Source organism: Castor canadensis, chromosome 14, assembly GCF_047511655.1.
Source record: "Castor canadensis chromosome 14, mCasCan1.hap1v2, whole genome shotgun sequence".
NCBI lineage: Eukaryota > Metazoa > Chordata > Mammalia > Rodentia > Castoridae > Castor > Castor canadensis.
This window is the reverse complement of record NC_133399.1, coordinates 67,595,901-67,667,989: the sequence shown is the minus strand read 5'-3', so window position 1 is coordinate 67,667,989 and position 72,089 is coordinate 67,595,901. Positions and strand designations below refer to the sequence as shown.

Genomic DNA, 72,089 nt, shown 5'->3' with positions numbered 1-72,089 from the left:
GCTTCCAAGTCCCTGTGGCTCTTTCATAGCTCCATGTGATTGGGGAACAAAATAGTCAACTTGAAATCTCCATGCAGTTTCTCAGGCATTGCCTAAGAAATATTAGCTCTATAATTATAAAAAGCTATGATGTGCTCTGATTCCAAGGTGAATTCTATCTTCAGGAAAGTCCCAACTCTTCAATCATGGCCAACTGCTGTGGATAAATAGAAAAGAGCTATGTGTGTAATTGTGAAAGGAAATGCCAGAATACCTGAGTACAAATGGAGTTCTCCAGAAGTCTAGAAAAATATATTTCAGGATGAAGAACTGGCTATTTCCACAAAATATGAATTGACCCTCGAATTTACCTTGGGGGCATTGAAAGGAGATGTTTCCCCAAATACACAGAGCGGGGTGCTCACAGCTACTGACTCAAATAAAAGCTTCCCCAAATGTCAATGAAATTGTAAAAAGATAAATAAATGCCCTATGCATAAGTACAACTGGATTCAATAATTCTGAAATGAACACAAATAATGGCTGGGATAGATTTGTAAATTTTAACAAAACTCTGCATCAGCTGGAGGTCAAAGGACAGTTACTATTAATTGCATCTTTAAAGTACTATCAGTGTTGTTGAAATATTTAGCCACCAAACTAACAATACTTAACGGCAAACTCCAAATGTCAAGTCACTTGATAGCCAACTTTTAAGAATGATTCTTAGCAATTGTGACTGATCAAAGAGGACAAATTGATGCCAGAATATAAATGATCAACAGAAACACTGCCTGCTCTGCCAAGCTGCAAGTAGACTTCTCAACTTCATTACGTTAGAATATGGAGAGGAGCAGCAAAAGAGCCTGCCATTGTCAAAGGTCTCAGCAGTGTGTGCTCTTCCATGGCCTTGACTGTCCAGGTGTCCCAATCCAGAGATCTTCAGACCTCAACTCAGGGGTTGGAGTGGCACCAGGAACTCTGGTACAGTCCTTTTTGTAGTTTCCTTTCTGGAAACTCGAACTTGGGTACTCTACTTTCACTTCATAAGACTAATTTTAGAGATAACTTTTTAAAATACTGTAAAATTAATATATCTCATTTAAAATAAGAGCAAATGGTGGGGGAGAGGGGAATTCAAAAGATAAATACAGCAGACTCCAATTTCCTAAGATATCTAGCTTAGTTCTTTCTCAGAGGTGGGAGGAGGGATAACTTTTATTTTCTTTTTCATGCCTTCCTGCATTCAACAAATATTACTTGAAGTGTTAGAAAAATATTTTTAGAATATTTCTGTCAATAAAACATGTGAGAAAATAAAAATAATAAGCATAAAAAGCATTTACATTTGCTGATTAATTCAAAACACAAATCCAAACAAGTTTATACCATTACACTGGCTAAAACAGAGAAAGCTTATAAGATTAAGCTTTTGTCAAGGCCACTCAGGATCTAACACATCTGTCGGTCTTTTCTGTTAGCAGTTTAAACTGATAAAATAGTTTTAGAATCTGCAGAAGTACAAATATTCTTGGCATCTGTCTAATTATTATAATTGGGATGGAAACCTATCCTAAGGAAACATTTGAAAAAGAAGCAAAAAAAGAGAAACCATAGGTACATGACTTATTATTGTTAAGAGGAAAACAGAATCTAAAGTTAAAATGATAAATTAGCTAAGGAACTTGTTATGTGTAACTTAATAGAATTTTAAGTAGCCACTAGCCATGAAATTGTGAATACTGTGTAAAAATATGAAAATTATTTTAGTAAAACTAAGTTTAAAAATAAGGAAAATGCAAATGAAATATGATTAAAATATGTTTAAAAAATCCTACTATGGTAAAAATTCAAAAAAAATCACAGAGAAATTAAGACATTTGTGTCTCAGTCAAGAGATTATGGATGAAATTTTCAAAAACATTAAAGGTTTTACTTGATAATGGGAATTTCTTTTAATAAAGCATTTTAACATAAAGGATTCTCTTCAGCAACATGAAATTATTCTACATAGAATACATTGTGTTATTTTTGAGCTAGGAACTAAGTTGTTACCCTTTTTACTTGTATGCTCAGTTAAGTTAAGCATTGTGCATCCTGTTAGCATCTGTATCCTTACAATAGAGAAAACCTTAAAGTTTTACACAATTCAGACTCCCTAGATTACTGGCTGCCAGCAGAAGTGTAGAACACCCATGTCTTTCCTAACTTTGGTGTCCAGATGTGCGGCAAGCGAGGACAAGGGTAGATATTGAAAAACTGACAATGGTCAAGCATCAAAAATGGGGATAGTTTGCTTCTTTATCACATGCCTTGTATGTGTTCTTGGTTCTCAGCTCACATTGCTGATTCTGTGAGATCTCAAAGACTCTTCAGGGGAGTTCCATACTAAGTTAACCAGACTCGATTTCTGTTGCTCACAACCAACAATCCTGACAGAGGCAGGAGTTTTGAAAAACAACTACACATCATTTCAGATTAAACTAACAGACAGACAGATAAACATAAACCTTTAAGCACAGAAAATCTGTGGGCACAATTCCAGAGCACACTCTTCCTTTCTGCAGTAGGGATTACAGAGGTCACAATGCTTGAAGATAGCTTAGAAGGTCATTTTCTTTAGTCTTGGGCACAAAGATCACTGAGATGCCTAGCATTCTGGAGCACAAAGAGGTCCAAGAGATTCTTTTAAAAACAAACAAAAACCCCTTCATTTTCTGATGAGGGAACCGCTGCCAAGAACAAAGTGCTTTTCCCAGTGACATCAGGAGTTCATGGAGGATATCAGAACGCCGACATGAGAATTTACAGTCCAGGAACCCGTTCATCACAGTTGGCAGCTTCTTGGAACTCAGTTGGAGAGGCGTTCTCATGCCTTGGTCCTTGAAAGAACAGTCTCTCTTCACAATAGACGAAGTCTTCATCCTGTATCAATCCTACTGTGCTTTGGGACTGCCTGGCTCATTTATTTGGACTGATGCATGGAGGAATCCAAGGTCCTGGGCTGGGGTTGGGAATGAGCAGTCAGTTTGGTGCATGATCCAGAGTCTGAGCAGTTGGCCTGGCTTGGAATCCATAGTAGAGTGTCAGGGTGTTGGCTAGCCATGCTATAAAAATGGAACCCTGCTAAGGATCCTGGGCAGAAGCACATGAATAACTCATAAGACCTGCTTAGAACCTTCTGCAAAAGTTCACTCCCAGCAGGGCTGAGAGGAAGACAATGGCATCAGCTATACAGATATGGAATAATATTAGACCTTCTGCTGTAGAAAACAAGGTGTAGATCACACACACGTGCACACACACACATATAAACACTGAAGAATTCCATTTGCCAATAAGAAAGCTTGCCTTCTAGGAAGCCTTCTTTCTCTCTGGATAAATGCCAGATATTTCTTCACTTGGGACCTTTCCTATTTCCCCTCTACTCTCTAGTCTATACCAAGCCAGCCCTTTAAAAGAAGTAGAATTGGCCACTACCATGGCCCTTCAAGTTGTTGACACTCACTCACCAATTTCTTATTGGTGGGATAAGTTTGGACAGAGGCAAAAACACCAAATTAACATAGGAAAAAGACTTGTAAATTGAGTGCAGTAGAAGCTATCATTCTGGGTTTGAGAATTAGTTGGAGAAAGAACTGGTCCTGGAAGAATGGGGAAGATTATGGAGAGAGAGTGGAGTGGGGAGGCATGCCAGGACTGGAGGAAGCAGCAAACAGAGGCGCAGGGCATGGGTTGTTCTAAGCGTGCTTGCACATCCTGCAAAGAGGCTTGAGTGAGAGGAAGGTTTGTTTAGGGAGAAACTAGATGTGTTTGAAGAGCGGATGAAGACCACACTGGGGACCATAGTAACTGTTTAGGTAAGCAGTGTTGCTGTTGCTCTGTAGGCAGTGGGAATGATCAAAGCTTTGCTAGCAGGGGAGGAATGACAAGAAAGTTGAATTTTTTTTTAATTTTTATTTTTTTTGCGGTACTGGGGTTTGAGCTCAGGGCCTACACCTTGAGCCACTCCACCAGCCCTTTTTCGTGATGGCTTTTTTTGAGATAGGGTCTCATGGAACTATTTGCCTGGCTGACTTCGAACCTCAATCCTCCTGATCTCTGCCTCCTGAGTATCTAGGATTACAGGCATGAGCCACTGGTGCCCGGCAAAAAAGTTGTACTTAAGGAATAGAGATCTGGCAGTGTGTGCAGGCTGCATTGGAGCTGGGTGGCACTGAGACTGAAAATGACATTAGTTCAGGGAAAGGTGAAAACCCAATGACACTATATCCATGGTGGGTCATTAAAAGAGAGGGAGGAAAATTTAGTCCTCTCTCCTAAGAAGCAGCTCTGGTGATCTTACTGAGGCCCAGAAGATGTGAATTTGCTTTAGATCAGATACCAAAGGCCACTGCCTGATGCAATGAGCCTGGTGCACAAACTGACAGGTCACTTGGAACCACACAGTGCTTGACCACAGAATGTGCCTAATGAGTCCTGGCAGAAGAGAGGCTCTGATTGAAAACAAAGTACGTTTGACAGAAACAGTGAAGAGCCCCAGGTGACTTTAGGGGCCTTGGACAGTACCTACCCATCCAGATGGGATCTTTTATCCATGAAAGCTGGGCTTCCTGTGTAGTACGATGGGGGCCAAGGGCCCCCTGACCCCAGTCCACAGAGGTTGGCACCTATGAGTAGCTGATTGTAACTGTCATGAGGTCACCAGTGTTACAAGACCTTTCCTATAGCTCACCCTCCAACCTACCACTTCCACCCCACACACTCATACATCCAGGATGGAACTAGGGTGGGAAGGAAGCACAGGCTCGGAGAGATAGCCCTATTTTATTATAAAGCCTTCTAACTGGACTATTATTGAGATAAAGAACCTGAGTCACTGCCAGTCCATGTTCATCCTGGATGCTGGCCAGACAATTCTGCTTGAATTAAATAGTCTTCTGAGTCAAATACATAGTCTAATCAACATTTTGCAGAACTGGCCAAATATTTAACTATACATTCTGTTCTGTTCATATTATCAAGAGACAAAATATACCTTCCTAAAAATCTGTCGGAAGACTTACTCAGACCCTGGCACCTTGCCAACACATTTTGAGTTATCATCTTTTTTTTCTTTTTTGTTACAACCTATGTACAATACATGTACGTATGACAAGTAGGTTTTCCTTGTCACAGGTATTTATAATCACTGATATGTTGGCCCGTAAGACCAAAAGGAGAAAATAGGTATCAGCCTGAAAAGCTGGTAAGAAAGAAAATAATATATCAGAAACTTAATTCTGGCACTGGTGCCTGACACCAGTAATTGTGGGAAGCTGAGATCAGGAAGATCATGGTTTGAGGCCAGCTCTGGCAAAATAAAAAGTTTGTGAGATTCCCTTCTCAATGGAAAAATAGCTGAGCATAGTGGTATGTGCTTGCCATCCCAGCAACAGTGGGAAGCAACAATAGGAAAATTGCCATCCGGGCCATCCTGGGCAAAAAGCTAGACTCTATCTCCAGAATAACCAGAGGGAAAAGGGCTGGAAGCATGGCTCAAGCCTAACAAGCTCAAAGCCCTGAGTTCAAATGCACAGTAACACCTGCCCCCTCCCCATTCAAACATGTGGACGTGTAAGTCCATGCTTACACACTGGGCTCAGGAGATAGAATGAGGAGTTCTGGGTCTTTGGCTCCCAGACCAGAGCAGAAGCAAAGAGGCCAAGCAAGGCCAGAAGACTGAGTCAGGGTCTGCAAATCCTTGGCCCCAAGTGCTCATGTGCAGCCAAAACTTTGGCTTTCTTTTTCTCCTTGACCCAAGGCCCACTGTGAAGGGTCCAGAGGAATCCTATGTTCACTGAGGCAGCAACACCCCATCAGTGCTCTCTTCCCCTCAACCCTGAGAGGTTCAGGGAATAGGTGGCAAGAGAATTTCTGACACATGTGTGGAGTCAGGGGAAATCTTGACCTACTGGAACTTTACTGGAAGGTTCATTTGATAACGAGTTCCATCCTCCAGGAAACAGCCAGGTCAATAGAGAACCTTAATCCTAGCAGAATCCCCCAGGGAAGTAAGAAGCCAAGTGAAGGTTCCAGAGCTCTACTTCCTCCAGACTAGAGCTGCACTTAACCACAAGGAGCACAGAAGTTCCCCATCCAAGTCCAGTCCTGGGGCCACAGCCCTGCAGTGCTCCTGGGTGGCCAGATAAGGACAGATAGGAAAACTCAGTGCTGGTGACCCTTTCCTAAGGAACCGGGGTGCAGTAGACAGATATCCTAGGAAGACATGTGTTTGTTATGGGACACAGCTGTTATACCATAGGTCTGTGACTAGCATCTTCTATTCCTCAGAGCTAAGGTGGAAGACAAGGTGGAGGGCATTTTGCAGGACTTGTGCCAGGCCCTGCCTCAAACCAAACAGCTCCCTGGGCCTTCTCTAGCTCTTTAAGAGAGGCTAAATGCCTGGGCAAGGCATTTCAGTCCCAAAGCCTCCAACACTTTTGTGCTCTTGTGGCCCTTTTCTGAGATGATTTAGTAGTTCTCTTTCCACTTGTCCTCTACCTTCCTTTCCTCTTTTTTTTTTCTCCACACTACCTTTGTAGGTACAGATTTCTGCCTAGGCCCCTGGAGTTCCACCATCGAACTTAAAGAATCACCTAGATATTTTTCTGAACAAAGATACAGTTGATACCTGTTATCTACAGTAGCTATATTTTATAAAATCATAGCAAAGACTGAATTAGTGAGTCCTGAACCATTGCTCCTAGAGGAACTGGAGGAGTAGGTTCTTGCAAATCTCTGGTTCCAATTCTTTTGTTAACTAATTAGCGCATAGCTTGTTTTTTGTGTGTTTCTTTTTGAAGATACTTTGTTTAATACATATCATTGGCTTGTTAACATTGAACTCCTGGACAATAGCACTATAATCTGACCCAACACTTGTATTTTCTCTGCAAGCCACATATCTGCTTTTTTGCACTGAAGAACACTGCACAGTATTTCGGCACTTTTCTGTGGGCCAGGCTCAACAACAAAATTACAACAAAAAATGGCACTCAATAAATCACAAAGGACACTTGGGACCTGAAACAAAAAGGTAGGGTGTTGCCTCATTCAATTGTGTTGGGAACATGGGTGACAAGGTGACTTAGTTCTCTCATTGCTCCATAGATGTCTGGAAATGATCACCAAAGAGGGAGTATTGTTGTAAGATTTATAAACAAATTTTTGCAAGTAAGCAAAGTCACAGATAGCATTATCAAATAATTAGAATCAACTGTATATCCTTTTCTAAGGAGCATAATGATGCTGTTAATAATTTTCCCATTTTTGTCACAATGATTTTGTTTGAAAAACTGGTTCTGCTACTTGAAGGAGATTTGAAAACCATGGCTGTAGGAAATCTACATGGCTTATTCAAGTGTTAATATCAGTTTTGTATGGTAAAAGGGAACTGATAAAATTAAGTGGTCAGGCAGGTTGAGTCTTATCAAAGAATTGAGAGAAGAGTCCAAAATAGATGTGTGGTATCTGGGGAGACCCCAAAAGTCTAACCTACTCCTCCCTTCAGCGGGAGAAATAATCTCCATACTTTTCAGTGTTTCCAATAATATCCTGCAGATTGTTGCAAGCCTTGAGAATATCCTGGTTACTCAATCAAAAGACAAGAACTACTCTAATAAACTCAGGTGTTCATGCTGACATTCACTACCATTTCTTCTTCTGGTGAAGAGTTTACCCTGAGGCTCTTGGATCAGCTGTGGGTGAAATGCAGAAAGCTCAGAGTGATGATAGGATTACTGCAAGAAATTTTATGTTTTTGGAAATTCACCAAAATTCCCAGTATGGCTTCATTTTTGTTTTCACAGCTTCTCACTGCTTTCAGCCGTTAGGCACAATTGAAGGATAGATGGGTGGGTTTATACATATGAATGTTATTTTCTTAGTTATTTGAACAGCCTTTATGAGCCGCAGTCTTTTGAGACCCATAGATCATGATTCTTGGCTGTGGAAACCCAAGACTAGTTTGTCCTCCAGCAGCCAACTTTAGGTTTTTTGCAGCAGTCACATTGACAGCTGGCATCTCATAGCCTGCCCCTCCCCCACTGTCGCCACTATCCTGAGAGAAATGAGTTACATTTGCTCATTCTGCCTAAGGTAAAAGTGAACAGTGACTTGCCAAGTTCACAGTCAGTGAGAGCAGTATTTAGCCCAGAGGCAGACAAAGAAATGATTGCAGATGTTGATCAGAGTATAGCTTTGTGAATCTGAGAATTGTTTGATGAAATTTTAGTTGGCTAAGAAAAATTACTCAAATAGACAAGTGGGATTACATAAAACTTAAAAGTTTCTACACTGCAAAGGAAACAAGGGTGCAGAGATAACCTACATGTGTTAGTTTTTTTTGTTGCTGTGAGCAAAATTCCTGAGAAAACAGTTTAAAAAGAGGAAGGACTTATTTTTAGGACCGATTTCAGAGGGTTTAGTCCATGGTTATTTGGCTCCAGGCTCTTAGGCAGAACATCATGGTTGTGGGAGAACGTGGAAGAGGTTTTTCACCTCACAGCAGAGAGGAAACAGAGAGAGGGAAGGGACTGGACCAGATACAACTTTAAAGTTATGCCAGCAATGACCCACTTCTTTCTGCTACACCCCACCTCCAAAAGTTTCTACCACCTCCCAAAGTAGTGCCACCAGCTGAGGACCCAGCGTACAACACCTGAGCCTATGGGTAACGTTGCATGTTTAAACCATACAATGTGAAAAAATATTTACAATGTAACATCTGGTAAGGAGTTCATATCCAGAATATATAAGAAACTCAAAAAACTCAATAACAAAATTATCAGAGAAATTCAAATCAAAACCACAGTGAGATGTCACCTCACCCCAATACGAATGGCTCATTAAAAAAAAAAAAAACTATAGATAACAAGTGCTGGAGAGAGCATGGAGAAAAGGGAACCTTGCATATTGTTGGTAGGAATGTGCATTAGCCCAGCCATTGTAGAAAGTAGTATGAAGGTTCCTCAAAAAACTAAAAATAGAACTCCATATATTCCAGAAATCTTACTGTTGGGTATGTATCCCAAAAAAGTAAAATCATGATGCTAAGGAGACATCGGCACTCCCATGTTTATGGCAGCACTGTTCATGAAAGCTGAGAAATGGAGACAATCTATGACCATCAACTGATGATGGATACAGAAAATGTGGTACATATGTACAAAACGGTGGCTGCCACCATGACGTTCTGCCCAAGTGCACGGAGCCAAGCAACCATGGATTAAACCCTTGAAATCATGTCATTTGCTATAACATGGATGGAACTGGAGATTATTGTATTAAGTGGAATAAGTCAGGAACAGAAAGATAAGTACTGCATGACCTCACCTGACTATAGAATCTACAAAAGTTGGTCTTACAGAAGTTGAGAGTAGAATGAGGGTTACCAGAAGCCAGAGCAGTGTGTGCGTGTTCGTGCGCACGCGTGTGTGTATGTGTATTGGTGGGGAGGGAATTGCACAAAGTTTGATCAGTGGCTAAGTCACAGTTAGACAGAAGCAAGAGGCTTTGCTACCACTGCACGGTGTGGTCACTGGAGATAATTATGCACGGTTCATTTGCAAAAACCTGGAAGAAGGCAGTTTGAAAGTTTTCACCACTTAGAATTGACAAAAGTTTGAGAAGATAAGTATGTTTAACCTGATTTGAACATACACAATGTATACATGTATTAAACATTATATGGAGCCCCATGAATATGTAGAACTTTTATGTTTTTGTGAATCAGTTGAAAATAAAAAAAATACTCAAAATTTACAAATAAAATACAGAGGAGGCAAAATTTTACCTCTACTCTCCTAAGTATTTTTTTTTTGGTTGGACCTTAGAACTAAACTGACATAGGGCAGATCAAGAAAACATAGAAATTTATTCAACATCCAATTTTACATAGCACAGGAGCCTTCATCAGGAAATGAAGATCTATAGATGCAGTGAGAATTGACTATTTATTACTGAAATGGACAAAGGGGAGTGAATTAGAAAAATGTGACCAGGCAGTGGGGCTTGAGTAGAGAAGTGGGCAGGAGCACAAGGGTCAGTCTAGCAAGGTTTTTTCCTCCAGCTTCTCTTCCTTGATGATAAGAATGGTGCTTTTCTTCTGGTATGGGAGGGCGTCTTTCATATGAGAAGTCTATCTCCTGTTTTTAAGGAACAGGAGTCAGTGATTTTCTTGCACATGCTGTTTTTCAAGTGCCTTTAACTGAAAATAGTCAATAATGCCAGAGCAGCATATTCTAGAGTAGTATGCTAACACCTTCAAAGGCAAAGAACAGAACAGGTCCTCTCAGTATATTATTGAGGCATTGTTAACAGGGTCACCCAAAGATTATGTCATTATTTAGGTTCTTCAACTTTTCTTCACATTGTAAACACCTGGGAAGGAAGGAAAGTAGGAAGGAAGGAAGGAAAGTAGGAAGGAAGGAAAGTAGGAAGGAAGGAAGGAAGAAAAAGAAAGCAGCCAGGGTCCCACCTCCAGTCATCTGATTTAAGGGTATGGCTAAATAATGACCTCTCAGAGCTGCCCATGACCTCATTGTCAGAACCTGTGTGTATGTGCCTTGCATGGTAAAGACTTTGCAGATAGGATTAAGGATAGTGGGATGGGGAGGGTCTCCTGAGTTATCTAGGTGGGCCCAGTGCGATCATAATGGTTCTTACAAAAGGAAGGCAGGAAGATCAGAGTAAGAGTGAAGAATTAAGAGTGGAAGCCGAGCTCAGAGAAGAAAAGATACTCTCTGCTAGGTTGAAGATGCAGGAGGGGCCACAAGCCAAGGGAGGCAGGCAGCCTCCGGAAATGATCCTCCCCTAGAGCCTCTAGTAGGAACGTAGCCCTTCCAACCCACTTGAGTCTTCTGACCTGGTTGCTTTAAGCCACTACATTTGTGGGTAGTTTGTTACATCAATGATAAGAAACTAATACAGGTGGGATCTTGAGCCTCAGGATTTAAAAATTTCACCAAGTGATTTTAATGTCCAACAAAGTTTGGACACTGGCCTCAGGAAATGTACCTGTGTTCGGCTTTTTCATCAGCTTTTTTTGTTTTTTTAAGTGGTGCTGACAGCCAAAACCAGGCATCACACATGCCAGGAAAGTACTCTACCACTGAGCTATATCTCCAGCCCTGTTATTAACTTTGATCAGAGCCAGACACTACTGTGTGGTTCCCTGTGTGTTGATGGGGATGGAATTGGAGAAAGGCTGATCTACTGGCAGAGATGATAACCTCAATTGCCTGTAGGACTAAAAGTTTTGCATCCAAACTAGGAATCTCATTTTGACATTCCTCCTCCCCCAAAGCCTATAAGTATCTAGGTCCTTCCAGGGGCTGGTAGCTCAGGTTTATAATCCTAGGTAATCGGAAAGCTGAGATCAGAAGGACTGTGGTTTGAGGCCAGACCAGATAAACAGTTTGTGAGATTCCATCTCCAAAATAACCAGATCAAAATGGACTGGAGGTGTGGCTCAAGCAGTAGGATGCCTGCTTTGCAAGCTCGAGGCCCTGAGTTCAAACCCAGTACCAACAACAGCAACAAAAAAAAATACAGTTCCTTAAAATGGTCTTGGAATCAGCTTGCCCAGCCTACTGGTTCCCACAATGAGCCGAATGCATTTTGAATACATATTTGTTCTATGTTTATAGGGAAAGTTATGCTTTTAACTCTGAAAATAGACATTTGCATGTTCAATATTGTAAGAAGGCCAAAAAATAGACATGAGTATAGCAATTTTTCTCTTTGAAAGAGCTTAAAGTAAGGTTGAAGAAGTTCTTTTGAAGTTATGATTATAGGGCTTCCAGTCACTGTCCCTGAGGTCATGGAGACTGGATTGGTATGGACCCATCTTCCGTAGCACCGTCCTAGCTGTCAGGTGCTGCTGTTGGGCAGGGCTGGCTGTGGATGTTCATTCTGCTGCTTCAGAGCTCTGTGGCTTTGAGAATACCTCTCATCAGAACTGTAGTGACATGCATTGTAGTATCATTGTGGGTATTCACCGAGAGACAGCACAAACAGCATTCAGCCCCGTGCTGGCAGCTAGGAAGTGCTCAGCATAAACATTACCCAGACACTTGAGCAGAATTGCTTAACTCCTGAGTGCCTGCCTGCACCAGCAGTCCTTTTCTTCACCTCCAGCAGTGATGATGACAGTATTCATTGCAATGGCAGGTGCAGGGGGCAGGTAGCTTACACACCATGGCTGAAAGAGAGCTGACATTTGGCTAAATAGAAATTTCAGCCCAAGGAGAGTCTGTGCACTCAGGCAGCCTGTGGGGCTGTGGAAGCTGGTGGCCCACATTATCTCCTGGGGATGCCACTGTTGACCTGCTTTCCCTTTGACATTTCTACTATTTAGGTATTGTCTTCGGGCTGATATGCTGAGCATGTCTTCAAATTGTATGCTGTGGCAATCCATTGGGAATTTGTGGGCTTTCCATTCCTTCCAGAATTCTCTCTCAGCAAGGCACAGGGCAGGCACTGTTTGAGGATAAAAAGACTCTGGGACCAAACAGGCAGTCAGCAGCCGAGGCTGCTCTTCTGTAAACTCTCCTTTGCTTGTATCCAAGAGACATAGGCATGCACAAATACACAGAGGTCCTCATTAGGGCTGAAGTGCATGCACCTCCCAGACGACTCCAGGAACTGCTCCCCTGCACCGCTGAGGTTGGCATAACACTACAAACGCACTGCAGTGGGAACACAGAACTGGGAGGAAGTCAAGCCCTGCAAAGTCACAGGATTAAGAATTGGGAGAGATTGACTTCAGGGACTAAATACCAAGTGTGCGTCATGATAGATAGGAATGATAAGCATGCCAGGAATTTTGACAAGATAAAATACCAGTTAGGTGGGGCTCACTGAGGGTCACTCAGAGGTCATGTGCAAAATAAGTGAAGCAGAGTACATCCATCACTGGTACTGGATTTGGAGAAACAATTACTGAACACCACTCACTCATGTAAATGTATCAGTCATTTTCATTTATAAGGATAAAAAAAATTATTGATCTCATTTATCAGTTGCTCAACAAACATTTACAAAAGTTACACAGTAGCAGGCAGTGTGCTAAGTAGGGATAAGTGGGGGTACGTGCTACATTCAGGAGTGGATAGTCCCTGCAATTAACTTAATAAATGGTGCTGCAGAGGTGTATTCCAAGTAAGATGGTGCCATAGAGAAGAGTGATACATGAGAGGTGTATTAAAATTATGATTAAATTATGTCATTTTACATGCACTTCTATAGTTAGGTAGTCCTGCTTTCAGACATCTAGAGTAAGATCTTTTCTCTATTCTAATTTTAGAAGACTCTCACAAAGGTGGAGTGGTAAACCCTAAGCAATTTGTTGTCGTGCATGTGATTATTTCATTGCTATAGACAAAATACCACATAGAGAACATCATCTCCTTCCTCGGAAGGCTCCTCCCCCCATCTAGGCTTTGACTGGGATGTGATGACTTCCCAGCTACAGCCTTACACTGGACCCTGGAGTGAAATGTGCATGCGAAGGCCAGGCCAAAGGAGCAGCTCCAGGGCTACAAGAAAAGACTAGAATACAAATGTCCCTCCATTTAAACTCAATTCATATCTAAGGGTGAAAATATACACTTTATTATCTATATTTAATTTAGGCATTTTACATATTGGTCACACAGTTTTTATTTTTTTTTTTTTACATTAGAGTTTTATTTTATTTTATTTTATTTTCCCAGTTTCTTTTTTTTTTTTATTATTCATATGTGCATACAAGGCTTGGTTCATTTCTTCCCCCTGCCCCCACCCCCTCCCTTACCACCCACTCTGCCCCCTTCCTCTCCCCCCCCCAAAACCCAGCAGAAACTATTTTGCCCTTATTTTTAATTTTGTTGTAGAGAGAGTATAAGCAATAATAGGAAGGAACAAGGGTTTTTGCTGGTTGACATAAGGATAGCTATACAGGGCATTGACTCACATTGATTTCCTGTGCGTGGGTGTTACCTTCTAGGTTAATTCTTTTTGATCTAACCTTTTCTCTAGTACCTGTTCCCCTTTCCTATTGGCCTCAGTTGCTTTAAGGTATCTGCTTTAGTTTCTCTGCGTTAAGGTCAACAAATGCTAGCTAATTTTTTAGGTGTCTTACCTATCCTCACCCCTCCCTTGTGTGCTCTCGCTTTTATCATGTGCTCATAGTCCAATCCCCTTGTTGTGTTTGCCCTTGATCTAATGTCCACATATGAGGGAGAACATACGATTTTTGGTTTTTTGAGCCAGGCTAACCTCATTCAGAATGATGTTCTCCAATTCCATCCATTTACCAGCGAATGATAACATTTCGTTCTTCTTCATGGCTGCATAAAATTCCATTGTGTATAGATACCACATTTTCTTAATCCATTCGTCAGTGCTGGGGCATCTTGGCTGTTTCCATAACTTGGCTATTGTGAATAGTGCCGCAATAAACATGGATGTGCAGGTGCCTCTGGAGTAACAGTCTTTTGGGTATATCCCCAAGAGTGGTATTGCTGGATCAAATGGTAGATCGATGTCCAGCTTTTTAAGTAGCCTCCAAATTTTTTTCCAGAGTGGTTGTACTAGTCTACATTCCCACCAATAGTGTAAGAGGGTTCCTTTTTCCACGCATCCTCTCCAACACCTGTTGTTGGTGGTGTTGCTGATGATGGCTATTCTAACAGGGGTGAGGTGGAATCTTAGCGTGGTTTTAATTTGCATTTCCTTTATTGCTAGAGATGGTGAGCATTTTTTCATGTGTTTTCTGGCCATTTGAATTTCTTCTTTTGAGAAAGTTCTGTTTAGTTCACGTGCCCATTTCTTTATTGGTTCATTAGTTTTGGGAGAATTTAGTTTTTTAAGTTCCCTGTATATTCTGGTTATCAGTCCTTTGTCTGATGTATAGTTGGCAAATATTTTCTCCCACTCTGTGGGTGTTCTCTTCAGTTTAGAGACCATTTCTTTTGATGAACAGAAGCTTTTTAGTTTTATGAGGTCCCATTTATCTATGCTATCTCTTAGTTGCTGTGCTGCTGGGGTTTCATTGAGAAAGTTCTTACCTATACCTACTAACTCCAGAGTACCACATAGAGAACATCATCTCCTTCCTCGGAAGGCTCCTCCCCCCATCTAGGCTTTGACTGGGATGTGATGACTTCCCAGCTACAGCCTTACACTGGACCCTGGAGTGAAATGTGCATGCGAAGGCCAGGCCAAAGGAGCAGCTCCAGGGCTACAAGAAAAGACTAGAATACAAATGTCCCTCCATTTAAACTCAATTCATATCTAAGGGTGAAAATATACACTTTATTATCTATATTTAATTTAGGCATTTTACATATTGGTCACACAGTTTTTATTTTTTTTTTTTTACATTAGAGTTTTATTTTATTTTATTTTATTTTCCCAGTTTCTTTTTTTTTTTTATTATTCATATGTGCATACAAGGCTTGGTTCATTTCTTCCCCCTGCCCCCACCCCCTCCCTTACCACCCACTCTGCCCCCTTCCTCTCCCCCCCCCAAAACCCAGCAGAAACTATTTTGCCCTTATTTTTAATTTTGTTGTAGAGAGAGTATAAGCAATAATAGGAAGGAACAAGGGTTTTTGCTGGTTGACATAAGGATAGCTATACAGGGCATTGACTCACATTGATTTCCTGTGCGTGGGTGTTACCTTCTAGGTTAATTCTTTTTGATCTAACCTTTTCTCTAGTACCTGTTCCCCTTTCCTATTGGCCTCAGTTGCTTTAAGGTATCTGCTTTAGTTTCTCTGCGTTAAGGGCAACAAATGCTAGCTAGTTTTTTAGGTGTCTTACCTATCCTCACCCCTCCCTTGTGTGCTCTCGCTTTTATCATGTGCTCATAGTCCAATCCCATTGTTGTGTTTGCCCTTGATCTAATGTCCACATATGAGGGAGAACATACGATTTTTGGTCTTTTGGGCCAGGCTAACCTCACTCAGAATGATGTTCTCCAATTCCATCCATTTACCAGGGAATGATAACATTTCATTCTTCTTCATGGCTGCATAAAATTCCATTGTGTATAGATACCACATTTTCTTAATCCATTCGTCAGTGCTGGGGCATCTTGGCTGTTTCTATAAGGTCACACAGTTTTTAAATCTTTATTCTATATTTCATATATAGTCTCAATTTACCCCTTCTAATTAAAATTTTTATCCGTTTTAACTGACAATCATGGAAAATTATCATAGAACCAAGAACTCCTGAACCTGGATATATTTGACAACTATTTCTTTTTTTTTTTAATTGTTTTATTATTCATATGTGCATACAAGGCTTGGGTCATTTCTCCCCCCTGCCCCCACCCCCTCCCTTATCCCCCACTCTGCCCCCTCCCTCTCGCCCCCAACCCCTCAATACCCAGCAGAAACTATTTCGCCCTTATTTCTAATTTTGTTGTAGAGAGAGTATAAGCCATAATAGGAAGGAACAAGTATTTTTGCTGGCTGAGATAAGGATAGCTATACAGGGCGTTGACTCACATTGATTTCCTGTGTGTGGGTGTTACCTTCTAGGTTAATTCTTTTTGATCTAACCTTTTCTCTAGTACCTGTTCCCCTTTTCCTATTAGCCTCAGTTGCTTTTAAGGTATGTGCTTTAGTTTCTCTGCGTTAAGGGCAACAAATGCTAGCTAGTTTTTTAGGTGTCTTACCTATCCTCACCCCTTCCTTGTATGCTCTCGCTTTTATCATGTGCTCAAAGTCCAATCCCCTTGTTGTGTTTGCCCTTGATCTAATGTCCACATATGAGGGAGAACATACGATTTTTGGTCTTTTGGGCCAGGCTAACCTCATTCAAAATGATGTTCTCCAATTCCATCCATTTACCAGCGAATGATAACATTTCGTTCTTCATGGCTGCATAAAATTCCATTGTGTATAGATACCACATTTTCTTAATCCATTCGTCAGTGCTGGGGCATCTTGGCTGTTTCCATAACTTGGCTATTGTGAATAGTGCTGCAATAAACATGGGTGTGCAGGTGCCTCTGGAGTAACCTGTGTCACAGTCTTTTGGGTATATCCCCAAGAGTGGTATTGCTGGGTCAAATGGTAGATCAATGTTTAGCTTTTTAAGTAGTCTCCAAATTTTTTTTCCAGAGTGGTTGTACTAGTTTACATTCCCACCAACAGTGTAAGAGGGTTCCTTTTCCCTCGAATCCTCGCCAACACCTGTTGTTGGTGGTGTTGCTGATGATGGCTATTCTAACAGGGGTGAGGTGGAATCTTAGCATGCTTTTAATTTGCATTTCCTTTATTGCTAGAGATGGTGAGCATTTTTTCATGTGTTTTTTGGTCATTTGAATTTCTTCTTTTGAGAAAGTTCTGTTTAGTTTACTTGCCCATTTCTTTATTGGTTCATTAGTTTTGGGAGAATTTAGTTTTCAAGTTCCCTATATATTCTGGTTATCAGTCCTTTGTCTGATGTGTAGCTGGCAAATATTTTCTCCCACTCTGTGGGTGTTCTCTTCAGTTTAGAGACCATTTCTTTTGATGAACAGAAGCTTTATAGTTTTATGAGGTCCCATTTATCTGTGCTGTCTCTTAGGTGCTGTGCTGCTGGGATTCCTTTGAGAAAGTTCTTACCTATACCTACTAACTCCAGAGTATTTCCTACTCTTTCCTGTATCAACTTTAGAGTTTGGGGTCTGATATTAAGATCCTTGATCCATTTTGAGTTAATCTTGGTATAGGGTGATATACATGGATCTAGTTTCAGTTTTTTGCAGACTGCTAACCAGTTTTCCCAGCAGTTTTTGTTGAAGAGGCTGCTATTTCTCCATCGTATATTTTTAGCTCCTTTGTCAAAGACAAGTTGGTTATAGTTGTGTGGCTTCATATCTGGGTCCTCTATTCTGTTCCACTGGTCTTCATGTATAACAACTATTTCTAACTATACCCGAGTATACTTCCATTGACTAACCTTAGCACAGGTGAGATAGACAGTCTGAGTATACCTCAGTCAACTCATGTTTGTGGCCAGGCATAGAAACTGACTCCCAGGTAAGGAAGATGAGGTTACCAGAACCACATCTGGTTCAGATGAGGTGGGCATCTGTCCCAGCCTGAGCCTCCACCAGCTGCAAAGGAAGGCTGAAGGAGACTGGACCATTCCAGAATGGACCGTTCCCGAGATGACCTGGGCACGGCTATAAAACGGTATGGTAGCCAAACAGAACCCTGCCACAGACCAATAAGTGTTTACTAAATGACATGTCACCTTGTAATGCAGACGGAGGCAGTCCTATACCCCAAATCTTCCAGGGAGTGGGAAAATAAAATAGGTTAGTAAGAACGAAAAAATCCCCAAGTCTTTAAAAGATGACTATTGAGGATTACAAATGCAGTTTCTGAATGCAGGCTGCACTGCAGGAAAGGAGTGCAAAGTGGAAAGGAAGCTCAAAGGCATGCCCTTCCTACCCTGAAAAGTGCTTCTGGAATGTGTTCTGTGGTCTGATTAGCCATGCTAGGTTTCTCACAGAGCACCCAATACAATTTGTCTCTTTGCTACTGATGTATTTGGTATATTCTAAATCAGCCCACATTGTCATGGTTTTTGTTTTAGCACTTATATTTTCAGCATTTTTAGTATTAATACAATATGAAATGTATTGAACTGTAGAGAATTATTTATGCTAACAAGTTCTTAGGTCTCTCTATTTGGGAGTAAAACTCTACATAGGGGTCCAGTCTGCTGGATAGATCCAAGCCAGGTATTTTTCTCCCACTCATGTGAGTCGAAAGCCTCTTCCTCCATTTTCTGACTCAGTTTCCTACTTGTTAAATGGTTGTTTACTTCATTTATTCTCAGAAGAACAGAATGCAAATTAAGCAAAACAAAAATAGAACATTTTCACATTTTGAATGTGAAATCATTTAGCTACCTATTAAGAACTTTGTGATTAAAAAGATAGCAAAATGCTGCTCCCACCCTAGTGGGTCCTCCCACCAAGCTCATTTCCTTTTTTGTAGAGATTGCTAAAAAATATTAATAGACATGATATGTGCTGTAGTTTGGGGGTTCAGTGCTATCCGGAGAAATCATGAAAATTCAGATGACCTCTCAAAGTCCATCTGCATCTGCTTCAGTTATGTCAGTAGTTGCAAAAGGCTAAGTGAAAATGCTTTGCAAGAGTAAAAACCTGTTAGTCCAACTATTTAGACAATATAATAGTTACCAATTTACTCATTAAAAATTCTGCCAAAACCTAGCTGCTTAAAACAACAACATTATCTTCCTCATAATTTCTGAGGGTCAAGAATCTGGGAGCTGGGTGGTCTCTCATTAAACTGTAGGAGTTACAGTCTCTGAAAACTGAGTGGAGCTGGGGACCCATTTCCAAGTTCCCTAATGGAGTCTTTTGGCAGGAGGCATGGGTTCCTTCCCTGCTGGCTCTCTCTCAGGGGCAGCTCAGAGCATGGCTTCGCCCCAGAGCGAAGAGCTCCAGGAGAAAGCTCAAGCAAGGTATTTTACAGTTCACTCTTGGAAGTAGCACCCATCAATTCTCTGATCCTATCTGTCACACAGCCCAACCCCAAGAACCAAGAACGGCTGATGGTGTAAATACTGTGGCACGCTACAAAGGTGTGAATCCCAGGAGGAAGGGCCCATTTTGGAGACTGGATTTTGTTTAAAAAAAAACCAACAAACAACTGGTTACACAGATGAACTTCAAAAATCCATTTCCTGTGTCTTTTTGTACTTTATATTAAGATTGAGAAGTCACTTTTCCTTGTGGAGTCTCCAATGGATCATGGAATCAGAACCATTAACCTGGACAAAGTAATCAGCCAATATAAAGATGCATTAAATGAAATTATTCAGCTGAAGTAACAAGAAAGATATCCAATAATGGAATTATTTATTAGACAAACAAGCATTATTTTTCAAAGGAAATAATTAAAAACTGGTTACACGAGTCTTGTGCTTTACACCTCAGGACTATTTCCACAGATCAAAAAAAGGTCAAAAAAGAAAGAAATCAGACAGAACATGAGGAAAGTTGGTTTGGAGAAAGTAGTTTCTCATTATGAGATTCTTCTAAATGGGACAGGTGAAAGCAGCTTTAAGATTTTAGGATTGTCTGGAGAGCTTGAAATGTGTTCTTGGTAGCTGGAGGTGCAAAATGGATGGATATCTGGCTCTGCCCAAGAAATCTAGAAGTCAAGATAGAAGTGCTGGTTATCTGGCAGCCACTTTGTGAAGAAGAATCTTTAGCTTGGGATTGTTCAGAAACTCCAGAGTCTGCCTGAGAAGGCAATGCAAAAACTTTTTTAAAAGATCCAGTAAGAACTATCCTCAATCCATTTAAAAAACAGGACGACCTGAAGAAGGAGACCAATGGAGAGATTTTACATGGCTTAAAACAAAACAAAGAGGGCTGAACATAGAGCAGTTAATTGATGAAAGGAAATTAGCCATACTGCAGGAACTGTTGTCAGAGAAGCAGTTAAGAAAGATCTCTAGATAACCCACATAACAGCTCCCAAGAGAAAGTTTCAAATATCTGCAGGTCCAGAGAGGTTCTTGCTACACATCCCAGACAGACCTGGAATTCTGGATCTTACTGACTCTGTTTCCAGAGTGCTGGGATTATAGGTATGTACAACCATGCCCAGTCTCCTTGCTTTCTTCTTGTCTGGAGGCTGGCTGGAGAGCTGTAGAGGAAGGGACCATTTCCTCACACTACATTCCAGCATCCAGGCATCTCACAGTGGGTCCCAGGTACAAGGGACAGATTTAACATTAACTCATGTTTGAAGTTTATTTCCTGGGATTAGACATTTTATATGATTGAAATTACACCCGGTGTCTCAAACTGACTAAAGGACTTTCTTTTACCTAAGAGGGACCAACCAAGTGAGGGGAATAGTTCAGCTTTTATCCTAGGGTTATGACAGACACTGCAAAACTAAATAGGCTGTTCGTCTGATTGTATCCCACAATTTCTTCTTGTCCAACTTATAAGTTTCTTTAACAATTGTTCTGTGTTTGAAATCAGGGTCACTTTCAATATGAGGCCCCTGACAGCTCTCTAGGTGAGTGACAAGTTACAGCTAGCACAATCTATATCGTCTACAGGTGAGAGCTTACACTAGACAATAAATGGAGACAAAATGTCCCCTTGGTAACAGTCCTGCAGGATGGAGCCTCTAAGGGCAGCAAGAGCCCAGTGATGAGTTCTTACCCCCCAAGTCAAAACCAAAAGCTTAAAACCCCTTCACCTGTGCTCTTCACTCCTTTGTTCCTTCAAGCATTTATTTAATAACATTTCAGAGCCTCTGAACTCCTCCCTTCCACCCCTCTCAAAAAACTGTTGCACCGTGCTCTGTATCAAGTTGTTTTCTTTCCCTCCAAGACTTCTCCCAAGTGTCATCAGCAGTGCTCAGCAAGGTGACAGAATTCCTGTAAGAAATATTTGGACAGGGTTTAGAGAAGTGGGCATTATATGTAAATGTACTATGTGTGACACAGGGACCTTGGAAGTCTGTGATACCTTTATACTTCATACCTCATGTGTATATGTTTTACGTATGTACAAACAGGCACGCATCCACCAGATGCATATTTGTTACATGGTTATTCTTGGAAACAAAACTACGTACAATCTGAGCAGTTGAAATAAAAATTATGTATTTTCATAAAACTTTGCAGAATGCTACCTATTTTTACCAACAAAGTCATCTTATTCTAAGTGATGTGTATTTTGATTTTTAAATCCAATAACTACAAGATAATTTTTTCAGACCCCCTTGTTGCATTTTGGATGTTATTCACTTTTTGCTTCATTTATTTATTTATTTGATTTTTGAGGTGTGCTCTTGTTATATAGCCTTATGCTGACCTCAAACTTGAACTCTTCCTGACTCAATCTCCTTAGTGCTGGGATTACAGATGTGTACCACCATGCCCAGCAAGAAAGTCGTCTTCTCGTTTTATAGCCCAGTTCTCTCACAGGTCAAAGATCCATTATCCAGCTTGTAAGTACCATGAAGGAAGATCATTTAACTTAAAAAAAAATGCCTCTGACTGTGCAAAACATGTAGAAGAATTTTTTGGGTCTTAGGTCTTTTTAAGGAAGATTTTCACATGTATTTATTGAAGCATCTAGATTCTTAATATATCTGAAATTAATTTGGGTATGTAATGATAGATAAGATGGATCAAATCATTTCAAATGGATAGCCAGATGTTCTGCTACCATAGTTCATACCGAACTACACGTATTGAAAAGGAAATCCTTAACATATATTTAATTTCCATGATTCTGTTTCTATAGTCTGTTCAACTGAATATCTGTGCCAGTATAAAACTCTTATAATTACTGTCATGTCAAAGTACATTTTGATATCTGACAGCTACTCAGTCCTTAAACACCCTTATTGCTCCAGGTTCTCCCTGTCAGAATGCCTTTGCCTCCTTTCCACGTCTGCCCCATCCCCTTGACCTTCAGTTCAAGCATCAAGCTGTCTCAGCATCAAACTTGAGTGGAAAACGTGAAAGAAACTTGGTAGATCACAAGTTTGCGACTTAGTAGCAGTGCATTGTGGTTGCTGAAACCCAAACAACATTAGGCTGTATTAGTAGGTGAATCACATTCAGAGAACGATAAATATTGGTCACAGGATGTTTGGCCAGAACACGTCTGGAATGCCAGGCTCCAGGATGGGCACCATCCTTAGGTGGGAGCATCCCCAGCTACCAGGCAGTCAGAAAACAGCTGGATTCTGAATGTGTGGGCAATGGAGAGAGATGGTTGATCTTGAGAGAATTTGTGCTACTGGTGGGTGTCTTCCAGTTTAAAGAGAAGTTGGACAAAACTCTTTTGTCTGAAAGGGAAAAAATGAGGAAGTTAAAGAAAGCTAGATTTCACCTATATGTTGAGATTAATTTTCTAAATTAAAAAAACAGAAACTCCTCAAAGTAAAAGGGTTTGATTTGTGCAGTAAGGGATGTCTATGATCAAAAAAATACTTTAAAAAAGTTGTATGCCATGGAAAGGATCCCCCTGGGTAGGAGGATGAACTCGGTACTCTGTGCATCAAGGAGTCTGTGCTCTTGCTAACTTTGCTTTCCTTCTGGAACCTCTTCAGTCACAGTCCTGTGTCTCTTCCCAAGGTTACAGAATATGTCTGGTAAACATTTCTTGAACTGCTTTTTCTCTGAAGTAGGTATTAAATTTTGTGTCCTTTGAGTGCAGGAACTATTTCTTAAAAGTTATTTTATCTTTCATGATATGTATTAGTTTTTCTAGCTACAACAAAAATACCTGAGCTAAGAGAGGAAAGGTCAGTTTTGGCTCATGGTTTCAGAGGTGTTGGTCTATGTCTGGCTGGCTCCATTGTTTTCAAGCTGTGGTGAGCACCATGGTAGGAAACATGCAGGAGAGCAAAGCCTCTCACTTCATGGCACAGGAGGGGCAGGCACAAGATTTACTTTTCAACGTCCCCTACCCTACCCTGGTGACCCCTTCTGCCAACCAAGTCCCACCTCCCAGTTTTCATCACCCTCAATAATACCACGAAAGTATGAATCCATTCATGGATGAATCCATTGATTAGGTCAACACCCTCACAATCCGGTCACCTCCTGGAAGCCCCACCTCTGTATATTGCATTGGGAACCAAGTCTTCAATACATGATCCCTTTGGGGAGACATTTCAGTATATTCAAACCATAACACAGCACGTAGCCCAGCCCCTTGCATGTTAAAGTAGTTGAATCCATTCATATTTATTGTTCAATGACATGCTAATGAATTTGCTAGTCATCCTAACTGCGGTCACCACAAAATGTGACCTTTCCAAGTATTTCTGCTTCAGAAATACGTACCTTTTGTGATGATCGCCTCTGAAAGTCATCCTCACTCACTTCCCCCTCTCCTTTTCCTTCCTCATTATTTTGAAAGGAAAGAATAATCTTTTGCTGAAATGAAGCCTGTGTGTGTGTGTGTGTGTGTGTGTGTGGTCAGAATTACAGTGTGGAACAGATGGCTGAGTTGTAAAGAGACAATACAAGGCTCCTGAGGCTTAACAAAGCTAATGAAAGGAAATTTACCAAAGATTTAGAAAGGCACGGGCATTTGAGATTTTTTGAAGCCCAGACCTACTGCCCCTGCCAACTCTTCTCCCCCCACCTCTCCACCCCTCGGAAGAACGTGAGGTTGCCAAGCTGCCTCTGATGTTGCCACTGGAGGCTGTGACTCTCCCAAGCACTTGTGCAAGACGACGTTGGGGCACCATTGTCTTTCAGCAAATGGTTTTGGCACCATTCAGCTGCCCGGGCCATGTCTCTGTGCACCTGGCTGCGAGCCCAGAACTCCTGTAGTGAGAGCTAAACGGACAATGCAATGTAGCATTGGGGTCTTTATTTCACTGTGGAGGGGATGCCTTGCTTGGGTTTTCACTTCATTTTTTCCCTCCCGAAAGGCTGTTTGGTGCTTTCTATATCTGCTCTGTTCTTTTAGAATGTGTGTCCAGCCACCTTTTTAATTCTCACCCTGATTTTCTTTGAATAGAAAGCTTACAAAATGGCCCCATCTGCTTCTCTCAGTCTTTGTCCACAAAGGAAACCTGGGGCTACATCAGCCATGGTAACATGTCATTAGGCCACCCCCTTGGGCTGTGTTGTTCATACTAACCCACAGGGGACAGTCACCATTCTGCCAAGAGGAAACACTGTTAGTGCTTTTGTGTTCTTAGGTTCAGGAGAGAAGTACTGTAAACCGCGTATGACTCATCACAGAATCTCCACGGGGCAGGTGAGACCAGTGGAGCCCAGACTGGCTGAAGTGATGAAAATAATGTGAGGTGAGGCAGAGACAGTCGTTAGCCACCAGACTCACTGACTTCACCCGAGGTCTTTCTTTCAGTTTTCTACATCCTGGAATGTGGCCAGGGGACCTGTGGACAGGGGAGGGATGGGGCTTCATTTGAATTCATGGGGACTTAGCCCAAGAGATTGCAAATCAGAGCAGCAAACATTTACAGAACTTTGATCACTTTATATTGCTGGGTAATGTGCTGAGTACTTGCTGGGAGAGGGAGAGGGAGGAGGGAGCTTACCTTCATTTACAAAAGACACAGACACACTTTAGTGTGACAAGGTGACCATTCACACAGGGCAGGGCGGGCACACATAGGCACTCAACTGGGACTAGAAATTGAGTCCTCAACAATTAGGCAAGTCAGCAGTGGAAGCGGACTTCAGGAACAAGATGTGATACGAAGTAGGAAAACATGAAACTGAATCTAACACAAAGTCAGATGCAGCATGGCGTGTGCAGGACTCTGGAGGCAGTGGAACTGTCATAAGGGGGAAATAAGGGTGGAGAGTTAGGCAGGGCCACATCACAAAGGGCTTCCTGTTCTAAGTGAAGGAGTGGTGGGTCAAAGGAAACTGCCGGAAGCTTTAAGCAGGGAGTGACAGGATCAAGTTTGCCTCTAGGAAGATGGGTGGTTTCTTTTGCTCTTCCCTTTAAACACGCCAATCATACTCCCATTTAGGGCCTTTTCCCTCTATCTGAAATATTTTCCCCCAGTTAATATGTGGCTTGCTCCCTTCATGACTTGGGCCAAATGTTATCTTCTCTCTCTTTTCTGTTTTGTTTTTTTGAGACGTGGTCTTCCTATGCTAGCCTTGAACTTGAGATTCTCCTGCTTCAGCCTCCTGAGTGCTGGGATTACAGCTGTGAGCAAGCCACCACACCTGACTAAAAATTATCTTCTCAAAAAGCTTTGCTCTAATCACTGTATTCAAAATGGCAAACTACTCTCCACGCTAACCCCTCCCAAGCTCTATGCCCTACTTCTTTTTTTCCACAGTAATTATTTTTTAGATTTGCTATGTAATTTACCTACTTATATTTTTAGCATCTGCCTTTCCCATCCCCAACTGGAATGTAAGCTCTTCAAGTGCAAGGGTCTTTGTGTTCTTGTTTGGTAATTGTGTATTAAGTTCTTAGAACAGTGCCTAGCATATAATATAGCCCAAACAAATACTTGTTGAATCTATAAGTAGCAATAGTTCAACTGAGAGACAATAAAGGACTGAACTAGGACAATGATGTGGGGAAGAAAAAGAGGAGAAAGACTAGATGTATTGATAAGTCTCCCTGCTTGACTGAAAATGCTGGTTGAGAGAAAGGGAATGGTCTGGAATAAACGTCAAGCTTGAATGATAAACTAGGACAGAAGAGTTGGTGTAAGAGAAAGAGAAGATAATAATGAGCTCTGTTTGGGACAGTTTTGGATGGAGTTAGTTCTAAATTAGAGAGACCCAGGAGGCAGGTAGAATCCCACCACAGAGCTCAATGGAGAGATCAGAATGGATGCCTTAGAATCAGGAGTCATTAGCATACTGACTTATAAATGCTTAACTGGTGGGAACAAATGTCATAACCTGAAGGAACTGCAGATTCTGTTACAGGTATGCAGAAGAGAGAGCAATTTCAGGTACACTTCAGAGGCGACAGCTAAATTTGTTTATAAATTCCATTTGAAGGGCAATATCTCCTATGGGATATGTAACATCCCAAAATGAAACAAAGATTTTCAAAAATTACAGGTAAAACACTTTGGGGGTATTTACATTTTGTTAAACTGAAAAATGCCTATAAAAATGAATCGTTAACATTGTTTATCTCAGAGAGTTGCCTGCATGTTAGTCACCGGGCCAAGGAGCGGTTTTCCCTGTAGAATAAACCACACCTCCCTTGGGCATCTCATAGATTTCCAAAAGGCATCGCATGAAGACAGGTAATATCATCTCCCTTCGCAGAGGGGGCCAGTTCACAATGGGGTTAAGTAATTCCCAAGGGTAGTACAAAAGTCAGAGGGCAACTCCTGCAACAAATCTTCAAAATCTTAGCTCAAAAGGTCCCCCTTTCTATTCTGTTGGGAAAGGCCTAGGCAGATTTATGAGCCAATCAGAAGAGAAATCATGAAATCATGGAGTAATGTTGTGCTCCTTCACTTGAATACTAATAGTTCATTCTTTTCTCTTGTACTTAAAAACTTACCTCCTTTGACTCTGCCCCGTCTTTAAAGCACAGTGCTTTGCAGCCTAACCCTGCTTTTCTCTCTTAATCCTTTGGCCCTGATCCTTCTGACCCAGAAGGATTGGGGCAGGGAGCAGAGAAGACGTTTTTCCTTCTGTGGTAGGGAAAGTGCTCCTGAGTTTGTCTCATGATGCAAAACAGTGGGATCAGGAGCCAGGAACCTGGAAATTTGGGCAAGGCTGGTTTCTTTGGACTGCAAGAGGAGAAAGTTGGGCTCCATTCTTTGAGACTATTTCTTACTCCAAAGATGTATAATTCTATGTTAAGTGAGTAAGTATATTTGAATGGTGTCATCAAGATACAGCTAACTCTATTCAAATCAAACAAAAAGAATAAATGTTTAAATCTCTGTGGGTTTTTATTCACCAGAATTCTGGAGGCCCTATGGCCTCTGTGACAACATGGGCTTGCTTCCCAACTGGAAGACCAGTGTAGTTCAGGGAAGACGGTAGGGATCATGGCAGACCAACATACAACAAGGAAGTTGTTTATCTGGAAAATGGGCTTTGGGAGGTGTTGGCCTAAGGGCTGTGGGAGGGTGGTGTGGTGCCTGGTGGGATTCTGCTCCACAGCACCTCACGTCATAAATCACGGACAACGACTGCATTGCTTGTGCAAGACAGAGACACGCATGGGTCTACATTTAGCTTTATGTTCGAATTTGACTTCAGGTGGCACACTTAAGTATCTATGGGCTGGGCACTGGTGGCTCATGCCCGTATTCCCAGCTACTTGGGAGGCTGAGATCGGGAAGATCTAGGTTTGAGGCTAGCCTGGGCAAAATAGTTCACAAGACCTTATCTCCAAAATAACCACACCAACATGAACTGGAGGTGTGGCTCAAGTGGTAGAGCACCTACTTTACAAGTGTGAAGGCCTGAGCTCAAACCCCAGTTCCACTAAAAAAAAAAAAAAAAGAATCTGTGGTACTCAGGAGGCTGAGACAGGAGGATCACAAGTTCAAGGTCAGCCTGGGCTGCATATCAAGACCCTGTCTTCAAGTCAAAGCAAAAACCAATTAAACAAAGAAAAAGAGTCTATGGGGGGAAAAAACAGAAAAAGGAAGGTAGGGGAAAGATGGAGAAGCTATAGAGAGGATTCTGAACCAATATAACCTAGAATAAGATCTAGAGTCTAGCACTGCCTAAATTCATGAGTGACAAGGTGACCTAGAATGACATTCAGTGATATTTAAGTTACATTTAAAAATGAGTTTAGGGCTGGGTGTGGTGGCTCACACCTGTAATCTTAGCTACTCAAGAGGTGAAGATAGGGAGGATAATGGTTCAAGGGCAGCCCAGGCAAAAAGGTTGTGAGAGCCCCATCTCAACCAATAAAAGCTAGACATGTTGGTGTGCACCAGTCATCTCAGCTATGTGGGAAGCACAAATAGGAGGATAAAGGTCCAGACCAGCCCAGGCATAAAAGTGAGACCCTATTGGAAAAATAACTAAAGGATTGGCAGCATGGCTCAAGTGGTAGAGCACCTGCCTCACAAGCACAAGGCCCTGAGTTCAAGCCCTAGTATCAAATATTCCAAAATATGTTACACTCAAATCAAGAAATATTTGCCCAAAATATTAATATAAATATTGCACTCAAGGAACCCTGACTCTTACTATAAAAACAAAATTAGGCAAAATAATTAAAGTTAATGACTACAACTTTGTTCAAATCCAATACCTAAATAACAACATATACATACCACAAAACACTTCCAAAAATCAAATTCCTGAAGCTATTACAAATATTTATGTGTATCTACATTTATTGACAGCAAATAAATGTAACATTTAAAAAACAAAAACAAAAACCAAACACAGATGGCAGAGCAATTGGTGTGATTCATATATTTTAAAAACATATGTGTGTATATATTTCCATGGGAAAAATATCTAGAATTTACATGATATGTACCTAATAATGTGGTTTTTTTTTTTGCATGATAAGATTTCAGATTTTATTTTTGAGATATTTCTCAACATATTCTAGCTGAATTAATACTATGTTTGTGTTTAGTTTTGAAAACTTACAACATGATATCAGAGAGGTAAAAACCCAGTTGGAGGTAATGCCTCCCCATTGGCTGTCTCCCAAGGAGACAGGGAAAACTGGTTTTTTTGTTTTTGTCTTTTATTCAAATGTGCATACAATGTTTGGGTCATTCCCCCCCCCCCCCCCCCCCCCCCCCCCCCCCCGGGGAAAACTGTTTTAGAAACAAGTTGTCTCAACACTATTGCCCTTATTAGAACCCAGAGGATTCCTGAAGCTAAAAGGCTTCAACCTCTAACAATGTCCAGACAGAGGCAAGAGAGCTAGCCTCTCTGGCCCACATTCTTCTCTTCTTCCTCCCTCCCCTAAGCAAAGTCCAGTGAACGTCTTGATTTAAGTGCTCTCCTACCTCAGAATCAGTTCTTCACAGTGAAAGGAGAGGAAACTAACAGAGTGGAAAAACTGTATGAAGACTGTGGATAAAATAAGCATGTGCCCTTCAAGATCTGTGGAAACATGAAAAATAATCTGATGAGTTTTTTTCATTAGATCTAGGATCCTCCCATGTCCAAACAAACTGTCTAATGAACAGTCAAGGAGCCAGAGCTCTGACTTCAAAGATCCTGGAAGCCCATGGCTTGTCAAAACAAAAAGAACAAATGGAATTCCAGGTCACCACCGGGCTGCAGGAGGGCCAGTGGTCATCTTCGATGGAAGTTCCATATGGAGCTCAAGTCAAACAGTGCTAATTTGGAAGAGTCATGGGCATCTATCAGCAATCCGTCAGGGAATATTTATTAAGCATCTTGGAAAGAGACCGACTCTCTTCTTTAGAACAGAAATGAAACACTTCACAGTTTTGTCAGAGAAGAGCTCCCAAAGGACATCTGTTAAGTAATGATAGGGAGATACAAAAGCAGCACCAACTCTCCCTATCCCTCCGGCATCTCCCACTATCATAAAACCCAACTCTTCTTCCTTCCTTTAAAGCCCTATTTCAATCTTAGACAAAAATATCCTTTCTTTTGTTCCATCAGTAAAGCCTAGGTAGCCTGATGTTTGCAAGAACACTTCATCAAATATTAACACAGTGAAAATGATATTTCATACACTCATGGAGTACATCTCTACCATGGATTTTATTTCTAGCACCCAAAATAAAAATAACAGTAGTAGTAATGATATCTTTATTACTAATAATAACTAATAAAATAATAGTAGTAGTAGTAATTTCAACAGAGAAAAAAATGGTCATGACTTCATAGCAAGTTGAAGAAGCCTTGATCTCTTCAGCAGACTATCAGCAACTCCTAGGCTTTCCAGCTCATTCTCCCAATTTCTATGATCCACAGTTTTCTTACTGTTTCCATAATTTATTCCCTAGGGGAGCTAAACTGAGAGCTATGGAAAGTGTATGATAGTTTGAAGACAATTAAAAAACATCAGTCTTGTTTCCTGGCTTTCCCCCTAATTTTTGCTGTGTTATAAAACTGAAAACAGCACTCAATTACTTGAAAATGGAGAGCTGACACTTCAAAATCTTGTTCCAGGCTAAACTTCATGTGGTATAAATATGGTTTTTAAGCAGAGAGAATTAAATTAGAAACAACAAATACTTATTAAGTGACTGTTATGTGCTAATTACTATATAAATGTAGAAAGGTTTAGGAAGATAAGGAAAACATGGCTTTGCCCTTCAGGGAGCTTACAACCTAATAATGAGAATCAGATAAGCATAGATTTCACTATAAGAAAGTAAGTTCATAAAATATCTTTTTTTAAGTGTGCCAAGACAACTAAGAGGAGAAAGAGATGTAATTGGAAGCTAACAGAGGACTTCCTGAAGGAAGTAGAATTGGGCTAAGCATTGAAGGATGAAGTGGGCAGAGGTGAAAGGCCTTTCACACAGCAGGAACATAATTAGCCAAGATCCAGAACTGGAAGACACTTGACAGTGGTCAGACCACTGAGCATGCATAGGAAATGAATCCAAAGCAGGGGCTGGAAAGCTGGTTCAGAGGATAGGTTTGTACTTAATTCCATGGGTGATGTAGAGTGCTGAAGACTTTTCAGCATGGGAATGTGGTGATACGAGCTGTACATTAGGTGAAGTAACTGGGCATAAATATGAGGATAGATTGGATGGAGGCAGGGACTAGAGATGGGGAAGCCAGTTAAGATCAACTGCAGTGGTACAGGCAAGAAGAAATAAAGATCTGAACCCGGGAGGTGTTACTGGCATGAGAGAGGATGGATGTGGTGGGTGCGGGAGAGGAAGCCTCTGCAGGCTGTGGTGACCATCGCTGTAGGTAGAGGGCAAGGGAGAGTGAGGAATGAAATGGCTACAGGGTCTTCCCCCTCACAGGCCAGGAGGAGTGTAGTCATCAACTTGAGAGGAAATCAGGAAGGGGGAAATTATTCGGAGGTCAGGTTGAGTATCCCCCTTATCCAAAATGATTTTGGATTTTTTTTTTTGTAGATTTTAGAATATTTGCATACACAGAGCGAGTTATGGGGATAGGACCCAAGTCTAAACACAAAATTCATTTTTGTTTCGTACACCCCAACTCTTGGACAACATAGCCTACAGATAATTTTATACAACATTTTCAGTAATTTTGTACATGAAGCAAAAGTTTGAGTGTGAAGTTTTTCACTTCTCCCATCATGTTGGTGCCCAGAACATTTCAGATTTTGGAGCGTTTTGGATTAATGATCTTCAACCTATATAAAAACTGCGAGAAAGTGAAGCAGGCTGACCACGACCTTTTAAAAGCAACAGAGTTCTGAGACAATGGATCCCTTTGCTTTTCTGTTTTTCATTCTATGTAGGGTCCAAATACCAATAACCTCCTGTTTACAGTCCCTTCTTTCTACAGATGGAGGCCAGCTTTAAATGAAGGCAGCCTATTTGCAGTGGGTGCTTCCAAATAGTCTCCCCATAAAATGAACCAATGTGGAGGTTCTCGGGAGAGTTGATTCTCTCTGTTCAGCGCCAAAGATCCTCTAATTAATGCAAAAGGTGAAAAGCAGCCTAGAGACTAGGTAATCAAACAAATTATAGAGGCCATTGATTCAGAATCTCTTACAAAAACAAATCTGCTGACAGAAATCTAACTTTGCAAACAGTCCTTAAAATAGGAATCCAAGCAGAGAAAAGGGCGGCATACAGAATGACTCAGATGATAAACAAACTCCCTTCCTAAAGTCACCAATCCAGAAAAGCAGACCCAGTGCCCATATCACAGAGAGAAGACTGTTCTCTTGGCATCCCACTCCCTATGAGGAGCAGCGCCAGATGGCCAGGCATTCAGGGACCTCTTGTTTTTGCAGCAGAGGAAGCAGCCTCTTGGGGAGATCCTGGTCAGTGTTGGCCTGTGTCGTGACATCTTCTGTTTCAGATTATCTTCCATCACTGTTTCCCTTCCCCGGACTTTGGGGATCCTGGAAGGAGGCTGTTCTCTACTCAAAAACAAACTGACATTTTTAGTACTTCTCCATAGGAAGTAGGGACTCTCTTCTCACCTTGCCAGAGACAAGTGGAAGCTTCCAAACTCCCACTTCCAAATATTCTAGTCTTCTGGAGACCACACACATTTAGGTCTTGGTCCCACACATATTTTTATTAAGTTATAAGTTACTTACAGGCAGGGTATGGTGGTATACATCTATAATCCCATCACTCATATAGGAAGATTCCAAGTTCAAAGTCAGCCTGGGCTACATAGCATGACCTGATTTCAAAAATGAAAATAATTAAAAAGTCATATACAGTAAAAATTACACTTCTAAAGTATATAATTCAATGACTGGGACAAATGTATCCACCTGTAGAAGGAATAACCCAGTCAAGACATAGAGCATTTCTAGCTCAGAAAGTTCTTACTCTGGTCCAGCCAAGTCCTTGCCTCACCCCTGCCCACTGTTCTGCTGTCTTTGACCCCAGATTACTTTTTCCAGATCTTGAATTGCATGTAAATGAAATTATACAGTGTATACTCTTTTGTGTTTACCTTATTTCACTCAACATTATGTTTTTGAGATTCATCTACATTGGGTTTTTTTGTTGTTCTTTATTTGGTTTTTGTTTTTCTGGGGTTTGAACTAAGGGCCTCACTCTTGCTAGGCAATGCTCTACTACTTGGGCCACTCCACCAGCCTTGTTTTTGTTTTTGGTACGTGTGTGTATGTGTGTGTGTGTGTGTGTGTGTGTGTGTGTGTGTGTGTGTTGGGTAGTTTCAAGATAGGGCCTCATGAACTATTTGTCCAGGCTGGCTTCGAACCATTGTTCTCCTGATCTCTGCTTCCTAAGTAGCTAGGATTATAGGTGTGAGTCACTGGTGTCTGACCTCACACTGTTGTATCTTTCTAAATTGCTGAGTATATTTCATTGTGGTTAGACATGTGGGTTGTCTTCAGTTTAAAGAAGTTATGTATAAAACTGCTATAAACATTATTATACAGTTTTTTGTAAGGAAATCTTTCCTTTCCCCTGGAGATACACCTAAGAGTAAAATTACTGAGGAGGTGTAGATTTAACTTTTTTTTTTTTTTTTTAGTGGTACTGGGTTTTAACTCAGGGTTTCACACTTGCTAGGCAGATGTTCCACTTTCAGCTCTAGATAACATTTTAAAAAAGAAACTACTGAATAGTTTTCCAAAATGGGCTTCCCATCTTATACCCTGACCACAATCTAATTTTGCAAACAGTCTTTAAACTAGGACCCCAAGCAGGGTTGGAAAGCTGAGTATGAAGTCACATCTCACTGTGGTTTTAATTTGCAAGTTCTTAATTACTACGATGATGCTTATTATCTTTTTATGTGCTTATTGATCTTTCATACATCTTATTTGTAAAATATGTGTGCAATCTTTTGCCTGTTCTTATTGGATTATTTGTCTTTATTATGGATATACAGAAGCCCATTAGATATTCTTGGCACAGTCCCTTAGTGCCTATGGTGTTTCCTAATATGTGACTGGACTTTTCATTTTCTTTCCAGAGGCAGCAGATTTTTAAATTACTTTGAAATATAGATTCACAAGAAGTTGCAAGATAGTGCAAAGATATCCCCTGTACCCTTCACCCAGTTTCTCCCCATGGTTGCATCTTATGTAACCACAGTGCAACAGCAAAGTAGGAACCTGACATTGCTACAAATTATACACACGGGCCTGTGCCATTTGCTCCAAGGCTCGAATCCTATAACGCCATCATAACCAAGCTCACGCTGCCCCATCTCCTGCCACAACCACATCCCAAACCCTTGGCAACCAGTAATTTGACCTCCATGTTTTAAATTTTCATTTTAAAAATGCTGTGTTACGCACAGAAATCAATGTGAGTCAATGCCCTGTATAGCTATCCTTATCTCAACCAGCAAAACCCCTTGTTCCTTCCTATTATTGCTTATACTCTCTCTACAACAAAATTAGAAATAAGGGCAAAATAGTTTCTGCTGGGTATTGAGGGGGGGGAGCGGGAGGGGGTGGAGTGGGTGGTAAGGGAGGGGGAGGGGGCAGGGGGGAGAAATGAACCAAGCCTTGTATGCACATATGAATAATAAAAGAAAAATGAAAAAAAAATGCTGTGTTAATCAAATCACACAGTACACGACCTTTTGAAATTGGACATTTTTACTCAACATAGTGCTCTTGAAATCCATCCACATTGTTGTATGCATCTACAGTTCATCCCTAAAAGTCCATGGTACAGTATCGAGACACTTCCTTTATTGAACAATTAAAGGGCATTTTGGATAATAAAGCTGTGATCAACATCTGTGTACAGGTTGTATGTAGACATAAGTTTTCACTTCTGGATAAATGACCAGGTATGATTGCTGGATTCTATGGTGTCTGTTCAGCTTTTAAAGAAACAAGCAGATTGATTTCTAGTGTATCTGCACACTTTGCATTCCTGTTAGCAGTGTATGACAAGTCCAGTTTCTTTGTACCTTCCCTGGCATTTGATATTGCCACTATTTTTATTTAACCATTGATGAGATGTACAGTGACTGGATGTGCCTAGTAGTAATGACCGTAAACATCTTTTTAAGTGCATATTTGCCATTCATATGTCCTCTGCAGGGAAAAGCCTCAGTATGACTTCTGTCTGTTTTTAACTTGAGTTTTGACAGTTCCTCATATATTCTAAATATGCAAATAGTTTATTCCATGCTGTGGTTTGTGTTTCCATCATCTTAATGTTTCACAGAGCAAATGTTTTAACTCTTGACTCTCAGTTGATCAGTTTTTCACTTAAGGATCTTGCTTATGGTGTCACATCCTAGTATTTGTCACCAACCCTATGTCTTGATGATTTTTTCCTATGCTTTCATTTAAAAGTTTTCTGGTTTATATTCTACATTCACATCTGTATCTTATTTTGCATTAATTTCTATGTAAGAGGTAAGAGTTACATAATGAAGTCAATAAGAAGTTGGTGTTTCAACAAGGGGATTGGACTTTGAGCACATGATAAAAGCGAGAGCACACAAGGGAGAGGTGAGGACAGGTAAGACACCTAAAAAATTAGCTAGCATTTGTTGCCCTTAACTCAGAGAAACTAAAGCAGATACCTTAAAAGCAACTGAGGCCAATAGGAAAAGGGGACCAGGAACTGGAGAAAAGGTTAGATCAAAAAGAATTAACCTAGATGGTAACACCCACGCACAGGAAATCAATGTGAGTCAATGCCCTGTATAGCTATCCTTATCTCAACCAGCAAAACCCCTTGTTCCTTTCTATTATTGCTATACTCTCTCTACAACAAAATTAGAAATAAGGGCAAAATAGTTTCTGCTGGGTATTGAAGGGGTGGGAGGGAGAGGGAGGGGGCGGAGTGGGTGGTAAGGGAGGGGGTGGGGGTAGGGGGGGTGAAATGACCCAAGCCTTGTATGCACATATGAATAATAAAAGAAAAAAAAAGAAGTTGGTGTTTAATGGATGCCAAGTTTCAGTTTGGGAAAAAGAAAAACATTTCTACAGACAGAAAGTGGTGATAATTGTGCAATAGTGTGACTGTACATCAGACTGCAGAACTGTACACTTAAAAATAGCCAAAATGCTAAATTTTATGTTATGTATAGTTAGCCACAATAAAAATAGCAATTGACCCTGTAAGTGTGGGTATATTTCTTGGTTTATTTATCTGTTCTTATACCAGGGCCACCCTCTTGATTACCATAGAAAATAAGTGTTTATGTAAATATATCACTTGATTTATAGGAAATATTGAAGCAAGGTAATATGTATCGCCTTTTAAGTCCCTGTTTCATAGCATTTTTGTCTTTTTTTTAGGTCCTCTGAATTTTCATATGCATGTAAAATTGGCTTGTCAATTCCTGTCCCCCCATACACACCAAAAAAAAGCATGTTGGGATTTTCATTAGATTTGTAATGAATCTTAGATTAGGTTAGGAAGAATTTCATCTTGAGAATATTCAGTCTTCCAAACCACAAGCATGACATATTTATTCATTTATTAGACCTTATTTAATTTTTCTTAGCAATGCTTTATTTTTAGTGTAGTGATATATCCTTTGTTAAATTTATCTCTAAATATTTTTTGTTTTGATGCTGTTGTAAATGGAATTGTTCTTGTTTTCTAGTTGTTTGCTATTATTTGTATTTCTGAATATAAATGATTTTTGTGTATTCACCTGTATCCCTCAATCTTATTAAATTCACCAAGTAGTTGTTTTCATTAGTTCCTCAGGGTTTTTGCATAAATAACTAACCTGTCTGAGGGCTGGAGATGTAGTTCAGTGGTAAAGCACTTGCCCAGAAAATAAAGGGCCCAGGGTTCAATCCCTAGCACCACAAAAAACAAAAACAACTAAATTGTCTATAGTTACAATTGTCTCATTTTCTTCCCAATTTTAATGTTTTTCATTTCCTTCTTGTTTCAAGGTACTCAGTAGGACCTCTAATAAACTTTGAACAGAAGTGATACCAGACATCCCTATCTTAGATCTCAGGGAGAAAGTATTAAATAGGTCCCACTTAATGTCACCAGTAATCAGGGGAGGTAGAGGGGGGAGAGAAGTGGATGGGGAAAATCAAGTATGATATATTTGACACATTGTAAATGCTACAATTTACCCCCACCCAGACAACAATAAAAAAAGATTACAAAAAAAAATAGAAATACACACAGAAAATACATAGGAAAATTAAAAAAAAAAAAAAAAGACTGGTGTTACCAGCATTCTTAAACATGTCCTTCACAGATTGAGGATATTTCCTTTGATCCCTCTGTGAGTTTTAATCAGAAATGCACATTGAATTTTGTCAAGTGCTTTTTCTTCATTTATTGAGATAGTCATATGGTTTTCTCTTTGATGAAGAATGACATTGATGATTTTTAAATACTAAGTCAAATCTATTAAGAATTCCCTTTTCACTCACAAAAGTGGCCCACTTTTAAATTTTTAACAGCAAGTTAGAGACTTAGCCTTTCTAGATTATTTTCTCAGTTTCACGTAACCACTGGCTTCTTTGAATTTGGGGCTTTAGGAATCTGCCTGATTTTATCAGACAGCCTAAGAATGGGAGGCCTCTCTGATATTTGTGAGTTGGCAAGACATTTGGGGTTTTAAGGAATTTCTTACCTGATGACATAGTAAAAATAAGCAGAGTTCTAAATTCTCTTTTAATAAGTTCTTCCTGGGTGAAACTGAGGTTGTAGACCCTACAGTGAGTATTCATCCTTTTCTTATCTCATTGCTCCCTGTTCTGTACATGGCACAACCAGATTTTCAACAAATCGAAACCTCCTGGAGGTTCACTGCTAAAGTGAACAATCTAGGTGATAAAGGAAAGGCCTTTTATATTAAATAATGTAATGAGTTGATATACTTAAGGGAATGCTACTCACCTCACTGGAGGCAGAAGTGGCTTCTGAGAGTTTTCACTATGGGGGTGAGGGGTACTTGAAGGGTGAAGCCAAAGCCTTTGAGAGTTGCTTTTAAATATTGTCTAAAGTTCGTAAGAACAGGAACTGGTTTCACAGAGTAAAGGTGGCTGGCATTTTGGTAACATCTTTAAATGGTACTTTCTTAGGATTAAGGTTTCAGAGACCCAGTTTATAATCTCAGTTTTATCACAAATTCAGTGTATGATCTAAGGCAAATCATGCCACCTATAAATAATAAGAATAATAAAAGCTGCTGGCATTAATATAAAAATATGTTAGATATTTCACATAAATTATTTCACTACTATAAAAGCAGAAAGAGTTGTTAGAGTGAACCTAAAATAGAAATTGGACATCTATGTTCAACTGTAGCAACAAGAAGTACCCACTAATAAGAATAGCTGTCACTGTGACAAAGACTTATCACAAAGTGTCTCATTGAACCCTCACAACATCCTTATGAAGCCCCATCAAAGAGACAGAGAACTTTTCTCAAGGTCAAGACAGCTGGCCAATGGCAAGGCTGAAATTTAAATCCAGGCAATCTAACGCTAAAATGCTTATCTTTAATTGTGATGTCCAACTACTCATGTCCTCATACGAAAGTAGACAGGTAGAAAACAAGCACAAGTTTTCTAAGGAACAGGATGGCAAGCGTGCAGGTAGAACAACTAACTGTTTAGAACTCCTATTACTGTAGCCACAACTCGGCAGCTGCCATTCACTGAGAGCCTGGAGTCAAAACAGTGTCCTAAAGCATTTTCTATGATTCTATTTTTGGTAAATTCCTGAAACTGACTCATTCTATTGTCTGGGCTTTGATTACCAGCTCTGCAAGGTGACTTCAGTGCCACCTCTGGCCACCTTGGGGTGGATGCCCTTCTGACGCTCAGCTAGTTAGGGTGTATTGCTTGCAAATTGCTCACACCTAATTTTCCCCTTCCCTGAGAACAAGCCATTCCGATCCTTGGCTCTAAGACACCTGACCCCTTTACTGGCCCACTTCCAGTCCTCACCATCTGTGGGTGGGGAGAGGATTAGGCAGCAACCTCAACTATGTGCTTCCTCCTGTTCTAGCTATGGAGTGCTCAGCATGAGCAAAGCCCTAGGTTTGGTCCCCAGAACCAAAGCAAAAAAAGCTGTTCATTTTCCCAGGCATAGCATTATGTGCCTGTAATTCCAGCACTTGGGAGGCTGAGGCAGAGGACTACAAGCTTAAAGCTAGATTGGGCTACAGACAAGGAAAGGAAGGAAGGAAGGAGGAAAGAAGGAAGGAAAGAAAGAAGGAAAGAAGAGAGAGAGAGAGAGAGAGAGAAAGGAAGGAAGAAAGAAGGAATAAAGAAAGGACGAAAGAAAGAAAACCAGCCTAGGTCACCACCAATTGGGATACAGCCAAACATCAAAACCAGGTGAATAAAGAAGGGAACAGAAAAGTAATAGCTAAGTCACGGAGGAGCTGAACAGTATGGCCAAGAGCCAAGTGGAGTCCAAGTCTTAAAGGAACAGCAAATTTCTGGTCTGGAGCTCGAGTCATAGCTAATTCAGTTTTCTATTGGGAGAAATGCCCTGTGAAATCCCACATTTATAGGTAGGAATCCAGAGCAATGGAAATAATGTTGCTTAATTACTCTTTCTCTCTTTAGGCAGCAAAGAAAAGAGAACATAAAATCACTCATTGTGCATCAAGATGGAGAACCCTTGGGTTAGGACTTTAGCACCATTTTGTCCCTGACGCAAATTTTATGATCTTGTCATAGTGAGTAATTACAGATTCCTGAAGGTCCCTGATAAGAGCCTGCAAGCACCTTTGTGAGCAGAAGATATGAAAGGAATACTGTCCTAGAAGCAGCCGATTTGATGACTTCTACACATTCTTTGGGGATTCTTTGGAGTCTGACTCCTCAGGCAGCACGTCTGAATCTCAGGCACTCAGGGTATTGCCTCTGAAGTGTTCGTGACTCCTTGTAAGCTGATAGCATGGGACAGCTGTCCAGTGACAGGCATCTTCAGATGCAGGGCCCATGTAGATGTCTCACTCCCTGGGGCTCGAAGGAGCCTCTCGGGTGAATTCTAGACCTTCCCCTGTTGTTTGGGCAGAAGCTGGTTATTTCCCACAATCTCTAGCCCAGACACGTGACATTTAGAAACAGGGCCAGGAATGTTTCCTGAAGTTTACTGCACTGGAAGGTCAGGGGAGACATATGTACTGATTAATGACAGGCAATGCTTAGTGGGGATTATACTTAATTTATAGTTAGGTGTTAGCAGTGTCTTGATGAATATTTCTTCAGAACAGCCCCTCATTCCTTCTGAACTACATGACTGTTACTGTTAGATGTGCATTTGGGATCCAAGGCCTTTGTGAACAATGCAGAGTTGCCCATGAGTGTCTTTGGCACCTGTGTCCTACTGTTTCTATATTCAGCTCCAGGAATTTCCTAAAATTATGACACTTCCCTCTGTTTATAGAACCCATTGAATGCTGTCAAATGAAAAAAAAAATCCAGAACAAAGGAAAAAGTGAGTGTCCTCATATTCTGCCTTATCTGTGTTCCAGAGTCCAAGACTGAGATGTGTTCTGTCACTCTGGTTTACTTTATCTTAAGTAGTCATCCTTTACCCCATTCCTTGACAAGTTTTGACTCAGCTCAAAATGTAGATAACAATATCAATTCCTTTTATTTGAAAATACATTTTGATATAAAATCTGAATCTCTACATTTGCTTTTTAGAGGAAAAAAAAGATTTTTGATGATTTCCTAAAGAAGCTAAAAGGTTAATTACTTAAGAAAATAAGCAGAAAACACACAAAATGCACACTGTGACCCTTGGAGGAAGAGAGCTATGTGACAGGACCAAGCTGGTCCTGAGGTCTGTGACGGTATCTGATTAAACCTGTTTCTGTTGTCTGAAGTTGTTTCATCAGTCTGCATTCCTGTGACATTACTGTTCTCATGTGTGAAGTCAACTTTAGCTTTCACTCATGAGGCTCAGTCCTGATCTGCCACATTTCTGCGATGATCAGCCTGTCTTCCACATTGCCATGTGTCAGTGGGTACATGAGCTACAGCTTCTTGGCAGTGCTGTGGCCAAACAATGTCCACGACAAGAATTTAACCACAATACATCCCCTCTTCAGTCTACACAAGCTCATGTAATCATTATATTCTCTTAATTTAATGAGGGTAATTTGGTGTTAACTATAATTGATTTAACCATTTCCTGTTACCTTTGAGTTGAGTCAAAAAAAAATCAATGTCCAGAAATCTAGATCGCTAGCATTACACCATCTTGATGCAGAGCCCTTCCACCTATGAACTGTATCCTGGGGAAATGAGAACAACTGTGAGAGAGCAGTGTTTAGAAATGGGCTTTATATTTAAGAAAAGTTCATTGTCCAAATAGCATCCTAAGCTTAACTAGGAATTATGACTCACAGTTATTAAGGCCAGAACTTCTGAGCTCATTTTAATTATCATCACTTTTGGAATGACTAGTAACTATGAGAAGGTAGACATCACGTAGTTTAGAAAAGCAGAATGTGTTTTGATGTCTTCAGAAACTGGCAATAGTAGGCAGGGGACCCAGGGTACCAGGATATAGCTGAGTTTGCCAAGATACTTGAAAAAGAAACAAACTGGTTTTGTTTGTTTTTCCTTGTGACCTTGTCAAACATCTTTGGGTGGTTTAATTAACCTCTCTGAGCCTCATTTACTGAGTTTGTGAAATAAAAAAAATTGAAGGTAGCTCATTGATGTATTATGAAAATTAAATGAAATGGTGCATATTCTGGACACATTGCAACCACTCAATAAATATCAGCCATTAATTTTTAAATGAGAGTAGGGCAATTTTAGCCTCTCAAATGTCACAATGTGACAAGTCACATACAATGTGACAATAATAGCTCACTTGAAGTTGAAAGCCACCACCTTTTATTCCAGAGCTTCTGTTATATCCTACAGTACTAAAGTCAAGTTGCCAAAAAATTTGACCCTATTTAAATGATTCAGGATGAGCTTTTTTTGAGTCCTGGTAAAGAAAACCAGACACAAATAAGCACTGATTGATCACAGTTAAAACTTAGTTATATTCAATCCTAAAACACACTTATTTTTTTACATTTCAGTGTTTTACAAATAAGTTTGCCTTAATCAATATTGCCTTTAATTAATTTCTGTGCATAACTTAGAACTTTTCTTTTCTGCCTACCCTCCTTTTAAATTGATGGTCTGTTTTAGAATCAATGTTAATGTAAAATTAAATACACTGTGGTCATATCTTATTTCTAAAGTTCTTTGTTTTATAGTTTCTTTAAAATACTAATTTTCTTTCTAAGAATTCATGGATTGTCAGCACTTATTAGGATGTATGTCTTCCCATCCAGTTGATTCTGATGGAAATAACTGACTTGATCTTGGGCCCTGTTTTACTTTAGTTTTCCATGGAAAACAGAAGTGATGTCCAGGAAGAAACAAAATGTCAGCAGGAACTTGGTAACCTCTGATGCGGTCCTCAGAAGCAACATCAGAGGTGACCCTTTATGACTGCTCACTGCCATACCAACAGTTGCCAAGCAGAACCTTGCGCTGAATTCCTTCTCAGTTGTCCTTCCAGCAAGCCCTCTATGCTGGTGCTCAAGAGGAGTGAGAATGGTTCTTTATGAAGAGTAGAGGCAGAACAAGAATCCTCTGTCTTAAATACATCCAATCTTTTCTTTCAGCATTAGCAACTTTCACCTTTTGATGATGGTCATGCAAAGGGTAAGAAGTGTTATCCAAGGAAGGCTGTGATTGGGAGGATAGTGGTTTGAGGCCAGCCTGGGCAAAAAAATTTTCGAGACCCCACCTCATAAGAAACAAGCTGGGCTGGTGATGCATACCTATCATCACAGCTACTGAGGGAAGCATAAAATAGGAGGATTGTAGTCCAGCCTGGCCTGGGCAAAAAGCAAGTCCTTATCTTCAAAATAAGAGCCAAAAAGGCTGAAGTGTGGCTCAAGCACTAGAGCACCTGCCTCGCAAGTGCAAAGCCCAGAGTTCAAACTCCAGCACTACCAAAAATAGTGTTATCAACAATTTTATATTGACAATTATTAGATGTATAGATTCTATACAATACACCAATTCTATATATCTAAGTAATATGACTTTTATAACTAATATTATAGTAATTGCATATATTTATTTTAATACCCCCACTAGCAAATTCTACATCAGAATCCAAATATTACATAGATTAATGCATGTTAGAATTACAGATGTTGGATTGATTATATAGATCTATATACATCCTCTATCATTTATCAATTAAGCAAGTTATGGTTTAGATTTTTGACTAATTTGAATTCATTCAATTTTGAAAATTGAAGGTGTTAAAATTATTCAATGTTAAAAAATAAAGATTTTGATGCTTAAAAATATTGTTTTGGGCTGGGCACCATGGCTCACAACTGTAATCCCAGCTACTTGGGAGGCAGAGATTGAGAAGATCATGGTTCAAGTACAGCTGTGGCAAAAAATTTGTGAGAGCCCATCTCAGCAAACAAACTAGACAGGATAGTTCATATCATGTAATCCTAGTTATGAGGGGCATATATAGACCTGGGAAAAATGTGAGACCCTACATGAAAAACAGCTAAAGCAAAAAAGATCTTGGGGTAAGACTCAAGTAGTAGATGGCCTACCTAGGAAGCATTAGGGCCCTGAGTTCAAAACCCAGTAACACCAAAAACGAGAGAGAGAGAGAGAAAAAATAATATTGTTTTAATTCTTGACTATAACCTCTATGAGTGGTAGAATAAGTGACTAATTTTATAAACAGTAAAAGGCTCTTTTAGGACAGGAAGGAGACACACTTCCTATTCCATTTGGCTTAAAATTTTTACCTTTGGGAGCAATGCTCTGGGTAAAGATGATAAAATAACAGATGTTTTAAAAATACTCTATTAGAAAACTAGGATAGGGTGATAATTAACAAAAAATCATATGGTCAATTCGTATATGAAAAAGATGACAGTATCAATAACCAAAGCAAAGCAATGTATATTACAATTTACAACATGTACAATTTACATATTTTTCTTTTGATTTCTCTTATTTGAGAGAATTCATTCAGATTCTACCTTTCATTTCTGTATCTAGTGAGCCTAGTCTTTGAATCATTTTTGAAGAAATTAATGATTTTTTTCTTCAAGAAAGTATATATTTTACATACCTTAAGACAAAAATCCAACTAATTATTCAGCTAATTAAATAATCACAACACAGATAGGTACCTAGGTAGCTGACAGTACACAGATGGGTTCAAATAGCAGAACTACTAAGAAGAAAAAAGCCTTTTTTTTTTTTTTCAAAATTGGCTCATTCAAGCAAACTAAATATCTGAACCTATGTTTTTTAAAGAGCAAAATTGTGAAGAGGAATGATTTAAAAATAAATAAGACATGAACTTCATCACATCCTACCAGTTTTCCATCCATCTTTTGAAATATCTAATGATTGATTATTAGGTGACCATTTATTTAAAAACTCTCCTTTTCTACAAGTCACCCTTCATATGCTATATATTTCAAATGCCTGCAATTTGTTGTAAAGTTTCTGTTTTCATGAGTCCCCAAATTTTTCATAATAACGTGATCTAGGTAGCTAGTACATGAGAAAAAAAAAAAAGGACATCCGTACAGAAACAACCCCACCGAGACTGAAGAAAACAGCCTCATCCCTCAGGAAACTGGGGGAAGAGTTCAAAGTTCTGAACCAACGTATTGCTCACTTTATATCCAAGAAGAGTTCTCAGAAAGTCTCCACAGCATATCTAGCTATTCATCCAGCCACCCATTCAACAAGGATTTATTGAGCACCTGTTATATTCTAGGCACTATTCTTTTTTTTTTTCTTTTATTATTCATATGTGCATACAAGGCTTGGGTCATTTCTCCCCCCTGCCCCCACCCCCTCCCTTACCACCCCCTCCGCCCCCTCCCTCTCCCCCCCCAATACCCAGCAGAAACTATTTTGCCCTTATCTCTAATTTTGTTGTAGAGAGAGTATAAGCAATAATAGGAAGGAACAAGGGTTTTTGCTGGTTGAGATAAGGATAGCTATACAGGGCATTGACTCACATTGATTTCCTGTGCGTGGGTGTTACCTTCTAGGTTAATTCTTTTTGATCTAACCTTTTCTCTAGTTCCTGGTCCCCTTTTCCTATTGGCCTCAGTTGCTTTTAAGGTATGTGCTTTAGTTTCTCTGCGTTAAGGGCAACAAATGCTAGCTAGTTTTTTAGGTGTCTTACCTATCCTCACCCCTCCCTTGTGTGCTCTTGCTTTTATCATGTGCTCATAGTCCAATCCCCTTGTTGTGTTTGCCCTTGATCTAATGTCCACATATGAGGGAGAACATACGATTTTTGGTCTTTTGGGCCAGGCTAACCTCACTCAGAATGATGTTCTCCAATTCCATCCATTTACCAGCGAATGATAACATTTCGTTCTTCTTCATGGCTGCATAAAATTCCATTGTGTATAGATACCACATTTTCTTAATCCATTCGTCAGTGGTGGGGCATCTTGGCTGTTTCCATAACTTGGCTATTGTGAATAGTGCTGCAATAAACATGGGTGTGCAGGTCTAAGCACTATTCTTAAGTGCAAAATATGGGAGTCGTGGCTCTTACCTGCAATAGTTTAAAGACCACTGAGAGAAGCCCACTTATATACCAAAAGGCCTAGGACAGAGATGAAAAACTCAGGTGCAAGAGAGAGGCAAATGAATTACCTGAATCCCATCTCTGCCACTTGCACAGCTGTATGAACTGAATTTATTTAGGGCCTCAATTTCTGCATCTGTAAACTCTGGATAACAGCAGTACCTATGTCAAAGGGTTGCTGTGCGTACTCCATGAAATCCTCCATGTAAAACCGCTTACCCAAGTACCAGGCCTATACTAAGCAAGCCAGGAATCTGAAGCACACGTGTGTCTCAGTGGTGGTGAGGAGTGATGATTCATGTGGCTGGAGGACAGAGGGACTACTGTTTCAGGATTTTATGAATAAAACTAATACTGTGTTGAAGTCAGTCAGCCAAGTAAAGAGCAGGAGAGTGCTTCAAGTCACAGAGCATTCAACTTCTGAGAGACAGAGATTCCTACTTATTGGTGGGGCTGAAATTGGAGAGGATCATGATTAGCCTCAGAGTGTTAATTAGCAACAACAAATGGTTCTTCCTAGCTCTCCTTTAGAATCTGATACCTTATACTACCTATGTATGCATGTCCTCAGGTAGAACATAGGTATCATCAGGGTCCCTCACAGTGCTGTTACTGTCAAATTAGATAACATATATGGGTCTCTAAGCAGTAAAGCACTGTACAAAATACAACAATGCACTATAATACACAAGAAAAAGTACTCTCTTCAAGAAGTGTGCCAGGCAGTCCTGCTGGTGGCAGCTGCAAGAGCTTTTCCAGAGCCTTCCATTTGACCTCTGCACTTTCCTGGTCACAACTACCCACACCCCATCCCAATCTGATGGGAACCATATTAAAAAAAAACAACAACAACAAATAGCTATGAAATTTAGTGCTTTAGCTAGGGCTCAAACATAGCCTGAAATCATAGCCTTGGCAGTGCCCCATACAGTGGGCACTGCTACTAACACGTTTGAGGAGTCTATTTTGAATGAACTGTGATGGGATATGAGATTCTAGGGAACTGAGGTTGGTGTAAGTAAAACTCGATGACAAGAATTTGTTCCCTGCTCTGGTGCTGGGCATCCAGTGACCAGTGGCAACCACAGTTCCTTCCTGATTTGACCTGGGCAGAGTTTCAGTTGCCAGTTGTCCTCTGATCTGAGCCTTGTGCTTGGGCCTGTGTACAGACATATCATTCTAAACCAACTGATTTCCTACTTTGCTTCTCAACCTCTTCATCACCCATTTTACCCTCAACGTGCCTTTTTTTCCCCTAAACATTCCACTCCTCCCCACCCAATGAAATTTTAATAACACAAATAGTCAGTACATCTGTTTTTATACTATAGCCATTTGGAAGGCTATATACCATCATAAATATAAGCTTGTTTGCTCCTCAGAAACTAATTTTCACCTCTTTTCTACAGTACCTCCCTCACTGACAACATATGCTCGACTCCTCTCTACTTATGTGGGCTAGACTCAGACCCAGTCTCACTTTGCAACCATGAACCTCCATCTCTTGCCACTAAACTAAAATCTGTCCATTTGCTATTTATGAGTCCTTCACCATCATTTTATAGGAGTCTATCAAAATTCAGAAATTTGGAAGAAACTGCTTTTCAAAAATATCAATAGTGACTATTTTTTATGTATTAGGCATTGTGTCATGCATTTTACACATGGCCTCATCAAATCCAAACACCACTTTGTGTGTCATTAGCTCTGCTTTACAGATCAGGACACTAGAAGTCAGGTAGGTCAATAACTGACCCTACATAATTCTGTTGGTAACTAGAGTGAAAATTTGTCATGTGTGAAAAAGTTCAGGGTTCAGGAGACGTTAGCTTTTCTTTGTGACAAAAACCTGGGAAAACAATTTAAAACTTTGGCTCAGAGTTTTAGAGGTTTCAGCCCAAGGTTGGCGGCGTCCATTGGTTTAGATCTGAAGTAGGCAGAATACCTTGGCAGTGACAGCATGTAGCACAGGTTGCTCACCTCATAGCAGCCAGGAAGCAAAGAAAGACAGGGGCCAGGGAAAAGATATCCTTCAAAGTTATAGCCCCAGTGGCCTACTTTCTCCAACGAGGCCCACCTTTCAGGTCTTCACCACCTCTCACTAATGCTATCAAATTATGACTCTACCAATGGCTTAACCCATTGATAAAAGCAGAGCCCTCGTGGTCCTGTCATCTCTCGATATCACCACCAGCTGGAGACCAAGCATTCGGCACTTAAGGTTTTTTGGGGACACATCATATTCAAACCATAACAGTGAATATTCCCAACTCTGAGCTCACCACCATGCTATATCACACCACTGAGGTTAAAGATATAAAGCTACTCCATTGGCATAACCACAAAGCTTTGAGTCAGCTCGTCATATATATTACTTCTTCCACTCTGCTTTTAATTAAATCTGAACTTACTCAAAAACAGACTTAAGATCTGTCTTATAATGAATACGGGATTTTTAAAACTGTTGAAATCATAAGAAGGTGACTAAGGTAGAAAGGAGAAAAATAGAGGTGATGAACCAATTTGGGTTAATATATGTGTGTATATATACATATATATAATATATATGTTCCATTGTAACATATGGAAATGTTATAATGAAACTCCCTGTACAGCTATCTTAAACAAACAAAAATGCCTTTTTTCAAAAACAGAGAACAAGAAGGCAAACCAGGTCTTGTCTAGGGTTTGGTACCAGTAGGAGGGGGGAGGATATAACGAAAGCGTCTAGGAGAGTGAATGTAGTGAAAATATTACGTAGTCATGTATGGAAATGGAAAAAATAAAACATATTGAAACTTCCAGGAACTGAGGGAGGAAAGGATAAAGGAGAATGATGGAGGAGGTGAATTCAACGATGATATAGTGTAAGAACTTTTGTAAATGTCACAATGTACCCCTAGTACAACAATAATATAATTTAAAAAATCTGTCTTATATTGTCAAATATGATAATAAAAAAAAATCTGTCTTATATAGTCAAATTTTCTTCTCTCCCTTATGTTGTAAATCCAGTGAGAGAAGAAACCACATTCTATACCCCTAGCACCTATTTCAGTGCTGGCCATAAACACATTATCTGTTGAGTTATAAGTGGACCTTCTAAACAATGAAGATCTCATACAGCTCCAAAACTCCACGAGAAGCCACAAGTTAGTATTATTGCTAAAAGTTATTGATTTGAGCTCTAGCCTCAAAATTCAGGGTATTAAGTTTGATATGTATCACATAACAATGAGGAATTTTGAGAAACAGTGGAAAGCAAGCTATTTATGCATGGACATCACATAGGAGCATTCAAGGACCTAAACCAAGGTGATATGATTTTTTAATGCAACAACGAAGTGAAAGCAGATAAGTAATGTAGACAGTCTCCCGTGTCCTCCCTCAGAAAGATGCCCTGAGGTTCTAGCCATTTGTCATCTTTCTCATTCACAGCTTTTACTGTGTGCTACAAAACAGTTCGTGTTCTCGGCATCTTCCCATGACTTCTCTAATAATGTCAGTATTATAATGTCTAATAATGGTACACTAATGTATACCAAAGAAATATAAAACCCAAGATATCATAGGAAAAGCCAGAAAACCTCACCCTCACCTCACCCCGGAGGGCCAAACACTTAATTTCAGAGTTTGGCAGTAAGAGAAAAGGACATGTAAAGAACAACAAAACAAATAAACAAGAAGCCCATTGATTTTGGTCATCTTTTATTCTTTCTTTGAAATAAAAACTTTGCCTCAGAAATAAGTAGCAAATAAAATCCCCAGAAAACATATAAAATGTTCCTGAGTTTGCTCCAGCACTCAGCCCCTTTCTACTACCCATTGCTACAGTTGCCAGACACCCCATTATGGGAGTAAAAACTCCAAACTGACAAATAAATCATTCTGAAAGCTGGGGCTTCCCAAGGGTAACGTTGGAGATTATCACTCAGGCAGAAATGTTAACGTCCATTTTCCCAGCATTTGAGGCCCTTTGTTAATGCATTTTTTTCTTTGCAAAAAAGGCACAAAGCCCTGCATTATGGGGACATTTTATGTAAATAGCAGTTAGTCTGTGTAAAAGTGCTCTGTATCAGTGTTGTAGCCCAGGCTAATATCCTTTACAGAAAGATTTTTATCTCAGTACAAACCACCTCACATAGTCCTTGGGGCATTAAAGGGTTACCTCCTCAGGTCGCCAACCCCAAAGGAAAATAATCAGGCTTTGAGTGAACTAAACTCTTAGTGGTGGTTCAGGTAAGAGGAGGCTCTGTTCATCAGTAGGAAAGGGACTTTCCCTGTCTCAGTCCCTGAGGCTGAAAGGGGGATCAGCTCCTGGGCCAGTCTAACGCTAGGAATCAGGATTTCAGAGCTGGAAACTCCATGTCATTTTATCTGCTCACTTCAGTAGGAAAACTGAAGCCTGGAAAGGTGATAGGATTTGTCCAAGGTCAGAGAGCCCATTAGCAGTGAATAAGGATCAGAATCTAAATTTACGAGGTCACGTATTGCCTATATTATTTACTTTTTCATTCATTTCCTTCACAAGTAATAATATTAAGATTGGAACACTGTTGAAGTTCTGAAAAGACAGTAAACACCTTCACAGTCCCCACAGTCCATGAGAACTAAAAAGTAAACACAAAAGCAGAAGACTGACCTACCTCAATGCTTATCCTCATAGATCTGGTTAAATAAATTGTGATACATCTATATCATGGAAGAGCAAGCAATTGTTAAAACAATCCTAGGCAGATCTACTGTACTTATTGATGTGGAAAGAACTCTATGTTAGATTGCCAGGTGAAAAAATCCATATGGTAAGTATTAATCTAACTATATCACTTTGAATGCTAATTCAAAACACATCAATTGTAAATGCATCAATTAAAAGATAGAGATTATCAGAGTAGATAAAGAAATCAACACCAAACTACGTGTCTATGAGAAACTAACTTTAAACATAAGGCACATGGAGACTAAGAGTAAACAACTGGCAACATTAGCCAAGTGAAGTCAGGGGTAGCTTTAGATAGAGCAAACTTTGAAACAGAAAGTTATCAGGGATAAAAAGGGCCATCACATAATGATAAAGAGGTTAATTCTCCAAGAAGCTATAATAATCCTTCACATGCATTCACCTAATGATAGTGCAAAAGCACGAGACAAAAACTTGTAGAACTGCAAGGAGAAATAGATGAATCCACTATTAGTGTTGGATTCATCACCCCTTTATAAGAACACTTCAACCTCTTTATCAGGAAAAGACAGCTCTAGCAGCAAAGTTAGCAAGGACACAGTTGGATTCAACATCAGCATCTACTGACTGATAGAATCAACATGTACAGATGGCTTCACCCACCAGCAGCAACAGAACACCATTCTTCCCAAGCCCGCTTACCAACACACAGCACATTTTGGGCCATGAAACGCGTCTCAAAATTTCCAAAACAGAAAGCATACAATGTGTGCTCTGAGAACACAGTGGAATTGACTGTGTGTTGGGACTGAACCAGAAATCTATGACAGAAAAAAATCACTGGGAAATTAAATAAACTATTGAGTTTAAGAAACAACACATTTCTAAACAACAGAGTTCAAAGGAGAAATCTGAAAAGAAATTTTAAAACATTTTGAGCAAAACAGAAATACAATTTACCAAATTTATAATTACCAGCAAAAGCAGCATTTTAGAGAGAAATTCATCGTATCGAATAACTATATGAGAAAATAAGAATGACCTACATCCAATCATCAAAGTGTTCCCTTTAGAAAACTTGAAAGAGTAAAGTAAATCCAAAGTAAGCAGAAGAAATAAAAATTAGAGCAGAAATCAATACAATTGAAAATAAGAAATCAACAAAGAAAACAAACAAAAACCTGGTTAAATTAAAAAATGGGTCAAAGACCTTAACAGATGCCTGGTCAAAGAAGAACTACAAATAGCAAATAATATGAAAAGATGTTCGACATCATATGTCATCAATAAAATGCAAATTAAAACAACAGCAAGACACACTTCGCAGCTATCACATTAAAGATCATGCAAAAAGAAGGCAATGCTACATGCTGGAGAAGATGTAGAGCAACAGGAACTCTCACCACTGCTGGTCAGAATGCAAAATGTTACAGCCACTTCAGAAGGCAGTTGGCAGTTTCTTACAAACCAAAACATGTTCTTACCATTCGATCCAACAATTGCACTCCTTGGTATTTTTTAACTCATAGATGTTGAAAACTAATGTCTGGACAAAAACTTGTACAGGGGTGTTTATAGCAGCTTTTTTCATAATAGCAAAACTCAGAAGCACCTAGCATGTCCTTCAGTAGGTGACTAGATAAATTGTGGCACACTCAGCACTAAAAAGAAATGAGATTTAAAGCCATGAAAACACATGGTGGAAACTTAAGTGAAAAAAGCCAGTCTGAAAAGACTGCATGCTGTATCATTCAACTAAATGACATTCTGGAAAAGGCAAAACCGTGGAGACAATAAAAAGATTAGCAGTTGCTAGATTTTGGAAAGGAAGGAGATATAAACAGGCAGAACACAGTGGGTTTTTACGGCAGTGAAAATCCTCTGTAGGATACTATAATAATGGCTATATGTCATTAGAAAGTCCACCTCCAAGAGTAAACCCTAATGTCATCAGTGGACTCTGGGTGATACTGATACATCAACGTAGGTTCATCAGTTGTACAAATGCATCCCGCCGGTGGGAGACGCTGACAGTGTGGGAGACTGTGTATGTGTGTAAGGTCAGGGGATATGGGATATCTCTTCATTTTGTCTTCAAAGCCAAGCTGTTCTTTTAAAAAGTTAATAAAATCAAGGTCAACATTTCTCAAATGTAAAATGAGTTTGGATTTAATCAGTGGTTGGTTTTCAAACCTGTATTTTAAAATTCTGGTAATATATACATAACAAAAATTTTGCATTTTACCATTTTTAACTTTGAACACTTAAAAGTACTTGAATGCTTGGCTTTCAAGTTCATTCACACTGTTGTATAATAATCAACACCTATCTCTAGAACTCATTTTTATCTTCTTAATGGGATTATACCCATTAAGCGCAAATTCTCCATTTCCCTTCCTCCTTCCCTTGGCAACCATCTACTTTCTGACTTTATGAATTTGACTGTGCTCCAGATCTCATGTAAGTAGATTACAGAGCATTTGTCTTTTACTGTCTGGTTTATTTCACTTAACATATTTTCAAGTTTCTTCCATGTTGTATTATGTGGCAAAAACTTCCTTCCTTTTTAAAGCTAAATAATATTTCACAATATGTCCACATATGTCCACATATCCAAGTGGACACTTGAGTTGCTTGTACTTCCTATTGCAATAATACTACAATATGCATGAGTATACAAATATCTCTTCAAGTCTCTGTACCTGTGCAGAAATAAAATTACTGGATCTCATGTTAATTCTATTTATTTATTTATTTACAGTATGAGGGCTTGAACTAAGGGCCATGTCTGGGCAAGCACACTACCACTGGAGCCACACCTCCACCCCTTGTTTGCCTTATTTTTCTCCCTAACTTTTTTTTGCCCAGGCTAGCTTTAGACCAAAGCTAGGATTTAGCTGGGATTCCAGGCATGAGCCACCAAATACAGTCCTATTTTAATTTTTGAAGGGACCATCATTATATCATCCATAGTGGATGCACTGTTTTACATTCCCATCAATAGTATTAAAGGGTTCCAATTGCTTCACGTCCTTGCTGATACTTGTTTTCTGCATTTTTTAAAACAGTAGTCTTTCCCATGGGTATCAGGTATATCCCATATGGTTTGGGTTTGCACTTCTCTAATGATTAGAGATGCTGAGCATCTTTTCACGTGCGATTGCAAACTTGTACATCTTATTTGGAGAAAAGCCAATTCAAATCTTTTGCCCATATGCTAATTAAGTTGTTTTTGAATTGTTGAATTCCAAACACTTTAAAAGCCATGTAAATATTTATTTTTAGTGAAATCGTGTATCAAAGCACACTACACAAAATAGGACATAGTAGAGCTGCTCTGCTTGAATTGTATTCATGTCGCCAGGCAGGATTCATGACTTAGATCTTTTTAAGGACTTATCCCTGCTCTTCCTCTTCTGCCTATTCTGTATGTTCCCTGCCATGGGAAGGCCTCCGGGGCATCTGCACAGAAACCTTAGGTCCCAGAGAACCGAAGTTTGAAAACCACTAGACTAGATAACATCTAAATTACCAGACTGGTTTATGCAGAAAATGACCGTACTTTAATTGGGTAAAGAGAAGCTATTTAAAGTCTAAAGGAAATTTCATCAGTACTTATTTTAAGAAGGCATACCATGATGTTCACTTTCTTCCATGAAGACTCCTCAGTTTAACATGAAAGCAGACTTGTGCAATATTCTTCTGAGACACTGTGAAGATGTTTTTATTCAAGTGTGAACAGATTTTTATGGTGAATCTTAATACTCAGTCATATTCTTTAGTGGACAGGGACAGGGTAAGTCTGTTTGCAAAGCATTTAAAATAATAAGCTATTAGGAATATCTCTATAGTTTATTGATCGCAACATTTTCCTTACTATCTTCTCTCCCTGAATCTACCTGTGACTTTATATTTCTCCTCCCCTCCCCCACCCACCCATCAAGAGGTAAAGTCGTAGTTTTCCATTCACTTCCGGACTCATGATCTGACTTGATCAATAGAATGAGGTGGAAATGATGCTGATCCAGGTCTGAGCCTCAGCCACACTGCTGTTCCCACTCTTGGATCCAGCTGCAATGAAAACAAACCTGGACTAACTGGCCTGACTATGAAGAACAAGTGCTTCCATTATCATGTTGCCCCTGACAGCCAGCCAGCAGCCAGCCAAGTTCCTGAAGCCATCCTCACCAATCCAGTTCCCCACCACTGTGCTCACTGACTACAAATACATGAGCCAGCCCAGGGCTAATCAGCAGAACTGCCAACTGATCTATAGACTCATGAGGAATAATGAGTATTTATTGTTCTAGGTGGCTGGGATTTGGGATGGTTTGTTACATGGCAATACTTGAATTATTTTATCAGTAACTACTTTTTGTAACAAAACCAAAAAGTAGCAAATAAGAGAGCAATTCTGAGGACCAATTGGATCCTGCACAATTTAAATCCTTCTCTTACTCTTCAATGGGTACTTGATCTCATTATCAAAAGGTAAACACTACAATGTGAGTTTAAGAATATTTGCACAAACCACAAAAGGGCACGGAGAGAATGTTGCATCTCAAAATACTTAGAGATAAACAAATATTTGGATTCCCCAAAGAAATACTTCCTTTGGGGGTTTGGTCCCTTAGCCCCATGTGTGTATCTGATAAGCCACACTTCTACATGGTATTCACAAACCTTACAGCAGTGTTTCAAGGAAACATCTTCTAAAGCCATTTTAGGAATCAAATGCATTTGTTTCTATGTGTATAGAATAGACTTAAAAACAAAATAAAAAAGCAAAGAGAAATAGCATAATGCCTAATGCTCTTTCCCATTCAGATAAAAGAGTTGATAAGTTTTATCATCTCCAAATATGTACTACCACTGCAAACAGAAGTGAGGAAGCACCTCTCTGCTGGGCAAACAACAATTTTAGCCTTTTCTGTGCCCAGAACAATTTGGTCAACACCTTGCAGCCATTACCATGATTAATTACAGCCTGTGCTTGGTGTCACCAAGCACTTTTCAAAAAGTTCAAGAGGGAAAAAGGAAGTGATACTAATTTATGCAAATATATGCAACATAAATCAGATTGTTTCTGCCAGACAGCACAATCACTAGGGAGAATTAATGCTTTTACACTGCACAGGAGTTCCCCACTCTAACTTCTCAGCATGGTAGTAGTATATGTGAATCACCAGCTAGACTTTGCCACAGTAATTTGTTCCTTTCTCTTCAAAAATAAGCAGACAATTCATTCTAATCTTCAAGTTGAGTACATTAACCCAAAAGGAGAGCACCAGTGTCTGCAGCATATTTCCAAGCCTGCCAAAAGTTAGACTCAAGATAGCTGGAACATACGAGAAAGCAGAATAAAAAGAATTTTCAAAAGGAGGAGTTTCCAGAAGCTTGGTCACATTGATAAGTATCAGAAAGAGAAACGGATGGGGAATGGACTGGAAACAGGTCATGTGTGTGCAAACTTCACAAACTAACTCAGTTGTAGTTGAATAATAGTGACCAAATCTTAATGACTTTAGGAGTGAACAGGAATCAAATAAGTAAAGATAATGGGTGTATGTTAAGAGGAGTTTAGGTAAGAGAGAGATGAAATGCAGTGGCAGCTTAAGGAGCATGAGAGATCAAGAAAAGGATTTTTTTTGGTGAGTGAAGTAGGGAATCACAGGAACATGACTAAAGCAGAGCAGCTGGTGGACAGAGGCTGAAGCCACTAGACAGAAGGGGACAAATAGGAAGAGTAAACAGGATCAAGAATGTGTTCAAGATATAGTAGGTGTAAATGGCACAACTCTGGTGTTTAAATATATAACTTTATCTCCTTGTATTAATGGAAACAAATTTAGCTTATCATTACAACTCAATACTGAAGTTCCTTTTGGTTTTAAGTAGGATCAATTCAGACTTAATAGTCAGGCAGTTGAATATGACAGGTTGTCTTCCTTCCTCTTCTCTCTTCGCCAGAAGGGATCCAAGTTTTTTGGAAGTTCGTCTGTGTCTGGGCACCTTGGTCCCTGTTGCAGTATAGCTGGATCCACCTGACCTTGCGTATCACCCTGTTGTGGTATGTCTGCTGATGCCCTTGAACTCACCATGGTTTCTCGTCTTATATCCATATACAGTGATCTCCATTGTCTGTGACTTTGCTTTCCATGGTTTTGGTTACCACAGTCAAGCATGATTTAAAAGTATTAAATAGAAAAATTACAGAAATAATTAATGTTTTTAACTTACATGATGTTCTGAATAGTGTAATGAAATCTCACACAACTATTCTGTACCATCTTGGAGGCAAATTATCCTTTTGTATCCACATTATATATACTACCCACTCATTAGTAATTTAATAGCTGTCTTGGTTATCATATTGACTCTCATAATATCACAGTGGTTATGTTCAGATAATCCTCATTTTACTTAATAATGGTCCCATAAGACAAGATTCTGGCAATTCTGATGCTCCAGGAGAAGCCATAAAATGCTTTCTTTATATGAAAAGGTGAAAGTTCTTAATAAAGGAAAAAAAGCATTATATGAGGAAGTTAAGATCTATGATAAGAATGGAATCTTCTATCTGTAAAATTGTGAAGGAAAAATAAATAGATGCTAGTTTTGTGGTCTCGCTTCAAACTGCAAAAGTTGCAACCCACAAAGCATAGGTGCTTAGTTAAAAATGGAAGGCATTAAATTTGTGTATGTATGTACATACGTATAGGAGAAAACACAGCAAGCATAGGGTTGTGTTCTACCCATGGTTTAGGCATCCACTGGGTGTCTCAGAATGAGTCCAAGACACAAATAAAGGGGGACTATTATACTCTGCATTCTCCATGCTCAATTGTGTCCTGGAAGGCACCAGCATCTACCCCACATGATGAGGGGCTATTCTCAGGCTAAACCACCTACTTACCACCTCCCAGCAATTGCCCAGCCTCTCTGCACTTACATAGAGTCCACAGCTAACTTATGGTAAACCAAGTAATGGTTCCTGGTGCTTCCTCAAGAGCCAGCAAGAATACAAAGAGTCCCTTCTCAGACAACCTCTAGCTACTAAACTCCTATTGACTTTTTATTTAAAAACACTGAAAATTTCAGTAAATATGACTCAAAAATCAAAAACAGAAACAACAAAATAAAATAAATGCAGATTTGAAGTTGACTTTAGTAAAAAATAGTGGACAATATGTTCGCTACCGGTTTCCATAGTTGCCCCTCAAATAACATTCATTGTCCCATAAGGATCTAGAAAGCCATGCCTCTGTTGGCAGCCCAACCTTATCAACAAAACTGTCAGGGGTCTGAGATAGCCTTCTACTTGCAAGTTAACAGGTTAACCTGGCACAGCTTCAAGAATGGGGACTGAAGTTATGATACTCTTAGACCAGAAACAAGGAACTGTATTACTGCAATAGCAATAGCTAGAGCATGAGACTTTTCCTGTACTGACTCTCCAAATTGCAAATCCCAAAGAAAGACATGAGGAGAATCTGGTGTTTCCTTCCTATGCAATGGATTGAGTTACAGGAGAGAAACTCTGAGCTTAGGAACTTGGTAGGGAAACAGACATCCTATACAACCATCCTTGAAAAGACATTCCAGAAAAAATTTAACAAGTCCCTCTAAAGGTGCATGAAATGCCAGCAACCCATGGAGAATTGTCTCCCAACAAAGTGAATCCCTGCTCTAGTCTTCAGTAATTATAGAATTTTTAGTGTTCGGTCATTTCATTGAGAAAATGGAAAAGAAAGAGTCAAATGTGTGTTTTGAATGTCTTCTTTATCTCTGAAATTCTGAAATTTACCTGCACTTTGTTATAGGAGCATGCGCTATTCACAGAACAAAATTAATTTATTTTAAAAGGAATTTTTCCTTGTACCTATGAATTTAACCTGTATCACAGGGTTTACCATTTATTTCATTTTGTGTACTTGTATTGCTGACAGGTGGATCAATCACACTTATTGCTGTGGATGGGAGGAGAGGATGAAAGAAGCTGCCCTTGAATTTAGAAATGTCTTATGGAGATACAGCAGCCTTGTCTCAGCCACATAGGGAACTAATCAACAGATGGCCACATTTTAATCAGAATGCAAAAGGAGATAAGTCTCCCTAAGATGGCAGAAGAGAGACAATGATCTGTAGAAATAAAGTCCCCTGGGAAAGCCACATTTCTGATTTGGTCAAACCGCCCTTTCAAAGGTTTGACATGAAGAGTGATTACCTTTCCATCATTTCTTCTAAATTGTCTTTAATGGCCCTCCTCTGATGTCCTGGAACATCAGGTTTTCTAAGTCCCATAATCCAACCCTTTTTCATAAGACATGAAATCTGCTAAGAAACCTACTTCCTGAAATAAATTGCTAATAGAGCAATGCAGTTGTTCCCCTGAACATGAGATCCACACACTGACATACCCAAGTCATTCCTAGTTTCAATAATCCATCAGGGTTTAGGTTAGTATTGTACTGTAAATGTTTATGTCCCAAACACATTCTAAAGTTAAAACCTAACCCCCAAGTTGATGACACTAGGAGATGGGGCATTTGGGAAGATGTCTCGGTCTTTGCCTTTATGAATAGAATTAGTGCCCTTATAAAAGAGGGCTGAGGGAGTGTGTCTGTCTGCTTCACTGTGTGAGGTCACAGCAAGAAGACACCCCTCACCACACACAAAGTTGCCACATTGTTCTTGGACTTCCCGGCCTCCATAACTGTAAGAAATAAATTTCTGTTGTTCATAAGCCACTTAGTTTTGATATTTTGTTATGACATAGCTAAAAGTTGTGTCATATAACCATTTCTAGATAAAAGGAAAACCTTTCATACATGAACTTTGGCCCTTCATAAATATTTGATGAATGAGTAAATGTCCTAGATAAGAATGGACCTAAGATGACAGAAGTTAATGATAATGTGATTTTATTTGGATATAGTGTTTTCATCATTCTAATTTAAAAAGAATGTATATTCTCCCCCTAAAAATGCATAGAAACTATTCATGCCGTTCTTTCTTCCCACATTGGTGATGAATTTATAGTGAGTGACCTATCCTTACTCTTAATCTGGTCTTTCTCACAAAATGAATGGCACATACTAGTAGATGGAGAAAAGGAGCTTTTTTATTAACACATATTAATTGTACAAAGGTGTTTTATTGTGATATGTCCATACATGCATATAATGTGCTTTGATCAAATTCACCCCCTCTATTACTTTCTTATCCTCCCTCCAAAAAATTTTTAATGAGTTTCATTATTCTATTTTCATATGCATGTATAAAGTTCTTCAATCATATTCAATCCCCATTACTACCCTCTCCTTTTGCCCTACCTCCTCCTGCTGGTTCCCCCAATAAAACTTGTATCTCCACATTTTTTCCTTTGCTGAGCCTCATTACTCTTTTCTTACAGACACGTTCAATGGAGGACAGGGTAGTCCAATTAACTGTGTCATAAGGTGATTGAAATTATGACCGCAAGTGTATAACACCATAACCAGTCAGTGAAGGAATGATAAATCCTTGCACGTATAAGAGTCAACTACAGAGCTGGGTGTGGTGGCAAAACCTGCAATCCCAGTACTTAGGAGGCTGAGATAGGTGGATTGAAAAGTCAAGGCCTGTGCTACATAGCGAGACCCTTTACAAGCATGCATTGGGGAAACGCTCCATGAGCTAAACAAATACGTACCCTAACTCTATCTCACAACCAAATTGCTGAGTTTTATATTCAGTTGTCATTTGTAATGAAAACCTTGAAGGCTCACTGAAGTCACCTAAATGTATTAGACAGAAGAGAGAGGGGAGGAATGTAACCGAATGGAAACATGCATGCGATATCTGCAACTTTTACCTCAGAAATCTGTCTCTATTTTAGAGGGCAAAATTACTCTCAAAAAGTATTAATTACCAAAAGAAAAAAGAGTTCAGAATATAACAACAAAAGTATTAATTACCTTTAGTCATCTTAAAGGGTTCCTGGAATGTTATGGCTAAACATGAATCAATTCCCTGGATAATTTCCTCCAAGACAAGCCACTGCTTGTCTAGAGTTTCTTCTATCTAAAAATAAAAAAGTATATTTAACATGAAAGAAATTCTAAGCCATTTAAAGAAAGCTTTGCTTTCCTTGTTATATGAAACTCTTTCTGTGTACAATCTGTTATATTTGTCTTCATTTTGTCATGGAGTTTGGTGCTTCTAGGCATACCAAAGACATATCTTACTTAAATTACCACGGTTCTGTGATTTTAGGAGACACTGGATCAGATACAAGGCGCCTCACTCAGACCCTTCCTTCTCTCCCTGAGCGTAGTCACAACCTCCAGACAAGCTGGCAACTCCGAATGAATTTCAAGAATTTGAGAGACCAAGTTGAGTTGTATGCTACCTCCTTGCTCACAATTTTGCCACTCAAGCCTAATATTGAGGTATGATAAACTTGTAGCTGGAAATCGTTCCTAAACAAAACATCTAAATGTTGTTGGAGCATTATGATATTTCTTGAAAAAAACCAAAATGATTAAGCAGAGGATACTTAGTTTTAAATAAGCATGATTACAGTTATTAAGAGATCTGAATACTGTTGGGAAATGTTTGCTATTAGCTAAAAAAAACTGGATGCAAAGTTATATTGTCCATATAATCACAACATATACAATAGGAGCAGAGAGCTGACACAGAGTAAGCATTATATAGACATTTGTTAAATGAATGAATCACGACTGTTTTAAAAACAGAATCTTGCCTAGGAAAGGGCTAAAACATGCATGGCAAGAGTATACTTCATAACTTAGTTATCAAGTTATGACCATCACAATCATAGTTATCTTGTGTTGAGTGCCTAATTTACACCAGGTATCAAGTTAGACATTACCTCATTTAATGTTTTACTTAATTCATTTATTTAATCAGTTGTAAAGACAGCTACTAATACTAGACACTGTTTTAAACATGGAATATAAAGACAAGTATCAAAGAGTCTTTGCCATGAAAAAAAAAGTGTAAGAAAACTTGACTTCAATCAAATAAGGACTTAATCCATTTTTTGTTGCTAATAACACAATGCCACAGACTGGTAAATTATAAAGAAAAGAAAAGAGGTTTATTTTTCTCATGACTTGGGCAACAATGAGGGGCTGATTCTGGTAACTGGCTTCTTGCTGCCAAAGTCCTGAAGCAGCTCAGGATATCACATGGTGAGAAACAGAGCATGAGAGGCCTAACCAAAATGGCTTTTCTAGCAGATCTACTCTGGAGATAACCTATTAATTGCTTGAATTGATTAATCCATTCATGAGGGCAGAAGCCCAACAATCTTTTAATTATCCCACCTGGTGAGTGCAGGTATTCTCTCTCTCTGCTTCCTGACCCCCAAAATGTGTACTGCTCTGTGCTGCAGAGAGCTCCTTCCAACATGATAGGCAGAAACCTTGAGCCAAAATGAATCCTTCCTCCCTTTAAGTTGTGTATGTCAGATATTCTGTCACGGCAACAAAACACAATCACCCACCTAACAGAGGCTACCCTCCTCTTGACCACTTCTTTACTCACCTTTTATGTACATGCTCGGATTTTTCTTCTATCTCCTTCACTGAATCATAACTGCACAAAACCTTGTCACTTCAGTTTGTCTGCATCCCTGTGCTTATGTAATAGATACTTAAACTGCTTTTGCTGAAAAGCACTGCCTCCTTACTTGGCATCAAGAATTCACTAAAAACAGGAAAGCCTTGGCATTTCTTTCTCCATTTTGTACCTGTTGCCCTTTGTTCTGTGCCATTTTCTCTTACTGCCTCCTTGGAATCAAGAAAAGACAGGCATGATGGATTACATCTTTATGACAAGGGACTGAAACTACCCTAAAGGCATAGAGAGCTTTGCAGAACAGACCACCACTCCAAATGAGAACAATTACCTATAATGATGAGGCTGTGCCCTGGACCAGATCCCCCTTCCCCCACCTCCCCAGTGATTACAGTGTTAACTTTTCTGGAACCCTGGAATAATAAAGACTAAGCTAATGACCAACCAAGGCCACACCTGTGACTGGGGCTATTTAACTATACATGTTTTTTGTCCCCTGCCCCTAATTCATTGTCTATTTAAAGTTAAAGCTCATACCTATACCTTGAAGATGGCTGAAGACAGGCTAATAGCTTCCTTTGCCTCTTCCTACCTCATGGCATGTCCTGTCAATGTAATAAAGCTTCTCTGCCCTTCACCATGTCTCATAATTTGGTCTATAGGGTAAGCAGCGGGACCTGACACGTGGAAGGGCAGGAGTTTGGGCCTGGTGTTCAAGAGTCCGGTTTCTTAGAGCATGGTAGGAGCACAAGAATAGTTCTTGGGCAACACTTCCAGAAAGCCTGTGTGCTTGTACATATGCCCCATATGCCCCGGCCTATTGTAGCCAATTTCAGGACCCCGTGGTCAGCTGTACCACGTGTGCAGAGAGGGTGCAGGAGATGGCCTTAACGGATCCCAATGGAGTTGAGCCAATAGCCCACAGGCCTAGCACAGGACATCCAACTCCCCAGAGCCCTCCCTCCGTTTTCTCGGCCTTCCACCACGGGCAACCGTTCATGTGTCCTGCTTCTCCATGCCAGTAGTCATGTGCGCATAGGTGGCTTTCCTGGATGCCCCATTCCAACAGCAGCAGACACACAGTGACGGAAGTCCAGTAGGAGCCGGCGACCCGTCAGCGCCCTGGGTGCCGCCATCTCTCCTCCAGCCCCGCCCAGCGCACCATAGAGAGCGGCGCCCGAGAGGCGTCCTGGACGTTCTGGTTCTGGGCTCCGATTGTGCAAAGAATCCATTTGGCATTCAGTCTCAAACCCTAGTGCGAAGGCGGCGGGCAGAGCCTGGGGCCGAGGAAAACTAGGAAGACTGACTGAAAAGAAGAGCCATTTTGATTTTAGCTAAAGGCAGCAGAGTGTCATAGCCAAAGAGGGCGCGGCCATCGGAGGAGCGCAGGCCCTGGGGGAGGGGCGCAGAGCCCTGTCCCCAGGAGGAGAGGCGACATGGGGTCCCACGGGCAGGGCTCCCGCACCTCCCTAAGCAGGTCAGAGAGTCTCACTAATAACTCTGAAAGGGTGAGGACCAGAGTTGCTGAACAACCAACTAAGGTCACCCAGGCGATTAGACCGCGCAGGGCTACCGTGACCTTGTGCGACCTCCGCACAAGGAGGTCTACAGAACCGCATTCTCTACGGGTTGGAGAAACATCGACAGCTGCGCCCAAGGTCCAGATGGTCCGGGAGTGGCTGACCCCCTCCACCAGTGCTCGCTCCTCGGCGCTGACCCTTCGCCAGCTCCAGGGTGGTCCTAGAGAGCTCTGGAATCCCAAGAGCCCCGCGGCCCAGAGCCCCAGAGGTCCCTCCCCACGGTCACCCTATCTCACTATTTTAAATGACTATTTCAAGCCTGAGAAGCTGACAAAGAAGGAGAACAGAGTAAAGGGAAGGACAATAGTGGCACTGAAGGAGCTGACCAAGGAGAGGAAAGAAGCCCTGTCCAGGCAGAAACTCCTGCTCCATGAGTACAGGCAGCTGCACGACGAAAAGGACCAAGTCCAGGCTGAGAACAAGGCCTTTGTGGCATACCTGGACGAAAAGAATGGGCAATGCAGAAGGAAACACGAGGAGCTGTGGATGGATTATTTCCGACAATGTAGGGACATAGAACAACAGAGACAAGCATTAACCTCCAGATTAAACCAACGAAATGCTGACCTCAAAGCTCAGCTCTTGCAGGGCAGGAAGACCCAGTCAGATATAAAGCGTCAGTTGAGGGCAGTGAAGGACATTTGGCTAATAAAGGAAAACCAGGATATGAAAATAGAGACCTTACGGAAGGAGAAAGAGAAAGTCCTGTTTGAGACAGCCATCAAGGACCAGGACGCACACTTCTACTTTCTGCGAGAGAAGAAACTCCTGGAGAAACAACTGAATGAACTAGAACTGATGGAGTTGGGAGAGAGCCAAACAAGGGAGCTGAGGAAGAAGGCCAAAGCCTTGGAGTTGACAGCCAAGAAAGCTCATGTGGAGTTCTGTCGTGGCATCAACAAGGAGAGCCATGAGCTACGGGAGGAATTACACCAGCTAACCCAGGAATACAAGAAGGTGGAAGCTACAAGGACCCGGTTGGAAAGGCAGAAGCAGCAACTGAAGGAGGAACAGTGGTATCAAGAAGCCTTAATCAAGGGGAGGCAACGACTGCAGGCACTGCGTGAGCATCCTCCAGCCCCCAAAGAACAGGTTGCTGCAAAGGTCACACAAAGTCGTCCTTTCCGCCCCCAAACAAAAATAAATACAAAGTAATTCCTGTAATCACTGATGAATTAAAAACGGGAGCAAATAATGCTGAATGTTAAGTAAACCTGTGAAGATGACCTTTGGATTTCAGGCTACTCCCAGAGGATAATTCATCATGAAGAATGGAGTTGGTGGTGTTTCTCCATGGAGGAATACTGTGCAGATGTAGGGTCATGCTCCTGGATTGGGTAGGGTTCACCTGCTAGTGAATCACTGCTTTAGCCTGGGTCCGTTATGCATGTCAAAAATTCAACTACCCCAAAGGTTATAATAATTAAAATTGTATTTTTAAAGTTCCAAACTGGAAAAAATTTGTAAAAGAGTTCTATACCATCCCTTTTAACAGCATTCAAAATTCCAAAATGACAAGTAAAATTATCTAATTATAGCGTACCCTTTAGTTTTAGGTCCCTGAGACACCTACTTTTGTACAAAGATCCTCTGTAATTAGCATATTCTATGTATTTATGCTGATTATTTAGAACTAGGATTGTATTTTAAATTGGTCTAGACTTTTATTTGGAGGAGTGTATTTTTCCCATTTGTGACAGACTGAGGCTAGAATGGTCATTTGTTGGACTATTGGCCCTATCTTCCTAATGCGCCCATGTGGGAAAGTATTGTCAGCTTTGTGTTTTCAGGAATTGTCAGCAATGTAAAACTTGAAGATGACTTACCAGACTACTCAGTCTTATTTATATTTAAAGTGACTCCATTTAAACTTGGATTAAAAAAGAATGCTTCCTCAACTTCTTTAACTTCTAGCTTTTGTGAAGTATGTTATTTAACAATGTTACTAAAACAAAAAAAAAAGCCTACTTGTGATTATTTTTAAAAAATTCATCTGATCCCACCTCTTCATATCTTACATTGGGGATTGAATTTTGACATGAATTTTGGAGGGGGCAAACCATAGCAAGGATAGGTGCTGAAAGATGAGCATAGAAGAGGAATGAGCACATCAAGGTCAGGAGTGAAGGTCACAGGAAGGACTGATGCTTGAGCTGAAGGTGTAGGCTGAAAACAAAGACCCTTGTCCCTGGGCCCAACAGGGTGAAGGTAAGAAAGTCAAACCTGGGACCCTGTCCAAGGATACCAGTGGAAAGCCTGGCTCTTCTTTCTCCTCTTTCAGAAACAGTTGCTTAAGAAATAAGATTCTTCCAGTTCCTGGAAGTCTTCTAATGCAGATATTCTAGACATTTTCCTTTTTCTAATATGTATGTTTTTGTATTTTCAACTGCTCATTTTTTCCAGAAATGTGCTTTTTTTTTTTAAGGCCTTGCTTTGGTCTTAGTAATCTAAATTTTGATGATTAATTTTGATCTTAAGTTATAAACCACATGATTGTTTTTTTTAAGAATAAAAGTGATCCATGGAAACCTGCTTTCTTAATGACAGAAACCTTGACTTCAGGCTTTGATGACAGATCTCAGATATTTAAATCAATTGACTGGATTCCTTAAGGGGCTAGGAGAGAAGATGAGGACAAGAGTTTCTGCAGGTTCTGCCAAAATCTTAGAAGAAAGTAAACAGCTGTAAATTTCTGAGAACCAAGACTAATAAATATATCTTTCTAGGCACCTGTGTGGCTCACACCTGTAATCCTAGCTACTTGGGAGGCTGAGATGGGGAGATTTGAGGTTTGAAACCAGCCTGGACAAATAGTTTGTGAGATCCCCATATCCAAAATAACCGGAGCAAAATGGTTGGAGGTGTGCTTCAAGGAGTAGAGTGCCTCGTTTTCAAGTGTAAAGCCCTGAGTTCAAACCCCAGTCCCACACAAAAAATAGATGATGATAGATAGATAGATAGATAATCACTGATCACAAATTCAAGCTTTTATTATTATTATTATTGATGATATTACCTAATATTTTCTGAGAACCATTTGTATGCCAGGCATTCTTCAAAATTCTTTGCACAGATTACTTCTAGTAACCATTATACTAACTCTACAAGGCAGAAAAATCTAATGCTCATTTTACCAGTGTTAACTGTGAAGACTCCATTCGTGTTAACTATTTTCATTAGTTATTTGGTACCTCCAGCAAATAAAATGGACATTCTGTAATAACTGAAGTAATTCCTAAAAAGTGATTTAGGTGCAAGTCTTCTCAAATCTTGTATTTAAACTTTATGGATTTTCATGTTATCGTGCACTAACTCTTAGTTAAGCATGTACACATAGTAAATATGCCATAGATTGGGACAACTTCATTACATCTTTTAAATAGATTTGTAACACTAAACAATCTGCCTCTAAATTTACTGTAAAAAATATTCTTACAATGTTCTACGTTAAAAGTCACTTGTGAAAGAGAGTTAGAGCCTTCTAAAGAGGGCTCCTGCTTGCATGGATTCTACTTGAGAATAGCCAGTTACTAACTCTGGGCTATTCTTGGGAACTTCCAAGTGTACTAAGTTAAGGGGTCTCTTTCTTCCTGTTTACTTAATTATAATGGTTTTTGGGAAATAGCTATCATATTATAAATCATAAACAGTTGAGGTGTTAATCTTAATAGATAATGGTATCTAAGCCATGTACTGTGAGATGGATTTTAATAATCCTAGTAGAATGGAGTTTTTAAAGAATAGAATCCCTCTGCCCTAGGGGTATTAAAATCTCTTCCAGCCCTAGGGTTATTACAAACCTCTAGCTTTTCCTACAGGTAGATGAAAAAATGGTATAGCCCAAGCATGCTTAAGTCTCATCCAGGGAAGTACAAGTTCTTCAACAGACAGAGAGGAAATGAGGCTTGGAATTGTAGAGATCAGACTGGTATGGAATCAATAGTAGATTAACTTTGCTTCTTAATTCTTTTCACAAGAGATAGAAGATGATAAAACCCATGTGTATCCATGGAGAATTTTCTACTTTTATATGCAGAATAGTCTTTAGAAATTTGGTCTACCAAATGGAATTATTTACTAATCAACACCCGTCAATAAGATAATGATTTCAAGGACTTAAACTGTTCCTTAAAATAGGAACTGAGTGCCCATGTAGGATCCCAGGGCTTTGTTGATTGATTTGATAGTTAATTAGTGAAGAAACTTGTAGTCAATTCCTCCTCCCATTTTTCACCAAGACCATAAAATGAAAGTAAATTGAGATTTAGAATAAAGCGGTTACTTTCCCATATGTTCCCTTAAAATGGGATGTTTGTCATCTGCACACAACCTCCCAACAAACATTTATTGAGCACCTATGGGCAAGATACACTAGCCTGAGGATATACAGATACAAGTTCATGGCCTGTGAGAGAGACAGATGGTCATCCAAATCATGATGGAGGAACATAATGAAGACACCATAATGAGGCAAGTTTGATACTGCATTGAGCTTTGAGCTGCTAAGTCCTCAAAAATGAAGTTGTGCTTCTACCATCAAGTAGCTCTTGGGAATTAGGAGACTTGAGGAAGTTTAGGTCAGCTTCTTAACAACATACGGAAGAAAAACGATAGAACCCTTTGTTCTCTAACTACTGTAACTTTTGTGGTACCTACTGGAGGTCAATTTGACCAAGAAAATGACTAAACTCCCTCACTAGGAAGTGAAAAGGATAATTTTCAGTGTTTATATTATAGTAGTAAAATAGTACTTTCTGAGAACTTATATTGAGCCATATATATAATATGAAACACTCCCTGTGCAATAATACTTCATTTAAAATCCTGTAATTTGTCAACTTGACTGGATTGAGAATTGCGTAGATTAGTAAAGCACACCTCTGCATGTACCTGTGAGGACATTTTCAGAAACAATTAGATCATGAAGACTCTCATCTAATGAATGGATTAATCCCTTGGCGAACTCATAAAATTATGGCATTATTAAGAGTTGGTCAAAGATAGGAAGAGGTGGGGCCTAAAGGAAGTAGTTCACTGGGGCAGGTCCCTGGGGATTACATCTTTCCCTGGACCCTTCCTTTATCCCCTTTCTCTGCTTCCTGACTGCGATGAGTTGAACAACTCTGCTCTATAAGCTCACATTGCCATGATGTTCTGCCATGGCATAGACCCAAAACCAACAAAGCTGGCCATGTTGGACTAAAACTTCTAAAACTGCAAGCCGAAATAAAGGATTCCTTCCTTTAAGTTGATTCTGTCATGAATTTGTTCATAGCTATGCACAAACAACTAACATAACCCCCTTCCCAGTAACTATGAAATAGGTATTATTACCATTTCTTTCCATTGTATAGATGTGATAACTGAGCCACAGAGATATAATTTTCACATCAAAAATGGTGTAGTCTTCTATATCTACTCTCTTGACTCTTCTGCTGCTGAGAATATTATTAAGAATAATGAATTTCTAACATGATTAAAATAATGCCATCACAATATGGCTTAAATAGTTAAGACACCTAAGCCTCGCATACTACTTATTTTAAGTAATATTATGTAAAAGAATGTTTCTAATATAATTAGAAAAGCCTTGCAATTTTCTGATATCCCTAATAATGGAATTTGAATTGTGGTCAAACTACTAATAAATATGTTAAACTATACCGAGAAAGAAGTCAATGACAGGTGTGATTTACTTTTTCCCTGGATGGCTAAGGTAGTCTAACCAAACTAAACTATCCAAAATATAAATCAAGATGTTTGACAAACTCTTCCTGGCTCTTCTAAAATGCAATTCTGGCAGCAACTTTTGAGAGAATATCAATTCAAATACAGAAATAGAAAGATATAAACTTTTACAAAGAGGACAGTCCTGAACTCAAATATTTCCTATTTACATCTAAACTAACCAGTAAAGTTGTAAGCACTCTGAAAATGCTTTCACTTTAGACTTGGTTTCTCTGTAAAAGTAAAAAGCAAGGGACCCAACCTGGTATAGAATTCAAGAAACTGTCTCTAAGAGGTGACAGATAAGTTTCTCAATGTATAGGAGTACAAGAAGTGGGGGAGGGAGGGATGGAGAGGAGTAATTCTGAAAGATGTAATAGTGTATTCAAAAGACTAAAGACAAGAGAATGTGTGGGAGATTAAAACCCAAAGCAGTTTTGTTTAACTGGAGGTTACTGTTTGAGAAAGGGTGCAAAGAGATGACACAAGGTCAACTTCAGAGTAATTTATTCAGTAGGAAGCTATTGAAGAGTTTCAGTAAATGTTAACTGTCTCTCCTATTTCCCAGGCTGAGTTTAAGTATTCATGAAATAATGTTTGTAAAGTGCACTCGCAGCCTTAGTACTAAGGGAATACTGAGGTGTTTATATCTCCTCTTCCAGATGGCCAATGCAGAGCACTAGCCATAAGGTCCTCAGGAAAGAAACACAGGATCTTCTTTCAGTTGTGAAGGGGCTCACAGACATTTCCTCATGGCCAATGCAGAACACTAGCCATAAGGTCCTCAGGAAAGAAACACAGGATCTTCTTTCAGTTGTGAAGGGGCTCACAGACATTTCCTCATGGCTAACCCCATGAAGCCTGAATCATAGATCAAAATACACATGTCCTAAATGTCTAATGTCCACGTGCTTATAAACAGCTTTAGTGGAATCATACTTGCAGACATGCTTTTGCCATAATTCCCTGTGAAGTGACAAAACCATCACTTCATTGTTAATTAATTCTGGAACATCCTCCCTTTCCTCAGGTAACAACTACAAAGGGTGCACAAAACATTTTCAGCTATTGACTTCCCAAGCACACCAAACAATGAACAGCCAGGATCCATGGAGCCCACTGTAATCAAGTAGGCCTAAAGCTGTCACCAAGTGTCTAAGTAAAGTGTGGAAAAATCCACTATGGGCAAAAAAACCCTGGATCAAATAGGTCATGCTGCAACATGTCAACATAACCACTACTTTGCCAAAAAACACACACACATTAAACTTCATTTCTTCTTATCCTTTTCTAATTCAAGGATAATGGTGGTTGATTAATTCTATCTCTTTCTAGAACTTACAGTTATGCATTTTCATCCATTCACAAATTTTGTTGAGCTTCTGGTCTGTTCTGAGTGTTACTCTAGTTACTAGAAAAGCAAAATTAATAAGACCTAGACACTACCTTTGAATTTTCCACAGTGAAATGGAAGACATAAAAAGATTTATTAAAAAAATTGCAGTACAGAGTCCATTGAAATATGCAAGGTATTTTCTAAACCTGAGATTTATGTTGCCCCTAGAAGCAGGGTCAAAATAAAAAATAAACAGGAATTCCCAGCTGCAAATTCTTACTAAACAATTTTGTTTAGCAGGACAACAGTCAATCTTTAATAGGAAAAACAGGAAACATCCTATTCAGAATTCTGGTTGAAGGATGCAGGCTGAATATTCATTAGAATGGGGGTGGTGGGGAGCAGGAGAGAAAAAACAGCAGGAAGCCAGGAATACCCATGTCGTGAGAATTTCTTAAACTGCTGAGATGTCTTCCCTAGACATGCCTTCTCCATGGAGGAGGGATGGTGAAACTTTCCTATTGTGAGACTAAATAAGACCATGATAAGTAGGTAAGATAATAAGCTATTCATTAACATCTAATAATTGTCAGTTCATAGACACTATATACATTTTAACAATAAAGCACATGAGAGTAAAAGCATAATTTGCTTTCCGTACTGTCACCTAAAGTCAGATTATAGGAATCCAGAGGCTGTATAAAACCATAATTATGATGTAGTGTAACCAGGGTTGCTAACAAAGAACATTCTTTCTTTTTGCTCTGTTTTTAATAAGCCTTGGCTTCCCTACCACTGATGAATAGTATCATTGGATTTGGCCAAAAGGCTGATAGACAGGTAAGCCTAGGGTGACTGCCAGAGAGGGGACCATATATAGAGAGTAGTGCTATAAACACAGGACAATGAACACCATGGCTCAAGAAGAATGAGGATCTGTCTTTTTCTATTTCTCTGAAAAAGCAAGGAAGAAATGCATATTGGCAATATAATTAACAGTCAGCCATCTATCTGAATTAAGACATTATCTCTGAATATGGCTTTTCAAACAGACAACTGGGAAATTTTAAAATTTAAAATTTTTAAAATCCTAGAAAGAGGATTTTATTATAAGAACTGAAAAATACTTGCTGGCAATACTTAAGTAGAAATTAAATGCACACACAAAAAAAATCAATGTTCCCTATTAGCTAAATTTGAGGTCATCTGAGTTTGTTTCCCAGCCCCTGAGAACGTATGAAGTCCAACAAGGCAACTCTTCCAGAGTGAGTCACAGCTCTCACCTTCCTTCCTCTCTTCCCTCCCCTACCCACTCCACCTCCAGCCTGTATCCTTCCAACTTTCAGACAAGTACACACTCCTTTGTGTTCAGGTTCCTCTCTCACATCCTCTTGGGGAACAAGATGGGGTATGGCAGCATCAGTCCAACTGCCTTATCTTTCATTATGAAATCAGTCACT

The 72,089-nt window shown here is 39.8% G+C and overlaps 1 protein-coding gene and 1 long non-coding RNA gene across 2 annotated transcripts; one reads left to right on the top strand and one right to left on the bottom strand.

Annotated features, from left to right (window-relative positions):
• Positions 1-32,734: 32,734 nt before the first annotated feature.
• LOC141416439 (uncharacterized) lies at positions 32,735-62,034 on the bottom strand. The gene is made up of 3 exons (XR_012441162.1): positions 61,954-62,034; positions 60,357-60,462; positions 32,735-32,823 (listed from the first exon to the last, which is right to left on the bottom strand). It is a non-coding gene; the product is annotated as an uncharacterized lncRNA (long non-coding RNA).
• Positions 62,035-63,422: 1,388 nt separating this feature from the next.
• On the top strand, positions 63,423-64,721 carry LOC109676542 (coiled-coil domain-containing protein 121). Its single transcript, XM_020152911.2, has one exon. The coding sequence runs from the start codon at positions 63,423-63,425 to the stop codon at positions 64,719-64,721; it is 1,299 nt and encodes a 432-aa protein (XP_020008500.2).
• The last annotated feature ends 7,368 nt before the right edge of the window (positions 64,722-72,089 follow it).

Coding starts and splice junctions, on each gene's coding strand:
- LOC109676542 (XM_020152911.2), top strand. CDS start 63,423: ATGGGGTCCCACGGGCAGGGCTCCCGCACCTCCCTAAGCAGGTCAGAG.